The sequence below is a fragment of the Eschscholzia californica genome, unplaced genomic scaffold (genome assembly GCF_041429995.1).
Source record: "Eschscholzia californica isolate CP2 unplaced genomic scaffold, dmEscCali1.0.p SCAF_1, whole genome shotgun sequence".
Classification (NCBI taxonomy): Eukaryota; Viridiplantae; Streptophyta; class Magnoliopsida; order Ranunculales; family Papaveraceae; genus Eschscholzia; species Eschscholzia californica.
The window spans coordinates 47,673,427-47,744,376 of record NW_028238198.1 but is presented as its reverse complement, the minus strand read 5'-3'; the positions used below and the strand labels follow the sequence as shown (position 1 = coordinate 47,744,376).

The window sequence follows — 70,950 nt, the reverse complement described above, 5'->3', positions numbered from 1 at the left end:
GCAGTCCCTTTTGAAGATTTCACATCATTCAGCCTGGTTGTCTGAAAAGGCATAAAACCAGTAAAGTAAGATGAAAAATTTATCACCCGTAGAAAAGCAACAAGAAACATGAAATATTTAACATGCTTGGAGAAAAAGAACCTTTGCTAATCCAAAATCAGCAAGTTTGACTGATCCATTTGCATCCACCAATATATTAGCGCACTTGATATCCCTTTGTGGGTAAATCAAAAACGGTATGCATTAGACTCGAAGGAAATAACATACCTACGTATTGCTATGTGATAAAAGATTCTTTTTACATATAAAATAATCAGACATATATAACCCGTTATGTCAACGTAAGATGAGGCCAAAAAACAGGAAGTACCAAAATTCCCATGTCACAGTAAAACTCATGACTAGTATATTCATATAGAATGAGCAGATATAAAATCTAATGAACCATAAATTTCAGAAAAAATGTCATTCAAGAGATTTGTGATTTTGCCACTCATGTGCCTGTCTAAAATGACATCAGATGAACCCGAACCCAAAGCACAATATAGGCATTTGTCTCATATGTCTCGGTATTGGGACCAGATGACAATAGGTTTAATAGTATCACCAAATACTGTCTTGGCTAAGTAGCACTAATACAAGAAACAGACAAAATAAAAGAGAGATTGGAATTGGAAGTAAACATTGTTTAATGCAAGTTTTGCAATGTTACTTGTAGAACATCTTCTCCCTGTCAATCGAAGGATGTAGTTTCCTACACTGTCAGAAACTTCTAATAGTGAAAAATAAAAATCCATTGTTGGGGGGCGAAGAGTTCAAATGTATTACCTATGAATCACATCTTGATCATGAAGATACCGCAAACCATGGAGAATCTGCCTTGTGTACGAAGAAACTTGAGAATCTACCAAATTATAATTGTGATACAAATCCGCCAGGGAACCTTTGGATACGAGCTCGAGGAAAATATACAGTTTTCCTTCTGCCTGAGATTGATGAAAAGTAAATCACATTAAATTGACTTAATAATCTCGCAGTTGCTCAACCAAGCAAATAGAAAACGAGACAATTAAAGAATGACTAGCAAGATGTAAAATATCTCTTAGGTAAAACTTTAAAAATAATGATTGATCATCACATATTGTAGTTTCTGCTGAGAATAGCAATAGAGATAGTTATGACCAATTCTATACGGACACCAGTATATGTATTGGTATCGGACACGGGACACATACAATTATAATACACAAAATCGTTAATCTAGAGTTGCTTTTCGCAGAAGATGGACACTTAAATATCATATTATACAACAAAAGTCGCCAAAGTGAGTGGACATTAAAAAAATATTTCATTTTCGTACAGCATTGCAAAAAAGTACCAGAAATGAGTACATGTGTTTACACCGATTTTAAATCTATCATGAGACATATGATACATGGGCTAAGGCTTACAGTACAATATTCGCAAAAAGATCTCATTGTATAGTACCTGCGTCCTATTTCATAGTGTGCCTCTACAACATCATCAAGATCAAAAAATTCAAGTTTGATTTATTTCCTTTATAGTTTTAAAACATTTTTTCTAAGTTTTTCAAGGTACTATAAACTCCAATAAACCGAAACTGAGAGATTTATTCAGATCAATTATGTGTAAATAATTATAAACTCCAATAAGGGCCTACTCAAACAATCACAAGAAATAGAGCATGAAGAGGGATGTGTGATGCCACTGGATTCCTCGAAACTGCTGTTGGAGGAAGACTCTAAAATCATGTTGTCATCTAGCAATAGAGTGTCGCGTACGGAGGTAATAAAATGGCTAAGGTACTATTCAGTGTATATCCCGCACATCAAGTTTTAGGCTACTTTGAAGCTTTCATGGCATTATGCATGACATTCAGTATCCGGTAACCTAAGAAATAAGTATTCAATTAAGGAAAACAACATTTTCTTCACACTAGACATTTTTTTTTTGACATTCAGTATCTGCTAACCTAAGAAATATTCAATCAAGGAAAACAACATTTTTTTCACACTAGACATTTTTTTTTTTGGCATTCAGTATCTGCTAACCTAAGAAATATTCAATCAAGGAAAACAACATTTTCTTCACACTACATTTGTAAATGACACTAAAAGAGTATCAAGGAACAATCACCAAGACGAAGCCTTCCCTAATAAAATAAACAGGGTGTCTTTTTTTCTCGGGAGAAATCTATCATATTTTGTCCTAATTCAAAAAAAAAAATCATCTTCTGTCAGTCCTGCACGCCTATTTTGTACTTGGAGGGGCAAAATCCTTGTATACTTTTGGTTAAAGTACAAAAGCTCTGCTCATTCTAATCGACATGCAATAAACAGAACTCAGAAAGATATGTTAGGGTTCTAACGAGAAATACCTTGTCTGTACCAAGATACTGTACTATGTTCTCATGCTCGAACCTACTTAAAAGCGCAATTTCCTGAAACAACATGCAGATGAAGGTTTTACTTAAAACCACAACACATTTTAATAGTCATGGCAATGTCAAAGAAGCATCAAGCCATGTAAACAAATACTCGAATGTTGAAGTTCACCACATTGAGCCAATAATTTAAATTCTGAACATTACTAACCTGCTCAAGTTGATAAACACTTTGCTGTCCCATGCTTCTCTGGTCGAGCAAAGAGACTTCCTTTACAGCGAAAAAGATTCCATCACTGCAAAAAAAAAAAATGTGTGATGAGAACTGAACTTCAGTTCAAAGTGCATTTATAATCTTTTTTTGGCAGGGGCCGCGCGAACGCGTACCCCTCTATCACAAATTATGACGTAGACTCCACCATGTAGATCTTAGGCGAGTGCCCCTCCTAAGTGCAATGGAAGTCATTAACCTAGGGTCTAGGGAATGGTCCTTCTTGATCAACCATTAACCCCGTCGAGGTAAGTAAGTGCATTCATAATCATGCCCCCAAAAAAAGGAGCTTTCTCAAAAGAAATTAATAGGAGAAAAGCCTATAGCAGAATTTTATGTCTAAAGCCTATATCCGGATACAGTCTGGAAGTATGTTAAGAAAACCAACAAAAGCAGCATCTTGTTTTCCAAAACAATCCATATTTTCCTGTTTATTTGTTTTGTATAAAAAGAATATTGTTCACCTCTTTCACAATCTATCCATTAACTCAACTTAACTGTAAAGGAGGGTCTTGACTTGGAATTAGAATATCGAACTACTGAAATTTGAAGCTACAAGAGCAACTTATCTAAGTAACTAAAAAATGCTCTACAAAATCTAATTTACTTCTGTAAGATAAAGCAAGTCATAGAAGGTTTTTAAGTATTCGATGGGGTTGTAGTGACCAAATTCACAAGTTAACCAAGTAAATTAACTAGTGAAAGACAGAGTACTTACTCGGTTAGTGCTTCATATACAGTTCCATAAGATCCACTACCCAAGCAACGACCTTTCGACCACGATCTGATGTCCCGTCTAAGTTTAACATCAGGTGAAATAATGAACACGTTATCCGTGGTACTACTAGAAGAATCTTCATCATTTGATGTCGAAAACAAAGAAGAGTCTGATAAACGAGCATTTTCTCCTATTCTCTCTTCATCAATCTCATCTCTCTCGACAAATCCTTCACCAACTTCTTCTTCTACTTCATCATCTTCTTTATCACTTTCCTCTACACGAACACTCGAATAAGAACCTCTACTATTGCTCTGATTCCTATGTTGTTCTTCAGGAGCAAAAGACCTAACCAGATCCCAAGTTGACCCTGAACTATCAAGAACTGGTAATGAAATAGATGGTGGGGGAGCTAGTAACGGTGGTCGAACACCATTAATTCCTCCACCTAACCTGGAAGAACGAGGAGTAGCAACTGTAGTGATAGAAATAGCATCAGTATCAGGAATAATAGCAGCAGAAGAAGAAGATGATGATGATGAAGATGATGATGATGAAGAAGATGATGATGAAGAAGAATTCTGATGCGAGGATCCCTCACTAAACCTATTTCTCGATTCAATCCTACTCTCAAAACCAACGTTCTCATCCTTTTCCAACTTATTACCATCATCATTAACATTAATACTCTTTAAATATAATAATTCAGGTTTAGGATGAAGTTCAGAAGAAGACTTAGCTTTTCTAGCTTCCCAAGCATCATTAGAAATACCAAAATCTTCAGGACCAGAAAGCCCTAAAGTTAAATAAATTTCTTGAACATCACCATCACTACCTCCAATTCTAAAACTAGTACGATCTGTATAAGAAGGATGTAAATCTAACGATCGAGTTCGAAGAGAAGATTCATGATCTTCAAATGAAGTCGAAGACTCAGCTTCATAATCACTATTCTTTATCGCGTTCTTACGATCAAGTTTAGGTTTCAGTCGTTTCTTCTGATTATGTCTTTGATGATCCATACTCTTTTTAGGATTATTATTATTCCCACCTATTAATCGAGTTAAATGATGCATTTAGATAAAGAAGAATTCTGATAAGTTGATTGTGGTGGTGGTGGTGGTGGTGACGGTGGTTTACGCGCCATTGGGCGACCAAGGAGTCAATAATGTCCACCTTTCTCTCTCTCTAGAAACTTTCTCTCTCTAAAAACAAGTTAGGTTTCGTACTACAGCTGGGAACTTCTGAGGACAAAAAATGTTGTTTCGTCAAGCGAGGAAGAAGACGAAGAACAAAAAATTGTGTCGAAAAGGAGAAAGAGAGGGGAAGAAAGAAGGAAATGAGAAAGAGAAAAGAGAGAGAGGTTTGTGTTAAGAAATGGTGAAAGTCAAAATAGCGTGCATTGACTAGTTACGATGAGAATTCGTTTATTTTGTTCACCCACTCTTAAGGTTGGTGTGTGATAACTTAAGATTTTTAAAGGTGATTGATGGATGACACGTGTTCTTTTAATTACCATGAGTTGGTTGACCATGGGACTAGTCAACAGAAACTACATAGTAGTACCAATTTGTAACGTCAACACTTGGAAACTACTGTTCAAGTTGGTCAAATAGTCCAAGGAGCGTCTACAGTCACCCTGTTTTTTTACTGAGGTCTATTTTTCTTTTGGCGCCCAACGGATTAAGCAAGTCGGAAGACATTCAGATTGAGTCTAATCATTGTTGAGCTTGAACAGTACAGATTGAGGTCAAAAAAAGGGCTTCAGACTGTTCATTCTGAAATCCACGAGAAGTGTCAAGAGTGAAGGTGAAGGTGAAGGTGAAAATCAATAAAAAGAGAGGCACCTGTTGTCGAATTCTCACTAACTCCTAACCTACATCCCTCATAAAGGCTCCATGACCCACTCGACAGAAGGATTAGACATAACGTAGGATTGAGTTTGCACTTAGACTAAACCTTTGATGGTCTCTTAAATTATGTGGGACTATCACGCGAAAAATGTCATGTACTCTATACAACATCATTTAATCTTGGTTTACAACACGTTAAAATAAATTGCGATTTAGAGATTAGTGTGGTTGGTGTTGGGTTGTCTCATCATCTAGTGTTGGATTTTGTAACCTCATTGTAACGGATTTGGTTAAATAAACAATCTAGTTGTCTAGCATTTAAAGTATACTAGTGTTACTACAAATTCTTACATTACGCATAATCAGTAGTTGCCTTTTCGTGGTTGTAGTTCTACGTTGCAACTTTAGCCTTTCTAAACGATTGAATCTAACCAATGTTCAGGTGATGGGTTTGGGACATTATAGTATGAGTTGATAACTAAATGAGTAAAGTAAACAAAATAAGCATAAACATTTCAAAATAAGAGAAAAGTTCAACAGACTTACAAAGAAAAAAAGTACCCATTCAGTGTAACTAATTATTTTATTTTATTTTTAACTTTATGTGCATGTAATTAGTTCAAAGGCCTTCTAGAGAGGTCCAATAATGTAGAATTGGAAGCTTCTAGTGAGAGGTCTTTAGCTTGGTCTGGTAGGTGATAAGATGACCACAGTGGTGAATGATGGAAAACTAGTACAAAACTAGCTAATACCTAAGTTTTCTGGATGAGATTTTAGATATCCTCTCTGGGGGAATTATTCTCTATTTATGGAAAGAAAAAGTAAGTAACTGCCCTCACAACTCGGGACTTATCAAATCTGAAATTGTTGGAACCTATTAGGGTCAATGGGAGCCCTCAACTTCTCTTGTGGAACCTCAGAATGTGTGTCACCTCTAGTATAAGGTGTTGTTTGTTTTTTCACTTTTTCAGATCTGAAATCTGAATTGGGATCAATTCAGATTCCAGATGTTTGTTTCGCTTTATTTAAAAAAATCTCAAATGTTGTCCGAATTGGGTCATTGTCTGAATTGGCTGAAAAAGTAACCCATATTTTTCAAACTTCAAAACAAGTCTGAAAACAGAGGTCCATGGTTGAAATGAGTTAAATGTCGTTTATACCCTCATAAATTTTAGAAGCATTCTCCTGTATTATTTTATTCAACCCACCACCACAGAGACAACCACCGCCACTGTTGATGTCAAAAAATGGTTTTTCGTTAAATCAACGAGAAACCGAGACTTAAGGAATAACAGCGTCCGTTATGATTGAATATTCTGTTTGGTTGATAAATGCTTTCTTCCTGCTCCTTGCTCCTCGCTACAACTCCTTGCTCCTCGAAACCTGGGAGGAAACCTACAAAGGGTTCGAAAACCACTCCGACGTTCAAGACAGTCAGATTGCTCTTTGCAGTAAAAGATTGAATATTGATCAAACCTTTTGGGGGGCGAGTATGAGTTACTCAGTGAACTGAACCTTTCTTGTGGAAGACGATGGGGGACTCTTTTATAGGCTGAATTAGACCGATTGTGATAGACGATGTAGATGAGGCGGTTGTGATCTACCGTTTAGGGAAGTTTCCCACTGGTCGTGGTTCGGGTTTCCCTTATAGTTTATCTCGTATCTAGGATAAATAGAAGTTCCTAAGTTCAAGGATACTTCGTACATATCCTGTCGAGGTGATAGATCTTCCAAGAGATGTTTCCTCCTTTGAGACTCTTGAAGTCCAAGCTTGCTTAAACACTTAAAATCTTTAACCGTCTGGGATCTTTTAGGGTGATTCTGAGATTGAGTCGGTAAGCTTGCGGCGCGCTTCTGTCTCCCTTGTTTAAAGTGTGAGGCATCGGCCTAGCTTACGTGGAACCCCCTCATTCCTTTAGAGATTCTAGGGCTGCTCATGTTATAAACGAAACAAGGATGGAACCCTTAGTTGATCCTGGCCGACCTCCCAATTCTGGACGTATGTAGCGGAGCGTTCATGGTCTAGTAGGTTGACCCATTGGACTTCTGGTCTATTCTTGACGTCAGTTAACGTCTAGACATTTTGTGCATCATCACGAGTCCCGCCACTCCTTAGTCGAAAGTAGAGAAACTAAGGAGTATAAGTACTTTCAAGTTTTAAACATGAAATAACTTAAGTAACCCTGGAGACCATGGGTATACATGGAGCAGAGCCATTTTGTGAGGCTTGATCATTCTCTTGATCTTGTTGACCTCTGTGTTCCGAGGTTGATTTCTGTGTGATTGGACTCCGCGTTTCGGAGCTGATCTTGGTTGAGCTGTTTCAAAGCCTCGTCTTTTGAACTGCGCTAATACTGTCTTTGCGTGCTGAGGTCGAGCCACGTGGTGGTTTTTGAAGGGTGTGACTACGTATCGGTTTACGCGTGACACGTTTCAAGTTTTCATGCCTTAGTGGATAAACTTCCACTTTTCTTCTTGATTTCGTGACGTCACAGATCTGATCATCTGATCACGCGCTTTCGGCATTCGTGTTTTAGGCAACTGCCGACGGTACCTTCATTCGCATGCATGGGGTGCGTGTCCTGCTCTGGCTGGGTAGAAAAATAAGTCTTGTCGAGTCTCATTAACTTCCTCTTCTGACTTGGTCAGTCTCGAGTCGCTATTTGACGCCCAGTCATTATGACTTGGTGCGTTATCGAGGTTACTTTATTCTTCTTCTTTAATGTCATCTTATTTGTTTGGGAGAGGCCTTTGCTCTTTTTCTTCCACTATAAATAGCCTCCTTTGATATTGAGTTTTCTTCAACACTCAACTTTCTCCTTGGTTATTTTCTATTAGCTCCCATGTTCGAGTTTTGGCCTGAAACTTCCTTGACCGATTTTTCTCCTACAATGGTGGTGGCGAAAGGTGGAGTTGCCTACAATGGGGGTGGTGACTTTGGATGCCACTGGGGGTCTTTTTCACAAGATATGGGTGATCCAGATACCGATTGGTACTCTGCCACCTAAAGGAAGACGATCTGGGTGGTGAAGGATTCTTTTCCCCATTGGATTTCCTCTAGGGGTTCGTCTTGTGGAATGTCTTGTCAAGGCCAAATGGGTTGAGTCATTCTTCTAGCCTTTCACGTTCTTCAACCTCTTGTTCTGTTTTGGTGGTTGCTGATTTGTCCTTTTCCTTTCTGCAATTTCTTGTGTAATAGACTCGATCGAATCCCTTTAGATCTGCTATCCTTATTTGTAATTTCTTGTTTAATAGACATTCTTCGAGGATGAATGAGAAATTTGATTGTTACTCTTTGGCCCATGTTTTAGTTATTTTTTGCCTTGAATGTGTTCTTCTTTCGTTGGTTTAGCTCGAGGCCTTTGTTTTTACAGCCGGCGTTGATTCCCGCCACGTGTTTAGTTTTTACTTATGGTTTGCGTTGGCACGGATCCGCAGCCGATCTCGCACTCGATTTTCTTTATAAATATCCCAGTCTTCGAGATATATCGTTCTTGCGAGTTTCCCTCTCTTTTTGTTCTCTAAGAAAGAATGGATGCTCCAACTCCTGATTCTTCTTACTCTAGTCAAAGGCGTCATTAAACCCTGATGACCCAAGAAGAACTTAATCTGCTCCATGTGGAGCATTCGATTCCGTCCACCGTTGAACTTCTTCTCCCTGCTCCCAATGAACGGGTCTGTCTCACTTCTGTCTGTCGCGTCGGTGTTTATGAGGTTTTCTTTAAGTTGGGTATGTTTCTCCTATTTCCCTCTTTTCTTATGGAGTTGTTAAACTTCTGCGGCCTTCAGCTCTTTCAATTGAGTCCCAATGTTGTGATGACGGTCGTGACGTTCTTTCTGCTATGCCATCATTTGAAGCAGAAGGGTAGTCTTTATGCTTTTGATCAGATTTTTGTTGCCAAATTTTCCGATCATCTCTGGTATTATTTCGCCTCTCGTTCGGGGTTCTTCTTTTCTGCTCCCTCTACTCCCAAAGATTAAAAAGGGAGGTTTTTGTTTGTTCGTGATCTTGTTCCTGCTGGAGATTTTGGTTTTGTTGCTCGTACTCCTGATTTTTCTGTTGAACTTCCCAAGATCCATTCGACCCTCGAGATATTGAATGCTTAAAGGTTCTGAGTGCTTTGCCTAAGGGAGGTCAAGGATTGGTTCTTGATGACAGTGTTGCTTATAATGCTCTCCTTGGTGCTAATGTAATTCCTTTTTACCCAGGTATATTAATTAGACTTGCCTTCTTTGATTTTGATGTTTCTTTTATCTTCCTTTTTGCTCACTGCTTCTGTTTCTTGTTTTTCAGTTTCTTTGAGGAAACGGGTCAGGAATGCTTCTCAACCGTCTTCTTCTGCCATCAATAAGCCTCTTACTAAATCGATGGCTGATCGGAGCTCCGCCGTTATCACCATTCGTGAGCCATGTAGCTCTGTCACTCCTTCAACTCCTCGGGGTTCTGCTTTGGGGGGAATTCTTCTGGCTAGGAGTGGGGTTGTGGCTTCCCGAACTAGGGCAAGTAGTGACTCCAGGGATGATAAAGGGAAGGGTCTTGCCGTTGTCGAGTTGCCTTCTTGGAGGGCCCACTGGCCCAAGGACTTTTATCGTTTGGTGACCGTCATTGTTGATGACCTCAACCAGCATCTTTAGGGCAAGGTATTATGTCTTCTGTTTAATTTATCAGTATTTGTTTCCTTTTTGGCTAATAGTGTTTTGCTGCAGGGCTCCCGTGCTAGCTAGGACGTTGCTTCTTATTTGAGCCAGATTGAACATCTGGAGAGCGAGAGGCAGCGATTTGAGTAAGACGCCCAATCTTTCAAGGTCGAAGCTCAAATTTTGAGCACTGATCACTTGAAGGTCACTGTTGCTGACAGAGATTCTTGGAACTGAAGGCTGAGCAATCTGAGTCTAACTCTGAGCTGCAATTTGAGCAATCGAGTACTCGTATTTCCCTTCTTGAGAAGCAAATCGAAGCTTATCAGGAAAGGGAAGTCGATCTCCATGCCCAGAGGGAGAAATAAGAACTCTCGCTTCAGAAGTCTCACCGCAATATTCTCGAGCTAGCCAATTTGAAACGAGAGAAGGTGATTGCCAACTTCAAGTGTGGGGATGAAATTTCGAATATCTTGAGGAAGCAATGTGAGCTGAGCTTCAAAGCTGCTTGGGAATGTGCTCGTCGCTTTTGTTGATGTCGAAAAATGGCTTTCCGTTAATCAATCATGAAATAGGGACTTGTTGCATGACAGCATCCGTTATGATTGATATTCCATTAAGTTGATTAAGATGCTTTCGACTGCTCCTGCTCATGGCTCCTGCTCCTTGCTCCTGTTCCCTGCTCTTGTTCCTCCCTCCTTGCTCCTGAATCCTTGTGAACCTGGGGGAAACCCTACAAAGGGTTTGAAAACTGCTCCGACGCTCATGACAGTCAGGTTGCTCTTTGCAGTAAAAGATTGAATATTGATTGAACTTTTTTTGGGCGAGTTCTAGGAACTCAATGTAAAGGTGTCTTGCGGAAGACAAAGGGGACCCTTTTATAGGCTTAATTAGACCGACTGTAATTAGACGGTGTAGATGAGGCGGTTGTGATCCTCCGTTTAGGGAAGTTTCCCACTGTTCGTGGTTAGGGTTTCCCTTGTAGTTTATCTCGTATCGAGGATAAATATAAGTTTCTAAGTTCAAGGATCCTTCATAGATATCTTGGCGAGGTGATAACTCTTCTAGGAGATATTTCCTCCTTTGAGACTTTTGAAGTCCAAACTTGCTTAAACACTTAAGAGATTCTAAGACTAATTTGATCGTGTTGTAGGCGAAACAGGGTTGATTCCTATTAGCTGATCCTGGTCGACCTCCTAGTTTAGGGTGTAGGTAGCGGAGCGTTGTAGGTTCAGCAGTTCTAATGCCTTAAGCCGGGTTGACCTGTTGAACTTCGGGTCTATTCTTGACTTCTCGACAGCGGAGCGTTGTAGGTTCAGCAGTTCTAATGCCTTAAGCCGGGTTGACCTGTTGAACTTCTGGTCTATTCTTGACTTCTCGACGTTAGTCAACGTCTAAACAATTTATGCATCATCGTGAGTCCCTCTATTTCTTAGTCGAAAGTAGGGAAGCTAAGGAGTAGAACCACTCTCACGGTCTAAGCATAAAATAATTTAAATAACCCTGAAGACAACAAGTATACTTGGACAAGAGCCGTTTCGTGAGGCTCGGTCATTTTCTTGGTTTTGTTGACCTCTGTGTCCCGAAGTTGATTTTTACTGAGCCGTTTGTGAAGCCTTATTTCTGTGCTGGTGTAGTTCTGCTCGCCGGGGTTGTTTAGCTCGAGCAAGCCAGGTGGTGATTTCTGAGAAATATATCCACGTGTCGTCTCTCGCGTGACACGTTTTGGTTTCTTTATCTCTTTCGTGTTCGCTCTCTCTCTTCAAACAACCCATAAAAATCTCCACTATTATTAATCTTCAAAGTTAATTTAATTACAATTATTATTTTTACTTTATATTTATTAATCTCATAACATAATTTTACAAAAATCTGTGCCTTATGGGCACGGGCTATACCCTAATATAAATATAAAAACGATAGTGTTTAATTATTTGATGAGCCAATAGTTCAGACCAGTGAATCTTTCAGTTTGACATGCCATACTTGGTCACCCAAGTTCCATAATGACGTGTCCAGTAATAGATAATTCACATGGACATCCGTTGAGAAACATGAATTTCAACCAAATATTTATCCATGTACATCTTGTTCTCATGGAAAGTCTGACCATCTCAATCAGAAATAAGTGTCCAGTCACCTAGTTTTTCACGAAGGATTCCGGGAGACATATGTATACCTATTTATCCACCAACGTGGGTCATTTCAGTATTTTATGGTCTTAACAAATGTTCAACACGATAGTCACATGTCTCCATATTATCTACTCGGATTATTGCGCTTAGTAGACTTCTTGCACAAATAATAGGGTTAAGGGCATAGTTGTCTGACTACAAAATAGAGACAACTCGTACAGATAATACAGGTGAATGCACATCAAAGACATTTGATGACTATTGCATGTCAATTTTGGATTACTGTTGAGCATGTAGTATCTCATACCTGTACCCAAAATGGACTAAATGAATCTTATGTTAAATGCTTAGAGTTTATAGCTCGACCATTGTTATTAAGAGCTAACATAGTTCCGTTTGAGGGCAAACTATATTACATGCTACAACACTAATTCATATTTGACCATCTGCTTATCGTCATTACTCTCCAACACAATTTGTATTTAGACAACAACCAAATATATCACATCTTAATGTTTTTTGTTATGTTGTACATTTGCCAATTTAACCTCCACAACGAACAAACATGTGTTCTTGAAGGCATCTAGGTATTTATGTTGGTTTTCATTCACCTTTTATAATAAGGTATCTAAATACTCTTACTCTTACCGGCGATGTCTTTACTGCACGATATGTGGATTGTCACTTTGATGAAGGGAAATTTTCACTGTTAGAGGTAGATAAGCTACAAAAAGACTACGACAAGGAATCGTATCTTATTATGTAACTAATCCACATGCATAAATATAATGATTACTATCATACATCTGAATCATACAAAATACGCAACAAATTTAGACAAACTTACAGTGTTAGTTGCAGTCTATGGTTGAAACAGATTATACAAACTTTTGAGAATAAACTGTATAAATGTACATATTGTGTTATTTCCATGCAAAAAGTACAAGCAAAATTAAGAAACAAAAATTTAGTGAGCCTTAAATAAAACAAAACAAGATAAAGAAAAAAACTTAACGTTAAGGTAATAACAGTGGTTCAATAAGATGATGGGAGTTATATCTGACGTAGAAGAGATGAAGATAACATAATAATATAAAATAAGTAAAAAATGAAGAAGAAAATAATATAAATGAATAAATAAAATATTTACTATTAGGGTGGTAATGGTGGTTCAGTGAGATGATCAGGGGACGCCCCTGCGCTTTGGGCCACCATCAGAAAAAATTTTGTGGTAAATAAGCCCAGCCCACAAAGAATCAAAACATCTCTAGGCTATAAGAGTTCAACGACGATCTAGCCCACGTTAATTCTTCCAATCTTAGCAAGTGGGCCCACAAAACTGATTCCCGCAATCTAAACAAATGGCACCCAACATTGAGGTCGAATTGATTATCCATCCTCCCTCTTCCAATCTTAGCAAGTGGGCCCACAAAGCAGATGTAATATACTTGGTTCAGTCTAATTCGGTTTGACTTAGGACGAAATATAGACTAAGTTCGGTCTAATTTGGTTTGGCTTGGTTAGTGTGGTCCAGCCAATTTAAAATATTAATTATTTGAAAACATAATTTCTATTTTAAATTTATATGATGCACCATGTTTTTCATTGTGTATTTCATATTTTTATGTCAATATATATGAGTGTTATTACTACAAGATCGATATATCTTCTATTACGTAAATAGTTTATTTCTTTTCGAAATTTAAATATATCATTAGGTAAAAGTGTTACAATTTCAACAAAAGAAAAGGTAAAAGTGTTACAAACTAGTCAAAATATTTTTTATATTAGTTTTATGACATGTAATCACTACTTTGGTTTATTAAAGCTAAAGTCTAACTAAATCAATGAAGTCTAGTTCGCTTCGACTGGAAAAAAAGTTTGGTTTGGTTAGTTCGACTAGTTTGGTTTATTTCTGTTCACCCCTATTAATTTGTTTTATTTATACCTTATTGATTTTGTAAGATCATTATCATTTATTGATAATGAATTTATTGTTATTGTAAAGTGAATTTTTTTATGTTTCGAAAATTTAATTATTTTTATCTACTAATTGAATTAGAAATCTTATGAAGTCGTCAAGTATCAGACTTCCCCGTTTTTATTTTAATTTTTTTAAATGGACTCAAGAGTCATTACATTGCATGAATAGAATCCAATAAGCTCAATAAACAGTACCACTCCAAAGACATCTTGGGCTTTAAGGATCATATAAAGACCCCGAAGACCATTCTGTATGTCATGAGACGTGGGGAATGAGAGCCAATTCATTCATACTTCTACTTTATTTATACCAAAGTTACTAAATCATGAGTTTCCACTTTTGTGGGAATCGAACTTGGGAGCCCCACTATGGAGAGTGGGTACCCAACCACTAGACCAAGTGGTGATCGACTTCTTTCAATTATACGTGGTTATGCTCTTATGCCACAAAAATTAAGAGAATTTTTTTGCGTAAGTCAATGTTATATTTATCTGTACTATGGAGAGTGGGTACCCTCTCTTCTTGATTCCAATGCCTTTTCTCCTATAAATTTTTATTTCATAGCTTCTTCATTTCTCGTGGTCATCATCTTGTTCATCAATCATGGATTCTTCATCGTCTTCTTCTTCGTCATTTGCTGATTCGAACAAGCCGAACCTAGTTGATAAGCTTGTACTAAGAGAAACTTCATCTGTGAAATGTCAATTATGCGAGGAAATAGGTCATTCTTCTCTAGTTTGTCCATGGATTTATAGTCTGTGCAAAGTTGAGAGATGCACTGGCCTCACGATGTTGTCTTCTGCCACTATGGATGGTGAAACAAGGAAATATCTTGCTTGTCAATTTCCCAAGTGTCGTGGTTTCCAGTGGCTCGATGATGCAAAGGCTGGGAAGGTTGAAAAACCAAATAAAGATAGGAAATAGAAGAAGGTTGAAAAACCAAGTAAAGATAGGAAAGTTTTTTCTGAGTTTATTCGCAAATATGACAACAAATATTAATGTTGTGTTTTGAGATGATAATTGCTATATAAATAAAAAGTTGTGTTTTGTGTAATTTTTGGTGTTAAGATTATTATATCATGCTTTTTATTATTGTACTTGTGAATAAAAAGTTGGTATATAAAAAAATATTATCATTGTTTTTTTTTTATCGTGTGTTAATATTGTGTACTGACGAATTCGATTGACTCGTGTTGACCTTATATGTATAAATTCGACATACTGCAATCGAATTTAACTCCAATAGATTGCCTAGAACTACTTGTGAGCAAATTCGATTGACTCGTGTCGACATGATATTCATTACTTCGACATACAACAATCGATATTTACTCCAGTAGGCAACCCAAGGTACTGGAGTTAGAATCGATTGGCTTATGTCGTTGTTTTCATTATTTTGACATACATCAATCGAATGTGACCCCAGTAGATTACCCAAGGTACTGGTAAACAAATCGATGGACTCGTGTCGAGTTCATGTTCAACACTTCGACATACATCAATCGATTTTCACTCCAGTAGCAACCCAAGGTACTGGAGTTAGAATCGACTGGCCCATGTCGCTTATGTTTTCATTGTTTCGACTGACTCGTGTCGTTGTGCTTCAGTATGTTTCGGTTCTTCCTTGTCGATTGGTTTGTTTAATTTCAACATTTCCTTCCCTTTCCACACATGTTTGAAACATTTATATTTATGTTGTAGGATGACAAACAAGCCACAACTTAAGACCACCATGGATTGCAAAGCAGGTATTACTTGATTGTCTAAGATTGATGCGATCTCATTTATAAAAAGTAAGTTAAGCGAGAGGTAGCAAAGTATGTTTCGGAAGACATATTTTGGTCATTTTCTTCAAGTGACCGACCTAATATGGTGTGGTGTGATTGTCCACAACATGTTGCTGCGGGAGTGTTACCCGCAATTTTTCTCTCAAGGAGTTTTCCATCATTTCAGGGCTTAACAACTTCCAGCGTCTCCCGAACGGAGAGTTGGCACCCGAGATGGAAAATGAGATTTCTTTGCGTCATGAATACTTTGCAGAAGATAAAAAATCACCAAGGATATGTTGGATAAGTGTATCGGTACATGCGAGAATGATCTTCATAAGATCAAACTTTGCTTACTTCTATGTTTAGAGTTCTTTTTATTGGGGAAGGATAAGACGAAGTCATTTGTTGACCCCGATCATTTAGACATGGTTGAAGACCTGAGTGTTCTCAACAAGTATACGTGGGGTGATAAGGTATTCAAGGGAACTATAGACAACATTCAGAAATGTATCGGTCATGGTATAAAAACAAGAAAGAAGGTACTCAGTTGAGATACTATTTCAATGTTTTCCCATTTGCATTCCAGGTATTCCGGTATTTCCCATTTAAGTTTAATACATATATTTTGTGATTGATCTTACATGTACTATGTATGATTGTTTATTTTATTTGTTATATTTAATTGGAGGTATGGATATATGAATGCGTTCCTTCTATTTTGATGGAATATGCGGAAAGAAAATCTACTCTCTTGCATCTCGCATTTTACGATGGAAAAGCAAAGGAAAAATTGAGCATGAAAAGATGCACGAAAAATTTGTTGCAACTGATGTAAGTTTGCAACGATATGATTTCATTAATTAATGTGTTATATTGTTTTCCGTACAGTTAATAGTTATAGTTTTGTTGTTTTTCAAGGGTTTTGTTAGTATGTATTCACCTGACGAGACTGAGCTAGGTGAGGAAGTTGAAGTTCAAGGTGGAGCCGAGGAACAAATAGATAGGGTGGATGCGGTTCTAAATGAACTTAGAGAAGCAATCCGTTCGAGAGATGACCAAATACAAAAGCTTAATGGGGTTGTAACTCAGCCTAGGGAGACAGTTCGTGAGAGAGATGATAAAATAGAAGAACTTGAAATTAAATTGGCTTCCTATATCTCAAGAGTCAGTATCGATGTAGAATTGAGTGATAGTGCGTGTAGAATGCAGAAAGAAGAGAGGGAACCGAGTAATTTTGGAGGCGACGACGTAATGGAGGTAAATATTTGATTAATTAACTTGTCTTATTATTTCATTATCTTTTTCCTACCATTGTATGATTAAACTTTATTGTGGTTTAGGAAGCTAACAAGGATGAGTCAGGGGAGATTGCGCATGAGCCTAGCAGAGAGGTGCGAGAGAATTCTTTCAATTCTCTCAATTCAGAGAATTCAGAGGAAAGCATCTACTCAACCTTTAGCGATGTATTTGAGGTATCAGACGACGATACAGATGCAGCATGCCCTAAGGTGGAGGCACTTGAGAAGGTACTCCAACAATACGACTTCAGCGAACGTGAAAAAAGGCTGAAAAGATGTAGAAGGGAGATAAATCCGTTTCATGAAATCCAAAAATGCACCCCGAACGACTTTGTAGGGTTATTTAACTGGATCGTTAACTGGAAGAAAATAGTGTAAGTCTTACTACATTTCATATTGTCTTTATCGTCGTCTAATATTTTGTTTAATGAAAGACATTTAACTTTTTTTTTTTCTATTATGTAGGTCAAGAGTTGCAGTTAATCTCGGTCAAAATATTGTCGAGCCTAAAAGGTTTAGAGATTTGTGGATAAAGGGGCATTGGCTAAATAACGAGGTTAGTTTTTCAAAACATTTTATTTCTTTTGTGATGGTATAACATATCGATAGTGTCACGACACTTATTACATTGTCCTTGGACAATAGCATATAGATGTCGTGCTCCACTACTTCAGCCAACGCAGAGATTGCAACCCAGAGAGGTACGGGTCGGACTGGACCACTCGTGATTGCTTTTTATTAGGGGTGAGCAAAAATCGAACCAATTTGTCGAACCAAACAAAGTCGAACCGCACCGATCGATTCTTGGGCCGAACCGATCACCATTCGACTCGGTTCGGTCGAAAAACCGAACAATCCAAAATGGGAAGTTTTATAAGGCCTCCCCAATTTTGTTAAAAGGCCTCCCCATGAACCATTTTACTTGTTAAATTATCACTGAGGGGAGGCCTTTTAACAAAAATGAGGGGGCCCTATAAAATCTCCCATCCAAAATTGGTCTGGTTTGGCCTCGACTTGAGTTTCTAGAAACCGCCTAAACCGAACCGACCGAACCTTAAGGAAAAATAAAATAATAATTTTGTAAAGTTAGAAATTGTTAAACTAAAAAGGAAGAATATTAGAAAACTCCTAATCAAGTCTTCCATACTATTATCCGCCCTCCTTCTATTTGTTGTTGTCGGCTTCATCAACCACATATTCAACTTGATTGAAAGCTTTTAAAGATAAGTCTTCATTAATCTTCTTTTTACCACAACCTATTCTTAGTTAGTAACATAAAATTATAGATTTTGCATTCGCACTTCTACTTTTTTTTTTAGTAATGGAGGAAAAGTACGAGGAATTTTTAATTTTATTCTCGGCATATGTGTGTAATGGCGGAAAAGTACGATGGGTTCTTAATTTTTATTTTCGGCATATGCAATGAAATGAATAACATTAGTTTACAATTTTCTCTAAATTGTGCTCGGTTAAACCGATCAGTCGAACTCAACCGAGTCGAACCAAACCGAATCGAACCTTGTCGGCCGGCCGAATGATCGACTCGACTTCGGCCGGCGATTTATTCAAACCGCCACTTATTGGTTCGGCTTCGGCTCGAGCCAAAACCGAAAAAAACCGACCGCTGCTCACCCCTACTTTTTATCGGTAAGTTTTCATACACTTTATCGTGTTTAGTGTATTTTAGTTTTCCCGTAAAGGATCTTAGAACTAAGAGTATGATTTCATATAAACTTGTAGCATTATTTGTGGACTTGTACGGAATGAAGCAATTTTAAGACTGACCCTCTTAAGGGTTCAAATATGCATCACAAATATGTGTCAAGTTCACAACTCGTTGCGACAAAGCCTTGGAAGGAAGTTGAAATAGTGTGCATGCCTTTGTTTGTTAATTTTAACCATTGGATACTTGCTGTCGTTGACATGGTGAAGAAAAAAATTACTATATATGATTCTTTAAGTGGTAACTGTCCAACAACACGTCATTCTTCATTTCTTGGTCGTATTATGCTCTGGGTGGTAAGAGATGAACCATGTAAAAAAATTTGGGTAGTGACGAGTAAAGTCAACTTACATCAACAACACAACTAGTAAGTTAGTCGAATGCTTAGTTTTGCCCTTTAGAAGCATTAAGTGTTTCCTTTCTAAATACTTTAAAAATAATATTTTTTTGTTGTTTTTTGCAACAATGATTGTGGGTTGTACGTTTTGAAGTTTATTGAATGTTTGACGAAGGGCAAAGAAATTTCTAATTGGACGGAGTCTGATATCGACGAGTTACGTCAGAGATTGTGTGTCCAATTATTTAGCCATGTAACTTTAGATTAAATTGTTTGAGTAATATGTAATTTAGACATGACCTAAAAATATCTTTTTGTGCAACTCCTTCGCATACATCATCTAACGTGAATATGCAATTTTGATATGTTTTTCTTCGCTTTAAACTCCGACATATTCTAGTCTCATCCCGACACTTCAATTTATTGTCATCTTGACCGTTCTACTCCGGATGTGTGTATTGTCCTCTTAACTCAGGATGTCTGTCTTGTTCAATCAACCCAAACACTAAGTCTTGTCTCCTCAACCTTGGAAAAGTTGTCTTGTCCGCTCAACTCAGACTGTCTTATCGCAGACGAATCCCAATATTTAAGTGTTGTGGTATGGAGAGGATGTTGCAAACTATCAGTAAACAATATAAATATACTTGTTATGCATTTTCGGTCCCATTAAGTAAAAATGTCTAGTTCATCGTCGTGTTTTTGCTTGGTCTGTAATCGTTCCGGACATTCCATGAGTGAGTGTGGATGGAGTAGGTGTTACTGTCCGTACGATTGTCATGATTATCTAACTTTGAGTTATGCGAGCTGAGATAGTGGGAGAGGTTATTTTCTTCACTGCAAGAAGTGCAATTATTTTGACTGGGTTTCAGACTATATCGATCGTATCTTAAAGGTTAGTATTTTTAGGTTACGTATGTGGTTATATATATATATATAAATATGTATTTTATTCTCAATGTAACATAACAAATTTGTTCAATTTATTCAGGAGGCGGCTGAAACACCATGCCCTGTTTGCGGCGAGGTTGGACACGATCATATGACATGTTTGGGAGTGTTTCTGATTAATATTTTAGTCTAAAGACGAACGTCCATCGTATTATTCGGGGGATAGTGTTTCTGATTAATATTTGGGATCCCATTAATGTTTGTATTACGAATATTAGAATGCCCTAAAAAGTTTAATTATCAAGTTTGTATGTTATTTCAATGAAATGACATCTACTTTAATTTATGCAGTAATTTTTTAGTATTGAAATTCGTAAAAATTATTTATTCATGTAACGCCATAATTGACAGAATTTATTTACGTCAATAGAAACGGAAAATAAAAAAGTTGGGTGCAGCTAAAAGCACCCGGTCGAAGCACAACGTGTGAGAGACCCTAAGAATTTCGAGTGCTTACCGGAATTTGGCCAGGGGCCTTTAGGCCCTCCATAATTATTTCCCTCCAAAACAACCAATAATAAAACTATCCATATTCCCTCTCTCTTAACCACTCTTCTCTAAAAAAAAACCACCCTCATTTCTTTTTCCACAAAACCTCTCACACTACAAAAAAACCCTAGCCCTCTCTTCACTCTCTACAAAACAAAAAAGGAAGCCTCTCTTAATCTATCTTCTTACATCAAAACTATCCATTAAGTTCATCTTCTACTCAATCTTTCTCTCTCTACATGAAAAGGTATCAATAGTTCTCTCTCTACATCAAAAGGACCCAAATTTTCGTGTTCCTCTACATACCGAGGTTGGAAGAGTTCGTTTGTGTTGGTTGTGGTCGATTTAGGTGACGATTAAAGCAAGGTTAAGAGGCCTTTTGGTTTGGATTTGTCAAAAGATTCAAAATCCCCAAACTTGAAGGTGAACCCTAAAACCAACCAAGTTTTTGTGATTATTTATTATTGAATGTGGTATGCTTACTCTTATTAGACTTAGATTAGGTTCTATTTATGTTTGATTGAAATTAAGCGAATTTTACTACACTTCATTATTGAAATCTTGAAATAGGTCGTAGTAGACTGATGTGTTAGGGTAACTGTCGATGAGTTCGTGTCAGTTATTAAGCCTTGTTTTTCGAGTTAGGACGATCGATTTGTGCTCCAGTAACTACTGGAGACATCATCGACTGCGTCGTGTTGAGCATATTGATGGTGTGTCGACATACACCAATCGATTTTGACTTCAGTAACTATTGGAGACAAAAGACAAAATTGATTGCCTCGTGTCGAACTGGTTGAAAGAATATCAACATACACCAATCGATTTGTGCTCCAGTAACTAGCTATTAGAGACATCATCGACCGCGTCGGTCGAACATATTGATAGAGTGTCGACATACACCAATCGATTTAAGTCCAGTAACTACTGGAGACAAAATCGATTTCCTCGTGTCGAACTGGTGGAAAGAGTATCGACATACGCCAATCGACTTAAATTATTATTATTTTTCATGTTTGCTTCATCTATGTTTTATTATTATTTTGTTCAACTATGTTCAGTTATGGCACCCCGTGTTCGTCCCACCACGAGCGTGCAGGAAAGGAAAGAAGACGCCCGAAAAAATACGGGAGAAGGTCAACGATCAAAGAAACAAAAAAGGGCTCCACACGTAGGTCCTTTTCTTGGAGATCCGGCAGACAGAAAGCTTCTCGTAAATTACGAGAACCACATAGCAAGAGACATTTGGGACGGGAAGGTAACAAATTACCTAACTTGGTGTGGTGAACACATATCTTATTTATTTCATTTGGTTTAGGGTGAGTTGGGGTGAGAATTGTGTATAATATAAAGTATATTGTTGCATAGGAACGTCATTGTTGCGATTGCACAACCGCGCATCTTGCGTTAACATTGGAACCCTCCGACATGTGCAAAGAAATGATAATGAGAAGAAAAATCACGTCTGGGACATTGCGAAGAATGCATTGATGTCCGTAACCGTGTCGAGCAAAGTGGACTTCTACAAATAGCTCGATACTCCTACCACAAGCTAGACCGTATAGTCATCACGACTTTAATTGAGAGGTGGCACCAAGACACGAACATATTTCATTTACCCTTTGGAGAAATGACTATCACTTTAGAAGATGTGCATAAGATAACGGGACTCCCGATTGAAGGGAATTCTATGACAATGGAAAAAAAGGAGTTTGATGATGTCGCTCTTCTAAAGGAAGGATTAGGGGTCGCGGAAGAAGACGTTAAGGCTGAAATGAAACTGAACAAGAGTAGGAGTGTTAGAATGTCATGGGTTCAATTGGTTCATGGGGGTCGCAAAGATGGGGACGACACCCGGGGAAAGGACATAGCTGTCAGAGGGTACCTACTACACTTGATGGGGTCTACCCTTTTTCTGTGCCAAGTGCGGCACCAAAGTACCCGTCTACTATCTCCGGTACTTGATGGACCTATCTGAAGTCCCCAAATATTCATGGGGCTCGGCATGTCTGGCATATCTATTCCGGCAGCTTGGTCATGCCTCTACGAATGGAAGACAAATAGCTGGATATTTTCCACTACTCCAAGTAATTTTCAATTTCATTTTATAATATCCTCTCGTTTATTAGTTTTTTAAGCTTATGTTTGAAAATATGTTTATCATTCTTATAGGCATGGATAGACGACCATTTTCATCTTGGTCAGTCCGTTCCTAACCCGGAGTACAGACCTATCGATGGCATGCCCATGATGTGTAAGTGGGCTGAACATCCTTCTGCCACGAACCCGAAGGGTCGATTGATTTTGTATCGTGAAAAACTAGACAACCTGCATGATCGAGGGGTAAAATAAATTGGATTATTTTTATATTTTGCAATAAATAGTTCAATACATTAAAGAGGTATTTTTTTTTTCTATAGGTTACTTGGGACCCATACAAACCTATCGATGGTGGTCGGTCCAAACCCCCCAACTGTGCATTTTTACTAGGTGCATCGTATTTTAACACATAGCTAAACCATATCTACCTGAAAGGGTACTCCGACATTTTGAAATTGCCCAAACAATACCAAGCAATCCCATAAGACCGACCAAGAAGAAGAGGGTTGATGTAAAGGATTATGGGGACTTCAATTGGTATTGGTAGAACTACCGCTATCACATTTTGGCAGAGGATAAACGGTCCGATGAAGTAGTTGTCCATTGACAAACTACCAGAGATGATTACATCAACTGGTTCAACCATGTATCTCACCCAAAGATGCAGAACCCAGAACAAATGATGAGTACCCAAGCCGAAAACAAAGTTGGGTTCATCGAATACTACATGAGTTTACTCAACTTACGTTATGCAAGTATTTTTAAATTTGTTATTTGTAATTCTCATTTATTTACTAAATTTGTTTTCAATTTTTTTTTCAGAGAGAAGGCATTAGAAATGCCATGGCTACTTTCAAGGTATTTAAGGGGGGATTCGCACATGAAAATCCTTCAACGAGTATTGGATGAGCAAGTTCCGCCTGAAGCGTCAATTGTCCCGGATGAAGCAGTTCCGCCGACAAGGAGGACAACGACAAGGATAGCGGCAGAAAAAAAAGACGGTCCCAAAAAAACTGCTAAGAAGAAATAGACTTGTTTCCGTATTTTGTTATGTGTTTGTTTCAACCACTGTGGGTTAAAATCTATTTTTTTAAGACAACGTTTGACTCTTTATGGATTTCAATCTATTTTGTTTTGTGTTTTGGTTTCAATTTATTTTGTTTTGGACTTATAAACTTGGTCTTTCTGACTTACTGATGTTAGATTCGGTTGGGTCGTACCGTTACGGACTCAACACCAACGACATAGCACAACCGATTTCACCTTATGATCTCTAATACCTTACTGTTGTTAGATTCGGTTGAGTCGTACCAATTAGGACTCAACAACGTCGACATAGCACAACCGATTAAACCTTATAATCTCTACTACCTTACTGTTTTAGATTCGGTTGGGCCGTACCGATTAGGACTCAACACCGTCGACATTAGGGTTGGGAAAATGGTCTGAAAACCCGATACCCGGCCCTAGTCGTCCGGTCCGTTGAGACCCGATGCCCGACTGAAACCCGGCTCGGGTTTGCCCGGCCCGTGTAATCGGGTTTATGCGGGCGGACCTCGGACAAGAGGCCTTACCCGAGGCCCGGCCCACTATACCCGTCCGATAGCGTCCCGCTGCCCGACCGACCGTTCCTACCCGAGCGCCCCTTTCATCCATCTGATCATCTACTCATTTATATGATCATAAGGAATGGGACTAAAGAGTTGGAGTTAAAAAATTTTAGCTTTTAAGAAGCCTTCATTTGTGAACCAAAGGAAGAGGCAAATATAACATCTCCTCTTGGTTTTCTATCTATAACCCAACAATGTGGGACTGATTGATGGAGCTTGCTTAAAGTCTTTAACCTTAAGGTGTGAGACTATATAGTTGAAGCTTGCTTCTTTTATCTCTAACCCAAAATTGTGGGACTATATAGTTGAAGCTTGTTTAAAGTTTGTTTTGTGATGTTAGCCTTCTTGTGACCTTGACTAACCATGGGACATTGTCAATAGTAATTGACTATATCAAATGGTTTCTATGACCATGTTTTTTTTTCCTCCTAACTTTGATGTGTTTTGTTTTGAACACAAAAAAAACGTTTTGGTATATTTTTCTAAACAAAATTTTGTAAAACATTTTAAATACTAATACACTTTAATGGGCATGGTCACCGTGCATGTTCCGTATCTTAATCTGCTCAACCAAGATATACTCTTTACCTTAAATTAAATACTTGTACATTATTATAAAAATGTAAAATACATAATCTAATGTTTCAAAACAAGTAACAATATATCATTACAACACGTGATTTGACACATCATACTTGTGTTTAAATCAATAGCTTTATTAATTCACACTAAACAAACCTATATAGATGAAATCACTTTAGTGAAGCAACTAAGTAACTTTTTTATTTTATTTTTTCAACAAAAAACTAAGTAACTTACGAAATTATGACAATTGATAGTAGGTCTTTTTCAACTATTTGTCACTGTTCTCCGTGAAAATATATCAATGAAAAGTATTTGGTTAATTTGGCTATGTTCTCCTTCATAACGAACGAATGAGAAAAGCACAACTATCTCTCAAAAAAAAAAAAAAATTAAGAACAACTATAGTTTCAAATCCAAAGATTTTCCACTTACACAAAAACTTTGTTTATATCTACATTACTCAAATGTACTAATAATTTAAACTTCTGAATGCTAAAGTGCATTTCATCTCTTTCATTTATTCCAAATTTTAGACTAGCCTATGTTAAACTAAGAGAAAAGAAGTCAACATAGTTTTTTCTTGTTGCTAGATAATACAATATTCCTTATGAAGTCAATACAATATGGAATTTATTTAAAATAATAAACTTTATAATTTCACATTGATAAAACAAAAGTTTTATTCTCTTTTGTTTTTTTTGTTAAGATTTATATTAATCATGGTGCTTAAAAAGAGAAACAGAAAGCCATGCATAGCAGCATAGACCATTAGTCATAAAAACTAATAACAATAACATATTTTTATTAGTTTTTTCTTTAATTTTTTTTGTAGGTCTATAGGTGCTACTCTTTTTTATCTAGACACATGTGATGTTAAATCATCCCATCAGACTTAAAGAAGTAGACCACCTTACTTACATAACACGTGATACGACTTGTTTCTTATAAGTACTTCAGCAAAATACGTAAAAGGTGAATCTTTACTGTTTTATAGTTGTATTTGCTCCTCTTCCATTCAACTCTCATACTTCTTAGTCCCGCATCATCGGGACACAAGATAAAGTAGTTTAAGTGATAATTATTTATATCCCACTTACACAAATCTATCATATATAATTCTTTAGTCCCACATCATCGAGACACAAGATAAAGTAGTTCAAGTGAGGGTTATTTATATCTCACTTACAAAAGAGTCTCATATGTCATACTTTAGTCCCATATCATTGGGATACAAGAGAAAGTAGTCCAAGTGAGGGTTATTTATATCTCACTTACAAAACTGGCTCATTTAATATCTTTAGTCCCATATTTTATTGGGACCAAAAACAAAATAGAATCACAAAGCATCTAGTTGAAAAAAAATTCAAAGGGAAGTAAGGTGAATTAAAAATTTGTGTGAAGTTAAAGTAGTAGTATCAAAGTCAGGTGGTTTACAACTACTTTTACTTAGGAAAAAGAACGACGTAAATTGAACTAAGACATATGACATTATTAGTCTCACATTGTATATTTAGACATAAAAAATGATTGGAGGCTTATATTTAAGGGAAGCGATGGATGCAAAGTAATTTCCAACTTCGAAGGGGAAGGGAAGGATGTCATGTTAGTAAGAATTTCTAAAATTATTAGTCCCACCTCTCTTATTTTGAATTAGAGAGAGGTTGAGAATTCTTATATAAGGGTGTGGGTGGCTGATGTGAAGAATAAGTTAAATACTTTGTTCTTCAATATCACCCGAGCCCGTCCGACCCGTGACCGCGGAAGCTCGTTCGGGCTGGCAGGCACGGGCGGGCTACGGGCAGTACGTTTGGGAGATTTGCCCGGCCCGATCCGCCCGAATGTATGGCACGGGCTTGAGAAGTTGGTGCCCGATCCGCCCGAGCCCGGCTCTATTATGCCCGAGCCTGACCGAACCTGCCCGATTCCTACCCCTAGTCGACATAGAACAATCGATTTGACCTTATGATCTTTAATACCTTACGAGTGCTAGATTCGGTTGAGTCGTACTGTTTCTGACTCAACACCGTCGACATAGCACTACCAATTTGACCTTATGATCTCTAATACTATGTTTTGATTTTTTTTTTAAAAGTAAACGACCGTTGCCCAACGGTCATTTTTTGAAGGAAACCATTATAAAACAGGTTTAATGCCCACAAATAAGGTTACTCTATCTCTCATTACCTACAAAATCATTGTGTAATCTTATATGGCCTCCTTGTCTTCCAACATTGTATGTCAACTATGTGACCTTCCGAAGCACACCGCATTAAAATGTTCTTGAATATATTCAAAATGTCCAAATAGTAGGTGTATCGGTATTACAAAACTACTTCGGTTTGAACGTGACCCGTCACGAGGTAGAAAATATTTGAAATGGCAAGTTGATAGGTGTGATTATTTTCAATGGTTAGATGATGCTATGGAGTTAAAAGTTTCAAAATCAAATACGCAAAGTTGTTGTTACTACTGTAAGGAAGATAATCATGCTTATACTGACTGTCCTTGGTTAGGGTATCCATGTATTAACCCTTTATGTAATGGTTGGATGAATATCCTATAAGTGGAAAGCCGGAAAAGTACGTCAGCTGTCGGAAATGTTTTGAATTTGACCTAGAAATAGTTGTGGTTTCAAAACATGATGATATCATGAAACAGATTTAAAGTTCCAAATGTAAAAAGAAACAGTAATTTGTCGTTTGCGTTAAGTATCTATTATTTAATTTCATTCATAAGTGTATTGCAGTGTGTAGATTGGAAAAGTTGTGTTGTCACATCTATTAACTGCACACTGCAACTATTAAATGACTTTTGCAGCAAAGGTAAAAAAATCAATGTAACCCTATGTTATAAATGAAATGACTTCTTTAACAATCAATATTTTTTTATATATATCCATTATTAGTCTTATATTGGTTAAACTACTTACTCGGAAGATGGAAACCCTTAATGCAAATGTTTGTATCGCATGCAAAAGGAATGGCATGTGCTTTTCGAATGTCGATGACATCGTGTAGGATGCAGTTACGGTCGCCAAGGGGTTCATGTCGTTAATGTATACTGGTGATGTTAGAGGAAATGGTCACTTCCTTTCATGTAAGAACAATGCATGTAATGCATTCGAATGGTTATCTGATGCAATAAAGATGAAGGAGGATGTAAGTTCTTTTTATGGTATTGGGGGGTTTCTAATGTCTTAGCCAACTTAATAATTTATCTATGCTTGTCGATTTCAGAATAAATATTGTTGTTTGTGCTACGAATCGGGGCATGATCTACACAAATGTCCTCGGTTTTTTGGAAAGATCCCGACAGGTTGCAGCTGTTGTCATGGGGGAGCTTCTTCTAGTGATACAGAGGATTGTAGTAGTATCGACAAAGGGTCAAAATGCTCTCACAAAACGTACCGCTATTCTTTCGAAAATAAGATGTTTTTGTGTGACAAATGTAGAGAAATGATTGATGCTTAGTTGAAAAATTTATCCATGGTAGATTTTATGTATTTTGAACTTTTCATGAGTAATAAAATATGTAGTTAATAATATTTAAATTTCTAATCGGTCAGACAGTAAAGACTTAAATAACAACAAAACGATCGGACACTGGTGAGTCGATCAGTAAGCAAACGACAACATTTCATAAAACGTAAACAAAATAATTACGGTAATAAATCTAAATTAACCCACGTTCAGACTTCAGGTTCAGAACCTGTGTCAGACACCAGGTTTGGATCGTCCTTATTGTCTGAACCCACATAGTAACTATCTATACCATCTAGATTATCCCAGACAATGTCGGTGTATGGCGTACGTTGTGTTCGAATAACAAATGGAGAACTTAGATGGCTAGTGCTCTCTCAGAAAGAAATAACCTACGCCTCTGTAAACGAAGTCTCATTCTTGCTACTCCATCTCTTAGTCGCTGAAGCGCTTTTTCGTATTGATGAAATGTGGGATTTACATGCTCTTAGTCGCTGAAGCGCTTTTTCGTATTGACGAAACGTGGGATTTACATAGTAATCTCGGAACGCAGTGACTCTTATACAGTCCCTGTAACATTCAGCCCGCAGAAGTTCTCATTGTTCTCGTTCATCATAGAGACGAGCTCTCATGGGTGTTGTGATTATGTTTCGACGATAATAATTTATGTTGTTTATCTACTCTACACATGAACCCATTTATATACTTAGTCAAGGTGTTGTACTATGGTCAAGGATGAGACATATGAAGTAACCACACACAAGTACAATACTTTGCAGTATACCATAGCTCAAGATATGAACTATGGTCAAAGGATGCGACTTTACAATAGATACCCTAGATCCTATGGTATGGTTATAAGCATGTGTGTCAACTTACACAAGTAGCTGAACCCTGCACTCTATGGTGGCATGGTAATATGGATGGATGTCACATAAAACAAGTATCTAAATCATAAACCCTACGGTATGGCATTTGATAAATGGAATAGATTGAAAATCGAAAATGAAGTGCAGTAGCTCAAATCGATCAACAGGAATCGAAATTTACTGAATAGTATCGACAACACTGAGTCGATTAGCACAACAGAAATTTGATACGTTACTGGATCTAAGATCGGTTTGCCAATGTCGCGCTCGGACGGACCAATACGACATGTGGTAACCGATTTCGCCTGAAGCCACGCGACATTGATGAATCGATTCACACTCCAGGAAGTTAAAAAAACCTTCATTTATCATTTATCAAATAATAATTTAACACATACAAATTTAAAGATAATATCATCAAATAATTATTTACAATTTAAAGATAATATCATCAAATAATCATCGTTTCAACATAAAAATTAACATTTATTTGGGAAGAGTTTTGGAAAAAGTAGGAACGGGTTCGTTGTTTCTACATTTCTTACGATTATGTCCCAATTGATCACACCTCCCACATTTTACCTGCTTCTTGGGTAAGACCTCGCCTCAAGACTTTCTTCGCGCCTTCTTAGGTCTTCCTCCTCGACGACGTGTAGTGGGAGGCTTAATATTTGAGGTCGACACACCGTCTGAAGACGACCAAGCAGATGACGATGTCATTGGTAAAATCGAGTCTGCATAGACATCTTTGACTGTTTCGAGATGGTTATACCTTGAACAAAGATGGAAAACATCCAAACATCTCTTCTTGCAAACATCTAGAGCATGCACACATGGAAGTTGTTGAAGATCGAACACACGACAAGTGCACGTCTTATTTTTTACATCCACAACCTCGCGATGAAGACGATATCGTACCTCGAACTGTTTACCGCTAATTGGTACAATTCTTAAATGCTCAGCCCTTGACTTCCTTTCATCCACCACATTTTCTACTCATTGCGTAAGGATCCTGCCGCTAGAAGTTGTTTGTTCACGTCGTCTAAAAAACCAGTCTTGTAGTATACTTCTAAGGAACTCAACAACATGTGTAACAGGAAGTTCTCTTGCCTCTTTCATCAAACTATTCAAACTTTCGGCAATGTTTGATGTCATCATGTCATAACGTTTCTTACTCGCATGAGCACGTGCCCATCGTTCAAGCCCAACATCGCGCAAGTAACAACCAATGCGAGGAAATGCAATTTCCAACTAAAGAAAAATTCTTTCAAAATCTTCAACTTTGAAGGCTTTGCATGCTCTAAATAACAACGCACTAAAATTTCCATGCCCGAGTTTTGCCTTCACATTTATATTAAGATGATAATTATAAATTTCGTGCATCGCACCGGGGAACACGTCGATCATCGTTTTCTCAATACTCTTGTGGCGATCAGAAACTATCACTAGGTCCTCCACATTACAAATACTTTTTTGAAACTGATACATGAACTAATGCCACGACATGTCGTTTTCAGAATCAACAATGCCAAATGTAATTGGGTAAATATTGTTGTTTCTATCGATCCCTGCGCAGACAAGCAAAACATCAAGGTACTTTGCTTTCTGGAATGTCCCGTCAACAATAACCATAGGCCTGATGCCACGTAAAAATCTCCTTATGCTACATCCCAAAGCCATGAAATAAAATTTGAAATGGTTCAAACTATCTTTCCCAAGACAACAGGCAATACCTGGATTTAGACGAACAATCTCTTTCGAGTACAGTTCCAAGATCGCATACGAATCATCAACAACACCCCTCAACAAATTGCGAGCATGCTCTCTTGGCTGCCATGCTACATTATATGACAGTGAAACTCTCATTTGTTGTTGGATATCAGCTACTATGTCGTCTGGTGTATAAATTCTTTTCACACCAACAAACTTATCTTTAATCAACTCACCGATCACTTTGGAAGTGGCTTGCCTATGCACCATGTGGACATTGCTAATGACACTACAAGAGTGGGTATTGTTTAACTTCATGACCCAGAAACAACTAGATTCACCTACTGTAGTTGCACGTATGTACCACTTGCAATTCTCATCAACACATGATGCAACAAAGCGATTTTTATTGGACTTCTTTACCTTACATTCAAATTTTGTATTGATAGCCCACACACTCATATTTCTCTTTAATTCTTGCTTACTTCCAAAAACAGCATTCCACTTTACAGAATAACAATCAGTGTCATACCTACTGTTTTTTTCGTCTACACCACACATTTAGGGCAAACCCCCTACCTCCGCACAACCAGTGAATGTATGTTGCTCTAGAAACTTCTCTTCTTTCGGAACATGATTGTCTTCCCAATCATCTCCTTCAACTTTCTTAAATTTATAGCGACCTCGACCCCAAACACTTTCATCAACTATTTCCACTTCATCTGACGATGAATCATTCCCTACACCACCCACCTCGTCATCAAAATATTCCCAAATTTCCGAACAATTTAAATCAACTATATATTCATATTTAATTACCGGAATTTCCTTACCCTTAAGTTTGGTATGACGAATAACTTTATCATTTTGGATGAAGTTTCTTCTCAATTTCTCCTTCTCGACCCTTACTTTCTGGCCGAATAACATTATCATTACGGACAATATCTTCTTTAAGTTCGGGTGTTGGAAAATAATTCATATCACCAATGATCTTATCAACCTTATTTGTTTCGTCTTTAATTGGGGTGTTCGCTGAGGTACTTGGATAACTATTCAAATCAAAATCGAAATGATCATAAGCCCTGGAAGACCCTTTCTCGCAAAAAGTATCAGGTACAAAACTTACTAAAGGTGTTACACTAGTTTTATTGTTGAACCCTTTTGAATCGTCGCATAAAGAGGTAGACACCTCGGGAAGTGAGATTTTGCAACTGACCAATAAAATTTGAAATCTTTATCGTTACGTATTTCTATGGGTGCACCAAATTCGGAAATATCGGGAACCTGGAAACTTAAAGTCATGGAATCGATATCCAAATTTACACCAACTTCTGAGCTAACAACTTCACGAAGAACAGTAAGGCCTCATTTGGATACACATATAGCTTATTACAACAACTTCTTTTTTAGCGCTTAAACAAAAGTACTTTATAGTAAGCTGTTGTGATCGTTTGGTATGACAAAAGAAAAGCAATTTTTTTTATCTTTAAAAGCTATACTATGCGTTTGGTAAAAATAAGCGTACAATACTTTTATCTAATTTTTTAGATACTTGTTAATATTTTATGTTCATAAAATTATATACATCAAATTTATCCAATGCTTCCATCATATAAAAATAATTTTTGTAGAGCCATTATACAAAAAGACAAAAGTAAAGAATGGATGAAGACTCTCTACTACCTCCATATGTAAAAGTAAAGAATCCAGGGGGTAAAACCTATCAACAATTATTCTTCTTATTCTAAGCTTTAATTTTTGAAGACCCATTACAGATTGTGATAAAACCTATCAACAATCCAAATGAATTTGTGGAGAACAAAACTTCTTCTTCTCTTCTTTTTTATACTTAGGATTGAAATTGGTATTTGGGTTTGTAAACTCATCCAATTTGGGGACAAATTTTGAAAAAGGAAAGGTCTTTGAGATATGGGGCATGGATTATCAGAGATGATAGTGAGAGAAATGAGATATGGATATTGGGATATATATGAAGAAATTGATGAACAATTGTTATGACTGGTTTGTAGAGAGAAAAAGTTGGTGGAACAATGAACATTCAACCATCTCTTGCTTACAAGTAAGATTGATGAAGATGGATGAAATCATATAAATGTATTTTGAACTACTTCATCCAAAGATTCAACCAACTCATGTATCTATTTTGATTTTTTAGCTTTGTCTGGAACCTTGAAACCCTAACTTGATAAGAAGAAAGAACGGAAAGAGGCAGCAATAATAAAAAATAGAATTTTTTTGTTGCCCTTTAAAATCACCGTGTAGCTTCCCGGATAAGCTAAACGCAGAAGCCTAACGGGCTTTTTGTGCTTAAAAAACGCTTCAGCTTTTTTTATCCAAACACAACAAAAAACCAAAAAACGCTTTAAGCGTTCCCAAACGAGGCCTAAGGGTCGCACTGTCCTGTAAAACAACCTCACCTTGTTGGCCGCCAACATATTCTTTATTCTTTTTATGCACATTTTCCCGATCTCCCCCGTGGAATAACCATATATTAAGAGATCCCATCTCACAAAAAGAAAGAAATTCCTTCAAAACAAAAACAAAATACACATGTGAATAGATGTATGAAACCTTAACCACAATTAGATATGACCATGTCGACATTATACATATGATTTCGACATAGAATTACACTACTCTGCTGAAAACCCTTCTAGCCACATGATCGGCAGGGTCGTGTCATTTCTTACCATTACATAACGACATTGCCCAATCGATTGTAGCAACAGAAGGAGGGACAACTTACTAGAGGTGAAATCGGTTGGCTCATGTCGAGTTCGTTTAGCTCAACTCGACCTGGTACAACCGATTTTAATAATAAACCAAATTTTCAATTGGGTTCCAACCAAAATCAAACCTAACTACATCTAACATCATTCATGCTTTCATTCACAATGAAACACACAATCAAACACATAATAAAAAACCCTACATTTTTTATACTATAAACCCTACATTTTGTAAATAATCAAACCCTAGTCTTCAATTCATTGACACAACACAAGATCAAACATAACCATTTAACATTGTGAAGATTTAGAGATGAAATACCTGTTTGAGATAGATAGAGGAGACCCTTTATAGATTTCGGACTAGAGAGAGAGAGTGAAAGCTTCTCAAGCTTGTGATTCAAACCTTAGGTATCTTGAAGAGATGAAAAGGGGATAACTCGACTAACTTTGAGTGATGGATTGATTCGAGCAACAAATTTGGACGTTAGTTTGAGACAAATCGACCGATTAGTGAGATTCAAGAGGAGAGAGATGAAAAACTCGTTTTCTTTCTCTGATTTGGGGATAAACTTGAGGCACTCGAAATCGGGACATTTGAGCAAAATTCCCTGTTGGTTTTGGCCGAGTCAATACTCAGCACCTGCAACCTGGTCGATTCTCACTCAGTACAGACACCCGAAACAGACACCCGAAACAGACACCCGAAAGTACCCTTATCAATAAGATAATTACACACCTATCCTCGACCTAAAATCACCCCTCCAAGGCAGCCCACCAAATTCTATAACGTCGTCGTCTCTCTTCATTCTTTTCTTTCTATTTCATTCCAGAAATCGAAGCCCCACCCTCGCCGGAATCATCTCGCCGTCGGAAAAACATACCGACTCGATCCACCTCTAGGTAACCACCTTCTCCTCATCCCTTTCTCTCCTACTTCCACAAATTGTATCTCAAAAACCCTAATCTTGGTTTCCGGTTTCTTTTAGCAACATCACGTCCAGCTCCATTCTTCGACCTTCTTCTTCGTCGTGTTTGAAGGTTACTGCTCGTATTGGCAGCTCTCTTGCTTCTTTACTTTGTAATTTTCTTTTTCTTTTTTACTTAATATGGAGTTTTCTGTGATTTTTCTATATACTACTATTTGATTAGGGTTAGTAACATGAGCATTTAGGGTTATCTCCAAGATTACTCTTTCCAGTGCCATACTTTCATAAATTTTCGCAAAAGAATCAAATTTTAGCATGAGTGTAATCTGACAAACATTCATGTTAGAGCTGGGAAATTCAACGGTTACACTTAAATTTGTTCTTCTAGGTTAAATTTTATATTTCAAAATACTTTTTAGTTCTAATCGATATTTCGTTATTTGTCAAGAGAGACCTGCAACTTCTCTTACCCTCATATACCCAAGGAACTAGATGAACTGGATTTCTTATTTCAATCTAACAAGTAAAAATGATATTGATATGTCGTTATACTTCTAGAAAGTTTAGAAACTAGAATCACATTGTTATAACTTAGAAGATAAAGGAAGAAGTGTTGTTTATTTCGCAGAATCAAACCTATTTATTTACCTTGATGATTGGATTAAACTTTACATAGTAGCCTTGTTTTGTTACATACCTTTTGATGCTTAAATGGTTCGATATTGATGCAGCGAGATATGATTTTGTGATCTACGTGTGAGTGTGCTGCAACGTTTGATAATGGTTGTTGATACTTGTGTCAAACCTAAGTTTCATGAAGATGATGACGACGATGATGATGAACCTATTGTTTTCAAAAGGAGCAAGACGACATCCACACAAAATCAAGTGAAGTCGGACATAAAGAAGGTATCATCTCAAAGGAATGATGTCTCATCAAGTAAGGTTGTTCTTGATGCACCTTCACGCAATGGTCAGAATTCTAGTCTGCAAAAGGGAAAGGGGGCATCTGGAACTATATCTGCTTCGATATCCCCTACAGCAAATTCGAAGGCATCGGCTTCACTTCCTAATAAGCCAAAGCCGTCACCTGGACAAAATTCAGGAATTAACAATATTGAGAAGAAGCCTTTGGTTAAGCATCCTGTTAAGCAAACTGCTGATTCTGAGGATTCTGATGACGACAAACCATTGAGTGCTAGGCTTTCAGTAGCAGGTACTGCATCAGGAACACAAAAAAACAATGTCGTTAAGGATCGTAGTTCATCTATTCCTAGTTCATCATTGTCAGAAGAGAAAAGAGCTGACATCAACAAATCTTCCGAAGATTCAGAGGATGAGGTTCCCTTGTCATCCAGGTTCCAGTTGAAGTCCGGTGGGGCATCATCTGTTAAGAAGTCTTATGACTCTGATGATGAAAAGCCTCTTGCTTTTAAAAATCAGCAGAATGGTTCCATAAAGAAGGAAAATGAACCTTTGAGATCCCCAAAAGTTTTGAGCAAGAGGCCTCTAACCGATGGTTGTACATCAGGTCAGTCTTTAGTTAAAAAGCCAAAACTGTTGGATACATCTGCTTCAGCCAAACTTAAGCAAGTCTCTGTGAAAGCTGAAGCAAAGAGAGAGGATGATGATGATGTTCCGATTGCACAAAGAATGAAGAAGTCAGCTGCATCAGATAGTAAATCACAACCTATAAAGAAGTCAGCTACCACAGACGTCAAATTACAAACTTCGAAGAAAACAACAACAAAAGTTGTTTCCACTTCTATGAAGAATTCATCAAGGAATTCAAAGAAAGTGATGAAGAATTCTAAATACTCAAAGTCTTCAAAAGTACAACCTAGCTCTGGTGATGGGCAAAAGTGGACTACCTTAGAGCACAATGGTGTTATTTTCCCTCCTCCATATCAGCCTCATGGAGTAAAGATGCTATACAATGGGCAGCCAGTTGATTTGACATCTGAGCAAGAGGAGGTGGGTTGATGATTGTCCCATTGAGTTGCAGTATTCTGCCTTTTTGTTCATGGCTTCATGCATGTTTATTGCGACATGATCTGGATGCTACAGAGCTGCACCTTTTTGTTCTTAAGATCTAGCAGTCTAGTGGCGCTTGTTGTTCATTTGTCTTTTCCGTTCCTTCAATGCAGGTTGCAACAATGTTTGCAGTGATGAAAGATACAGAATATGCTACGAAACCAAAATTTATTGAGAACTTCATGAGCGATTGGAGAGGGGTTCTTGGGAAAAATCATGTAATTAAAAAGTTCGAGCTTTGTGATTTCACCCCCATTTACGATTGGCACCAGAATGAGAAGGAGAAGAAGAAGCAAATGAGCACAGAAGTAAGTCAATATGCTTTAAAAAATACATTACCTATAATTTCTGCTTTACTGACATAATGAGGATATGTTGCTGAACGATTTCTTACTCTCAGTTTATACATATAAAATTCTTACTTCAGTTTGAATGTTTTAACCAACTATTGATGGTCACACAGGAGAAGAAAGCCGTGAAAGAAGAAAAATTAAAGCTAGAAGAGAAGTACATGTGGGCTGTAGTCGATGGTGTCAAAGAGAAGGTCTAAAACTACGACTTGTATATTACACAGTACAGATCGAGAAATTTTAATTTTGTTACCTAAATATAAGTTTTGTTCTGGATGAAGGTTATTACACCCCACCATTCACTATTTTTTCAATTGGCTGGTCTGTGATGTATCGATGAGGGTGAATATTCGGGCTGTTGTAACTTGTATGTAGCCCATAGACCGTACCACTTATTTAGTTGGCATCTTCTGTGCCTCTCACATCTCAAGTATAATGTGATAGAGTTTGATATTCTACCCCTTTTGAAATTACTGTAGATCTTTCCCTTCCCTCTTGTCATTTTTACCTTGTTTGCTTTTGAATTTCAAACACTTGTAACTTGACATATTTAGTTCACAGGTTGGAAACTTCAGAGTTGAACCACCTGGCTTGTTCCGTGGCCGAGGAGAGCATCCGAAGGTATCACATCTCGTGCCATCTGAAATGTTTGATAAATTAGAAGTCGATGAACTATACTTGAATCTGCTGTATTTAAGCCTCGGTTTTATGTCTAAGAGAATAAGAGTACCTACTCATTTTTTATTGTATGTTACTTTTATGACATCAGATGGGAAAACTCAAGAAACGCATTCGGCCAAGCGATATTACAATAAATATAGGAAAAGGGGCACCTATCCCAGAGTGTCCAATCCCTGGTCAAAGGTCCTCTCAAAATTTCCATAAAGAATTCCGCAGTATTGTCCTTTGGTCTAATGGATTGTGCCCCTGAATATTGAAGCTGGATTGATGCCCTTGCAGGTGGAAAGAAGTAAAGCATGACAATACTGTTACATGGTTAGCATTTTGGAACGATCCAATCAACCCAAAAGAATTCAAATATGTCTTCTTGGCTGCCAGTAGTTCATTGAAAGGGCAAAGTGACAAGGAAAAATATGAGAAAGCAAGGCTACTGAAGGTAAATTGTTGGTTTTTTGTTAGCTCCTAAGCTAGTGGTTTGTCTATGAGACTGTGAGACTTAATCAACAGATGTGTAAGACGCTAATAGCTGCTACTATCAATTGTTGGCAGGAATATATTCGTGATATTAGAGCAAATTACACACGGGACTTTGTGAATAAAGATCTTTCAAAACGTCAAATAGCAGTTGCAACTTACCTTATAGATAAATTGGCTCTCAGGGCGGGCAATGAGAAGGTAACTTTTAATTGTATTGTTGCATGTCATATTGTCGTTCAGCTATCCCTTTGATCCATTTTCTCTCTTACAATGCCATTTAAGGCAGTTAAAGCAAATAAGTTTTCATTAACTGGCTAATTTCTTAGTTCTTGTGTGGGTCAATTAACTTTGTGGTATTCAGAAGAGCATTTTTATCAATCATCCTTTTCTGTGCTACTGAGAATATTGGCCAGAAAAATGTGCATTCTAGATTGTTTAAATAACCTATGTAACTACGGAAGCTAAGGATCTTGAGATTAGTGACTAAGACAAAAACTATAAATATTACCAAGTTGATTCTCTAGTAGACTTAAAAGGTCTTTTCACAGTACTTGGTGGCTTTTGCTGGTCACAGGAGCTAAGAGGCGTGGATGTATATGCATATTACAGGGTAGTTGAATAATTTGATTATAGAATTACAAAAAAGTAGCTACTGTGACGGTGTGGATGTATATGCATGTCTACCAAAATACAAGAAGATAGAGTATTCTTGATAATACGACACTCTTAGAAGTTCTTTTTTTTTCATTAATAGCACATTAACAGTTTCCAGTTGTCTTCTTTAATTTGCTTTTGCAGGATGACGATGAGGCTGATACTGTTGGTTGTTGCACACTGAAAGTGGAAAATGTCGATTTAGTACCACCAAACAAATTACAGGTAAGCAAGAATTTGGGTTCTAGATATTTCCTACTTTATTGTGTTGTACTGTACATCTGTGGAAATAATGTTTCAACTTTCTGCATCATCCAGTTTGATTTCCTTGGTAAAGATTCCATTAGATACTTCAACACCGTGGAAGTTGAGCTTCCCGTGTATAAAGCAATTGGACAATTTAAAACTGGTGAGTCTATTTCGGTATTTCTCTTAATAGCTATTTCCTGCCAATTCATATTGGAGCTAATGATTTTTCTCCTCTTTATTTTAGGAAAAAAGGAAGGTGAAGATCTTTTCGACAAGCTGGACACCAGTAAGCTGAATGCTCATCTCAAGGAACTCATGCCTGGTCTTACAGCGAAAGTTTTCCGTACATACAATGCATCAATTACTTTGGATGACATGGTAAGAAGATTAAACATGGATATATTCTAAAAAGAATCATCTTCATCAGTTATCATATCTATTTCTTCCATTTATGTTTTGCCCGGTTGTCTTTTATATATAACTATTCATCTGCTGAAGTATATTGTGGTTGATGATTAGTTGAACAAAGATACGAAGGATGGTGACGTTGCTGAGAAAATCGTAGTTTATCAGCACGCTAATAAGGAGGTAAGGATGAAAACAAGATATTCCATGTTGTATCTACGAAGAATCTGCTATTGGGTTTGCTTCATTGTTTCTACCAATGTTATTTTTCAGGTTGCAATTATATGTAACCATCAACGTACTGTCTCGAAGTCCCACTCTGCACAAATGTCAAGGCTGACTGAGAAGATGGATGAGTTGAAGGTATCAGTCATTTTTATTCTTGTACCATTTCCACTTCAGCGCTAGTCGTACAATCGATAACAAGGACACAGTTAATCAATTTCGGAATGGAATAAAGCAGTATATTTGCTTGTATAATATAGAGATCATGTAAACCATGTAGTTTTCCAACTCAATGGAAGAAATAAAGAGAAAAAGGAAGATATCAATTTCCATAGATAGAGGTCTTTTATTTGTGACAACTCGTTCTACGGGGTTGGTTAATTAACCAAGTCTTTTGAAAAGATGGTTTAGAGTAGTAAATGAACAGAAGCACTTGAAGTTCTGTTACTTAAGTTTTCACTTTCTTTCTGAACATTCTATTATGATTTTTCTCTTTTAATTCCAAGAGTTGTTACTTGTTAGGAGGATTGTACTGAATCTGACATCATTATTGATGGTTTGAATAGGCTTTATTGGATGAATTGGGTACGGATCTGGCAAGGGCGAAAAAAGGGAAACCTCCATTGAAGGATGCAGATGGGAAGCAAAAGAGGAATTTGGCTCCTGAAGCGTAAGAAAAGTTTTCTTCTCTATATTACAATGCATTTTCTGTATAATTGTCACATCTTTGCTATTGATTCTGCAGATTGCAGAAGAAGATCAATCAGACAAATGTAAAGATTGAGAAAATGGAAAGGGATATGAGGACCAAAGAAGATTTGAAGACCGTCGCATTGGGAACGTCTAAGATTAATTACCTTGATCCTCGGATATCAGTTGCTTGGTGCAAACGCCATGACGTTCCAATTGAGAAGGTATATATATATATATATGCATCTAAAATTTCAAGTTTCACCATCTCTATCAACTAGTTGGAACCCCTGTAAAGATATTCAACAAGTCTCGTGTAATCGATTTGCAATACCTCATTTATTAGGTTCACTTTATGTTACTAATCATTTCTATTTTTTGTACAGATATTCAACAAGTCTCTTCTCGCGAAATTTTCATGGGCAATGGATGTCGATCCCAGCTTCAGATTTTGATATTTCGGTAACATACAAGTGCCTGAGTTTTTTTTACTCCCTAGAAGGGCAGTAAATTATTTTTTCTTGTTTCCTCTGGTTTATATGCAATGTTGTATGTTCATCTCTCTGTCTCTCTCATCGCGGATTGAGATTACTTACCCTCACACTTTTTATATGTTCATCTGACAAACGAGAAAACCTTGAGAAAAAAAAGATTTGTTGTTGAAACATTTTGAAATATGTATTCAGAACATTAGAGAAATTCACTGACATTGAAAATGTTTTAGAGTATAAAAGATCCCAAAGCTTCTGTTCTTTATTTTGTTGCCAATCCTGGCTTCAGTTTGATTTTCAGTTAACGAGAAGTTGTCTCAAATGATTCATCGAAATAAGAATTCCAAGTACTCTGCATAGAGTTATTAAAAAGCTTGGGAGATGAAATTTCTGTGAATGATAGTAAGAGTTGAGGTAAAATCTAGCTGCTTCCCTCCTTAAGGTGAGAGAATGTGAAGATGGAGATTAGGGTTGCAGACTGGCTAGCAGAACGCCAGCATTTGACGGGAGATGTTGTAGAGGAGGGATGAGAGAAGGGGCAGTAATAGAAAAAACAGGTGGTTGTTCAGACACATCCAATTTTGTTAAAGAGACAACAGTCCCAAGGAAACGCAACTAGGTTACCAATTTCGTAACATTTTTTAGTAGTATACTGAAAAGACATGTATTTAAAATATTTACATATTGCGTTCAAAAAAAAAAAACAGTTGGTAGCCCAAGTGGTTCCAAGGTGTTGACATAAACTCCAGAAATCCCTGGAGGTCTCAAGTTCAAATCCCAGAGAAGGTGGAATCTTTGGTTATTTGGTTTGGGATTATTAGGGTGTAAATAATGTAGTTGGGCTTTAGGCCATTGTCTTGTTGGGCTATAGGCCCGGTCTTGTTTCAGTTTGAGTGGGCAGTTATTGAGCGTATCACATCTTTGATGTATCAATGCCAAATGTAACGACATAAGTAGATCGTAGTCGACTTCAAAAAAAAAAAAAAAAAGAAATATTTAAAGAGAGAAGGGAGGATAAAGAGAAAAAGGGAGGTGAGATAAAAAGTTAAGGAAGGTGATGAAGAATAACAATCGCTGGCGGTAAGCTGAAAACTGAAGTTACTAAATGCATCTTCATATTTCTCCCCTCATTTTTGCCTTTTCATTTCTTTAATTTTTGGTTTTTGTCTCGTCAAATATGTGATGAAAAATCACATTACTAGCTGGATTACCCGTGAATTTATACTCTTCGCAAAGCTTCAGAATTTATAGGCGTTAGATGTCTGTCTGCCTTGAGCAACAAGGAGGATAAAGTGTGAAAATATCGAGCCCATCAGTTTAGTACATGCTTTTGTTTCAGTGGCTTGATGAAACGAAGGATGAATTCAAAATTGGATCAAGTATCTCGAAATCGTCATCGACTTCACAGATGTATCAAGTACTTGACGTGTTGCCAAACCCTGCTTCTATCGCAATCTTCTTGATCATTTGGATAAGAATGTCGATGGTCCGGTACCCCTTGTCCAAAATCACATTGCATAGGTGGGATGGCTATTGGAATGACACCTACCACGAGAGGAAGTTCTTTTCTTTTGTTGTTTGCAACAAACTCAGATTGGGTCTCAGATTAGATTGAAAATGCTGAAGCACTTAGATGGTGTCAATTGGAGTTCCTTATGATCAGTTTTGTTGGGATTTTCTGAAGAAAAATGTTATGTAATCTATCATTCTGTAAGAATTTGAATATTAATGAGATCGTTGTTGGTTTTTCTTTGTTCCATTTGTTCTCAATTAAGAGTGGTCAAATGGGAAAAACCCACAATTTCAATAAGTTGTGCTAAGGGGTTCAAACCGGAAACCAATTATTTTTGTATATTCTCTGTTAGGGGGTCCAAACTGAAGGAGGTGTCTTCGATTAAGATGACAATGCGATCAATTTGTTGGCAAGATGCATGATGAAGATCATCAAGTTCGGTCATTTTAGAGATCGTAATATTTAGCTAGAAACAAACTGTGATCTGCGAATCATTCAAATGATCCGCGAGTAATGACAATTGACAACCGAATCGTGTATGCGGAGCATGACTTTTTCCATTAACAAGGCTTTCTTTGTGGCTAGCGAAGTACGAATTTTGATATTGAGTCTGCTGAAGGAGGGTTACTCAATGCCTGCCAAAGCAGTGCTTCCAATTTGGCGAAGCAAGGTTACTCTTAAATTTTTACTTTTCGTCCCAGGCTTGCTACTGTACAGTTGAACCGCCCTATGATCCTAAAAGAGAAAACGGTTTTTGGGTTTCACGATATTCATGAAACCAATGAAGAAATAGGCCCCAATATACAGGGAGGTTTTCTTGAGTCAGACATGAATACAATATACCAACTGCAAATATCCACCTAGCCCTCAGGTACAGAGGCAATGAGGCAGACATTTTGATTCAACTCTTAATATTTCGATTGAATAGTTTAGAAAACTAATATCCATAATATTTTAAATTATCTTCCCAGCTGAGAAATCATTAATTATATAATTTTTTATTGGTCGTTACATAATTCTCTAAGCATTTACTCAAAGGTGGTGGCAGAATCCATCATTTATTGATTTGTTTGAAAGAGTATAAATAAAGTAAAGACAGTAGTGACTTCCAGAATCCTAATATAGTTTTACAGGTCTTTATATGACTTTTAGTACCTAAAATGTATTTGAAGAGTGTAGTTATAGCTTTATTCAGTTCATGATATAGTTTCGTACAATTCATGAGGCGTTTATGTCCGAAAAATAACAAAAAAAGATACTAGTAAAATTTGGAAATGTTTAGAAAAAATAAAATACCACTATTTCCATTTCAGTCCTCTTTCAGCCATATTGAGACAATTCATATATATAGTCAGAAACAGAGTTGATAACTAGAACTGAAGTAACCTAACATATTTCCATTCAACAAAACAAAACAAAAAAAAAACCTAACATATTTCCCAAAATACTATTATGTGATCACACATCATACCTTCACCCTAGATACAATTCTAATACATAAACCCTAAAGAAACTCATCAAAGATAAACATCCCTTTCTCTGAAATCATTTCCTTTTGTAAAATTAAGGGACTAATCTTACTTTCTACTGCTGACAGTTTTTCTCGAGCCATAATCACTTCCTTGTTTGCCAACACCAACTTCTCCTCTGCATCGATCAACCTCGCCTTCGCCTCATCTTTCTCCACTATAGCAATCTTGAGCTTTTCTTCCACATAGAAATCATTTTTGACCCTATCGAAGTGTTCTCGAAGCCACACTACGTTGAATTCAAGTTTCTCAGCCATATTTATCTTCTTCTCCCATGAGTCCATTATTTCAGAAGAAAGCTTGGAGGAATGACATTGTTGCATCTCTGTAATGCAAATCATTATATCCGAAACCACTGCAACTTGGCCACGATACGAAGATGTCAGAACTTTGCTTGTAGCAATATGACCATATTTCAACCAGATTTGTTTATATAAAGATGCTTGTGATTTAAGCACATTGAAGCCTCCAATATCTTCAAATTTGTCATCAACAAAGCTTTGACAATGTTGACCTTGTTCGAATAGTTGACCAGCTGTGGGATACTCGCACAAGCTTGCTGTTTTACTTGCTTGTTTTGCTAGCCCAGAATCTATGTTCCCACCAAAAGTAGGTGTTTCTGGTTCTACTAGTGTCCAGGTTTCTACTCGTTCCTCTGGTTCAGTTTGAGTTTCAGTACTTTTCTCTTCTTCAAGAGATTCACCGACTTCACGTTGTCCATTAACAAGGAGCGCTTCGGTTGGTTTGACTGCTCCAGATGAGCTTTTCGAGATAACTTGTCCCAAAAGTCGATCCTTGTTGGCTAAAGGGCGCAGAATATCAGCATGAGCTTCCACCTTCTGTTCCACTTCATCTGACTTGTCTGTGACCACCTGAAAATATATTTGATGTCAATAAAATGCTGAAGATCAGCTAAAATGAGAAAGAAGGAAAAGACGAATGGTATTCCTAATAACCTTTTCGGAGTTCGGTGTCAAGCTCTCTGTAACCCCATCGATATAAATATCAGCTTCAACAATAACGGTATCATCAACAATGTACCCTCTACGACGGTTTTTGAGTTCCTTAAGAGATAACATGCTCTTAAACCCCCAATCTGGCTCTTGTACAGTGAAATGATGTTCAGATGCTGTAAATTGTAAAATGCAAAAGTGAGATAACAGACACTGAGTTATCAAGATGATTTTTAGCATCATTGATTTGGTAAGTTAAAATTGAGATTTTATCCAAAATGTCTCACAGAAACCATATTATCGTAGTGCATTATCCAAAATAGAAAAAAACCATAGAATTAGTTTGAGGCTTCCAAAAACGATATAAGAATAACAGAGAAGTAAAAAATTACTTCTAATTTTACTAAAGTAGTTCTTACGGTTATTTTGCGAAAGGGTCATACATAAGTATCGGATTTTGCGAAAGGGGTATGACCTTTTATTTTTTTGCAAAAGGGTCGTGGACTAGTGTTGACCAGTTAAGTTCTAACACCGTTAATCTAATTCTATTACTTAAAAAAATATATTGTTACATTTAAGAAATTTATGCGATTTTGACACTAAATTCGCAAAGGTGAAAAATAAGACATCTACCTTGAAAAACATTATTTTTCTAGATTTTCTAGCATTTCACATTTAAATAATGAATTTCATAATCTAATACATGATGAATAAATGATAAAATCAAAATATATTTATGTGAAAATCTAGAAAAAAAAAATCTAAAAGCACATGAATATAAATCTAAACTATATTCTATCTACTCAATTTAAAGAGTTAGAAAGTAAAAGGAATTTAAGAAGTGTGATAAGGATTCGTAAAAAAAAAAAAATATTAAAAAAAGACCAAAAAAACCGTAAGCTCTTCTCTTGTCGGCACAATCTCTTTGCAAAACTCAAGCGACAACACCTCTTTCAATTTCCGATGAAAATCGAAGGTGGAAGAAAGAATAAAAAGAAGAAGATGAATAATGTTAACTATTCATGTAATGTGAAGTTAAATTTAACATTTATTTAACGGTCAATGTTAGTCCACGACCCTTCGCAAAATAACAAATAGTCATGTCCCTTTCGCAAAATCCGGTACTTAACTACGCCCCTTTCGCAAAATAACCCTAGTTCTTATTTATTTGTCCAAATTGACAAATCAGATTCAGATTGTTTGTTTTTTACTGACTCGAAGGGAAATAGAACTTTTGCTTTGGTAATTTAAGTAAATTTACAAAAATAAAGATAATTTTACCTTTTGCCACCGTGTATGTGCTATCAATTTGATCGACGACAGCTAATTCAAACTCCGCAAAGGGCACATGGAGAGGATCAATGTCAAGGAAAATCGACAAAAAAGAATTTTCCGTCTTCGGAAATATCAGCAGCCGACTAAAAGTAAAGTCACAAAAGTAAGAGGACCAAACTAAGAAGTAACAAACAATCCAATATAACAAGGTAGCGTTTGTTTTGTTCTCGTCCGTAAATCTTACTCGTTTGAATAAGAATCATCTATTAATTCAAGGGCGCTGCGAAAGACCCATTTTGAATTTCTCTGTAAGCACTCATTCACCACTTCCGCTTCCTCCGCTCCTCCTACCACCACAACCAACTGCCTATTATCACCTCCACCGCCACCGACCACCAACTCTCTCTAGTCGATTTTGATTCCTCTAAAATCGACTGAAACTCTCTAGAGAGAGAGAAATAAACTAAAACCTAGGTTTTAAGTCGATCCTAAGAGAGAAGATGATGGTGGTGGAGGGCGTGGAGTTTTTGATGATTGTTTTTTGAAGGGTACCGACAATGGCGGTCTGTGGCTACCCTTTTTTGATGGCCAGCCTGTTCCGGCATCAAATCTAGGCACTAAAAGAGTGTTCGGGTTAATGCTGATTGATAGATGATTTAGCATCAAGAAATAGCATCAAGAAATAAGCTCAAATCAGCTCAAATCGGCATCAAATCTAGGCACTAAGAGTCATTTAGCTCAAATGGGCCCAAACAAAATAAGCTCAAATCAGCCGTTCAAACGATTTAGCATCAAGAAATAGACCAGATCAAACATTGTGAAATCAAATTCGAGTAAATTACGACCTCAAGTTAGACTATGGTTGGTGTTTCAGAGAAACAAGAAAAGTTCCGGGAAAAAAGGTGGAAAACGCAAAAAAAATGATCACCAACACATCCTAAAGTCGTTGGCAAAAAGTCTCTGGCCGGCGACAGATCATTGTCTTCTCTCTCCTCTCTCCCCTCTTCTCTCTCCCTCTCTCTCTCTCCCCCTTCTCCGGTTCTCCCTCTCTCTCTTTCCCCCTTCTCTGTCTTTCTCCCTTCTCTCTCTCTCCCCTCTCTAAGTTTTGGTGAAGGCAATGGTCCCTTCTCTTTCTCTACCTTAGCAAGAAAACTAAAACAAAACCCTAGGGAGAGAAAAATCAACATACCACATTCAACAAAAAAAATGAAAGAGAAAAATCAACATACCACATTCAACAAAAAAAATGAACATACCAGGTATGAGGACCAACTAAGAATTTATCAGAGTAATGATTTTGATTCTTCAAACTAGAATAGTCTTCAATTGTCCATCTATATTTCCAATATTTTGAATTAGGGTTATCAATCTTGACTGGTTGATTCTCCATTAATTATGACAGCTTTGCTTCAATCCTAATAAGAAGAAGAAAAAAAAATTAAGCTTAAGGGTTGTCTCTCTAGCCTCTAGGATCTGATTGTAACCATGAAAACAACATTAATTATTATCAATTTAACAACTACAACAATTATAGAGTGAAACCCTAAATTTAAGTTGAAAGATAAAATCGTAGGGAAATCTTAGAGAACTCAAAGTTCTACTTACCAAACATAAGAAGTAGACTGTAGTTTTTTAATAATAAGAACTTATAGGTTAGAAAAACATGGAGAGATATAGGGCAGGAAATTGAAGCTTCAGAAGAGAAAAGATGATCTTTTAGAAATATGGGGAAAGGTAAAGATTAATTATAGTGGCAAATCAATCTGCCAAGATGGCAATACCCACTCCAAACACTATTTCATCAAAATTTTATTAAGGAAACATCATTAATAATTGAAAAAAAAAAAAAGGAAACATCATTAATTTGTCGCTAACAACCCTGGGTAGAGGTCAGGGTTCGAAGCACACGCTTAACCATTAAAAAAACGTCATTAATTTGTATAAGCAAACACCCGTCTTGCACTCATTGAGTGGTCTCTCCTTTGGATGTTTTGGTTTCTTGAGATCATGGAGCCAATTTTTCTGATATCCCAAAAAGGAAGCAAGTGAGTCATGTTCTATAGCAACAATAATTGAAGAAATCAATTTACAAGAAATGACTAGAAGAGTAGAACAAGTACTAAAACTCAACAAAGTCTTAGTAGTCAGATCAAATTTACAGTTTTTTCCTCTCCATCTTTTTATACATCACTAAATTTAATTTACATATCTTTCTGATATACTATCACATACTATCACATTAAAATCGAACACGAAGAAGAGGAAGGATCAAATAGCGCAGGTAAAAGGAATTTCCTTCCGTTAGCACCGTGCGCATTATAGCTAGCTCCGCTAATCGGGTCCATCGACAATTTTCCTGCATACCCAGGGTAAGCTCCTTTCCCATAAATTCCCGAACAAGCGGAGGCTGCTTCTAGAGGTGCATCTGATGGCCCTTGGTAAAACCCATTTCCAAATGGATTTGTGGCTGCCTCTGCTAACAAGCTAGCTAGGTTAATGACCATCCCATCTATACCAACATCATTGTTAGGTGCAACCAAGGGTGCCTCTTGTGGTCCGTAAATCGGTTGGTGGAACGGCCAAGCACATTGACCCGGGCACTGACTCACTGAGTTACCCACCCAGATATAGCCGAATCGGTATTTCTTACCATTTTCAGTCTTCAAAGATGAAGAAGATGAAGACCCATGAGTACCACAACGACTAGAGCAAAACCCATCAACTTGAACATCAGAAGAAGTCATAACTACATTAATGGAGTTCTTCTGTTTTCCTCTTCGTGCTAAATTTACAATTTGCTTACTGGTAAGTGATTTACCCAATGAGTATTTTTCATCTAAAATCTGTTTACCCATTCCAAGAACCATAGAATTGGAATTCTTGTTCTTAGAAGAAATTAGGTGGTAATATTTCTGAGTGGTTTTCCACCAAGTAGAAACAGATGGTTGAATTTGGTTCTGGGTTTTTGATGAAGATTTAATGGAATTGAAGAAATCTATAACAATGGCACGTTGGGTAGGCTTAAAATTTCCATACCAGATGAGATTAATGGAGATTTTACCAGAAAGAAGAGGGCCATTATGGTACTTAATGGGGAGAGGTTGTTCTTGAACTAGCTCAGTGAGTTTTCTACCAGCTAATGAGAGATTAAAGAGAGATACAATAAGTACTAAAACAAATTGTAGAAGATGGGTAGAAGTAGCCATCTTAGCTTAAAGGAGAGTTGTTTAATGTTGAAATCTTGAGTGATGAGAGGAAGTTGGTTAAATTTTATGAGGGAACAAGAGAGTTTATATAGGCCACAGCTTTGGGGCGTAATAAACAATCTCCTCCAAATCCAATTCTTTTGGATGCCCCTAGACTTCACCATCTTTTCTTCTTTGACCTGCATCTCGGACCACTACCACCATCTCTGGCCACTACCACCGCGTCTCTCGGTTGGTCTCTCTTCCTCTATCTTTCTCTATCTAATCTCGTTCTCTCTCTAATCTCTGATCTGTCACTCTCTTTTTATCTCATTTTCTTCTTCCATATCTCTCTATCTAGTCTCGCTCAGTGTCTCTGATCTGTCACTCTTTTTATCTCTTTCCTTCCCTCCCTCTCCCTCTCATTGTTTCGAGAAGGGAAAGGTTTCCTTCACCCAAACCCCATCCGTCTTCGAGAAAAGGAAAGGGCTCAAGTTAAATCCTTGTACAAGGGTTCACTTGAAATCCTAAGCCTCGAGGAGGGTTTCTTGGTTGGTCGATCACGAGAAGTTTGTGGTTTTCTGACCATGAGAAGTGTTATGCTAATTGGGGTTAATGTGAACAATACGAGTAATCCAAGACAAGCAATAAGAATAGTAAAGAACAATCAAGAACAGAACACAGAGATTTACGTGGTTCGGCTGGTGAGACCTACTCCACGGCGACAACGGCGCGATGATTTCTACTATGATAAGCAAACAAGTTTACACAAGAGATTCGTAAGATTGTGCTACTGATATCTCCTTAGGATTTAGTTTATATAGCCACTAAACCCTAATCCCACCGCCTCACCGACTCTCTACAACCGACTCTCTCTACAACCGACATTATACACGGATAACACTAATCACCGACATAAGTCTAGCTTCTGCATTCTAGCTCTATCTCGGAGTCCAGCTCTACCTCACAGCCCTGCTTCGCATACCAGCTCTGTCTCAGTAATCATCTCCGTTAACGGGTCCAAAATTCGGCAATTGGTTGGCGGGTCGTAAACCGGGTTCAATACCAATCCATATTCGAGTCAATTCTAACAAGAAGTTTGATCTACATCTTGTGTTCATTCGAGCACGAAACCCTCCATGGGGGTTTTGCATCTAACATTCTTCTTCGTCTAAGATCAAGGGGGTTCGACCGAAGGAAATATTTCCCTTCCCTGCAATAGTGAGAAAGAGAGAGAGAAAGAGAGTGAGTGAGAGAGAGAGATGAAGATGAAAGTGGAGAGAAAAATATGAAAATAAAAAAGAAAGTCGAAGACAAAGACAAAAATAATATAGATATGGGAGACGTTTTCCTTTCAATTTTGGGGGGCCAGAATTGAGCTAAAACACACTTTTTCATCCAATGCGTTTCATATGTCCTGACACCCCATTCCGACGTTTTCTTTTCAATTTAAGAGGTCAAAATTAAGGTAAAAAACCTAACAAATGATATGGAATGAGGTTGTAGGAAATACGAAATGCGTTAGTTGAAAAAAATCACAATTTTTGCCAAAACATTTGTGACATAGTTTTCTACAGTTTCGTATCGTTGACGTTTTTGTTTTCAATTTAAGGAGTCAAAATTGAGGTAAAACACCAAAAGTGATACGGAATAGGGATTCAAGACATATGAAACGCGTCGGTTGGTTGAAAAAAATCACAACTTTTGTGAAAAAGTTCATGATATAGTTTGGTGCAGTTTCTAATGGCAGACGTTTTGTTTTCAATTTAAGCAGTCAAAATTGAAGTAAAACACCAAACAAATTATATGAGATTAGATTTTGGAAATAGGAAATTCATTTGGTGAAAAAAAAAATAACATAACACACCAAAAAAATATGGAATAGGATTTAAGGACATGAAATGCATTGGGTGAAAAAAACATAATTTTTCAACCAATGCGTTTCATATGTCCTGAAACCCTATTCTGGTATTTTATTTTCAATTTTAGAGTCAAAATTAAGGTAAAGTACCAAACAAATGATTTGGAATTGGGTTCCAATACATTTGAACGCAGTAGTTGAAAAAAATTATAACTTTTGCAGAAATTTTGTGACTAAGTTTGATGCAGTTTCTTATTAATAACGTTTTGTTTTCAATTTAAGAGGTCAAAATTGAGGTAAAACACCAAAAAATTACAGGGGATAAAATACGGAACACATTCGTGACACATGCGATAATAAATAATTTTATAGGATTATCTTCCGATTGCCCCCCTAAAGTATGACCGTGTTCCCACGTGACCTCTAAAATATGAGAAATACTGAGATGGCCCCCTTTTGTGTATCTCTATGTTTTGACTAAAAAGTCAAAATTTTACTTTCTAACGTTGCGCTTTTGTCTTTTTCTTCCCTGATTTTGGTTTTAGTCCTAATTATATTTGTCTTTTCTCATTTATCTTCATCATCATTTTCTTCTCCTTTTTTTCTCTTTGTGATAGGACCTCCAGTAATAGAGATCTAGAAAATTTTACAAAAGATCAACTATAAAAGTTAGTTGATGGTTTTAAGTAACGGGGGTCATTTTTAAATTTACGAAAATTAAAGGGTTAAAAAGAAGTTGGTCACGAATTAAGGGGCCAAAAAAGAAATAACCCTTTCTGAATTGGCATAGCTCTCCTACAACATTTCCATAAAAAAATTTGATTTTCGAAATGATATGTAGATACGAATTATAATTTCAATTTACTGCATTTGTAGTGTCCGTGTTGTGATTTTGAGTTTGTCTGTATAATGAAAATATTGAAAAAATTCCTTTTCTTGTGAGGACCCATTTCATTTAATTTTTTCTTGCATTATTAGTTGTTATTGAGAGAATAATTTAAACGATGTTTTCTTCCAAATTTTCCCTACAAATGTTTTGGTTTCATTTTCCATAATATAAGTTGAGATACTTATGAGAGAGAATTGTTTGTTGTTTGCATATAGGGGTTTTATGTCGCGTATATCCAATTACCTGACTAGATATTTACATCAAAAAATTAGGCCGAAGATCAAATTTTAAATTTTTTTAGTTAAACAGACAAGTTATATTTTTTTTGTTAAAATCTCATTTTTGTATTTTTTTTTTATTCAAAACTCAAATATTTGTATTTTGTTTGGTGAAAACCCCAATATTTTTTGTAAAGGTGTTGGAGAGCTGTTGTAAGGTGTTGCAAGGCACTCCAAAATAGTCGCAAAGTGTTGCAAAGCTGTCGGAAGGTGTTGTAAATAAAAAAGTACCTAGAGAGCTGAAGACAAAAAAAAATTGACTGATCTTTTTAATCAAAGCCCGATTTTTATAGTGAGTTTTGGGCAAATTTAATCACCATTCACCATGTTAGGAACCCTATCTATCGAATTATTCAAATGATAGAAAAATCCTGTGCATGCACAATCTTGTAGGGTCCTCCAGTATTGGACATGTGAAGTATGGACCCACTTTAGCATGGGAGAACTGCTTACACTTTAGGGGATCAAAAGAACACAAAGTTTTGACATACCCAATCTCTTTCCCTTTCTCCCTCTATGTTCCTTGTATGAACCCTAGACACTAAACACTTTTCCTTTCCCCCATGCCCACCCATCTCCTTCCATCCACATGTCCCTTTCAACAATCAAAGAATCCTATCCAAAAACACTCTCTCCCCTTAATTCCGTGTTCTATCTCCCCCCACTTGCTTACTTCACGAACCTTACCAACCAATCAATCAATGCCTTCTCTCTCATTCCGCTATAGGCATCCGGGAGCACCTATGACTGAAGTTTAAGTAAACCCCCCTGTAATTTGCAAATTTAAGGGCTAACCTCACTTGGGTTCTCTATACACTTAAGCCCAAACCTATCTAGGGATTAGAGATGCGTATAGAATTCCTTTCACATTCTATGGCTTAAAGGTTGTTGGGATAATTTTAAATGCAGTCACGGTTTTTGTTATATACACACACTTCTTTTGACCTGAACAAAAAATACCTTGGGATGTTAGCACATGGCCACATATAATAAAAATGGTGAGTGCATTTATTACGGTCGTGTCTCTCAACTACGCAACGATCATTGTTTTCAGCATACAATCAATACTACTAGTTCAGCGATAAATATGATTATGGCTTTGAGCTTTCCCAAAAAAACAGCAGAATTCAGCTCTCACTAGATTGGAAAAATGGCAACCTCCGTTATCACCGTACTTGAAAGTTAATGTAGATGCATCCTTTACCACTATTGATACTAACATTGGTACGAGTCAAATAGTTCACAATGCTGAATCAAAATTTATAGAAGCGAAAGTCGTATCAACTAAAACTCGAAACAACGAAGAGAGTGAAGCAATTGCTATTCTCGATGGCTTCTTTTGGGCAGAGGAAAATAACCACAAGACAGGAATAGTAGAAAGTGACAACATCAACTTCATTCAGCATCTGAAAAACCTAAGGCACAAAATTCAGTGGCAATCAAGGATCCATATCCGAAGAATCAAAGAAATCAGGAGTAGACTCGAAAGCGTCAAATTCAGCCATACCAAGAGAAATCTCAATATCCAAGCGGACAAACTAGCCAAATGGGCTCATAAGAAGAATAGATCTAAGTCTTGGAAAAATGTTCCCTACTTTTTAGCGACATGTATTGTAATAGTGCTCTAGTTGACTAATAATTTTATACATTTCAACAAAAAAACTGCGCAAAAGTAAAATAAATTAGATAGATGTTTCGCGTAAACAAGAAAAAATTACGGAAAAAAAACGTAGAAAACCCAAATATATTCAGCAAGCATGCCCTTCATGTCGTCGACAAGACGACCCTATACATATATGTAGAGAGAGAGAGAGAGAGAGAGAGAGGTCGGAGTTAATTTTGGAGGTTATCTGGTTTTTCCAGACGACGCTATATATATATATATATAGTGAGAGAGAGAGAGAGGTCGGAGTTAATCTTGGAGGTTTCGCCGGAGTTGATGGTGGTGGGAAAGGGAGATGGGGAAGAAGAAAATGAGAAAACATTAAAAGTGGGTAGTGTTTGGACACCCAAAACTTCGTATCCTGGAAAATTTCCTTATTTCTCCAAAACATCGACCATAAATTTCTCCAAAACATCGACCATAAATTAACTAGGTTTGGTAGAAAGATACCAAAAAGTAATGTTAGAATCCCTGTTTGTCATAAAAGATACTAAATGCTCATTTATCATAAAATAGAATGGATCAACTAAGAACAATAAATATTAGGTGATTGATTTCAAGGCTCTCTATAACTGATACCTAGAACTAAGAAACAATATGCACGCAAAATTTCAAAATATTGAATAAGTAAAACCCTTTTCAGGCTTCTTCTGTAAAAGAAAGCAAAAACGAGAAAGAAAACAAACAGAAACACGGAAAGGCTTCACCAGGTCCAACCAGAATGAACATATATCTTCTTTCTCTCACACCCTAAGTTATCCGTGGTTTGTCGCTTTTACCAATGGATGTGGTTGTCAGGGCATAACCCACCAAAAATGAAAGATGGTTGTATAGCTTTTAACCGTTTTCTAGCATCATTTCTCGTTCAGTTTCTTTCGAATGAGTGTTCGATAATATTACCTTTCACTTGCTATTTCTTCTATTCGGACGGATCATTTAATAATATACCCATTGATCCATTTGTTCAAAAGAGAGCACTCCAAACAGCTGCATCTCCTTCTCCGCATCTAGAATGAACTTCCTTAATCTTATCCACTGATTTGCATATCCCACTGCAACTCCAATCAAATGATGCTACACATACATTCCCCGCTTGGGCCTTCCACTCGCAATCTGTATCCCAAAAAAGAAACCCGGTTCATGAAGAACACGTACATATTAGAAGATCATTAGAGTTTCGGAAACGATATTAATAACTGACATCAGAGTGTAAATACACAAGTCCAAATATCAGTGATAATATCCCTGATTTAGGCACCACAATACTTTCTTCGCAAGGGCCTTGCTAGAACACCCCACACCTCTCTACTTGACCATCCTATGCTTCAGCCCGCTCAAAGGCTTAATTAATATGAGAGACAATGTGTACATTATAACCTAAGTTGGGAAGATTTTCCTAAGCGGTGTGGGGCATTAGAATGTTAAAGAATTTGAACAATCATTATGTACCTGGTGGAGTTCCACAGCACATGTTTCGCTCATCAATGTGTTCGACTTCAAGTCCGATAAACCAAGCCCCAAGTGATACATCTTCATTCGCGTACTTATGCAATATTGCCCTGCAGTCACAATTATCAGTGAGTTTCACAAATATTTTTGCAGGTCAAACATTACAAATCAGGACATTCTTTGGGTATTATAAACAGTGCCAACATCCGCAAACACTTCTTTTCCAAATAAAATTCAAAAGAAGAAATATATTGCGTTCTTTCTTACTGGTTGATGGAGATGTATGTGGCTAGATCTTTTGAGATAGCATAAATCTGGCCAGTTGCATGCCTGAAGTATTTGTTCCCTTCTTCCCCAAATTTCCAGTACTCAGGCTCATGGTACTTGACATTCCTAAATAAGAAAAAGTGAACAAGATATGAAAGACAAGCGACATTTATATTATTAGTACAATACATCACAGAGTATTCCAAAATTGGCGGAAGTCATGGCTTCTTATCCAACTTATATACTTTTTATTCTTTTCTTTGGTCGTGTAAGCATAAATTTAGTCTTCTCTTCTCTTCAAAAGGTATTTTTTATGTAACATTGATATTGGAAAAAGGACAGTACGATACAGCCGCACAAATGTTTTTGCTCGTTTTTTTTGTGTCCTTTACTTATAATATTTTCTTGTGCATCAACGTTAGAATATTTAACACAAAACTACTCACCTAGAGTCTTATCTATGGTCTTAGGTCTTAACAAGTTTCTATGAAATCTTAAATGGATATACAAAATCTCATCTTCCAGTGATACTACTGAAGTATACTCCAAGTGTCCCAGACAAATATCCAAGTGTTCAACAATCAAAAAGAAAAAATAAGAAAGAGTAACCAGTAACGTAAATAATTTTTAAAGAGGAACTAGTCCCTCCAAGTCGAGTAACTAGTCTGGATATTCAACTGCAAAATATCACAAATGCCATTCTTATGATTATAGGCATTTCAATATAAAGGGCACACTTATGTTATAAGCGTTTTGGTATAAGGGTGCATACAAAATGCACTTTGTACCCATTAACAAAGTAAAAGTTGAAGATGATGATTACTTTTGAGCAAGAACAGGTCCTGATTTCATACACCCCATGTAGACTCTAGGTTTTGAACGATGGTGAGCAAGAGTAGTTGCCAGCATACCTGCATTTGAAAAGGATGCAGGAAAGAGAAAGAAGTAATACAAGAGAAATTAGCAAAGTAATATATGGATATAGGTCATGTTCGTTATTCAAATTAAAAGTGAGAAAGAAATACAGAGGAATGGTAAGTACCCAGATTGACGTGGACATCATCATCCACTTTTACATAGAAATCAGCATCCCATTTTGCAACAGCAGTGGAAAAAAAGGTCTTTGTTTTAGCGGATAGCTCATGATATCCTTCAACATGTTCCTAGAGTAATACAATCTGTTCAGACTAATCCTGACAACTTTGTTTAAACAGAGCGTACAAATGCATACCAGCCTGATGAAGTCTTTATGCTGAGCATCTTCTGAATCGATTGCTCGATCTAAAATGCTGTTGGACGTCGCACTGTATCAAAGCAAATTCAGTCGTTTTAAATGATAATTTAGTGAAGCATCTTGATCCACGATAAATAGTTACCCTATCACTGATGAAGTAAAAGAAGCAGCCGTTAAATAAAACTGCTGGTAAATAAAACGACATATGTACTCCCAAAGTTTACAAAACATTATTGAAGACACTGAAAAGTTAAACAATAACATCAATGGTGGCATATTTTATAATGACATTATGTCCACTCTTGAAACCATACACCAGTTTCTATGGACATGCAACTGAAAATTCTTGTAAATTAATACTTCAATCAGAATTTTTGTCATTATAAATGAAAAGACAGAGACAAAAAATACCATTAAAAGTGTATATAGTAGATAAAGAACTACAAGAATTTTTCCCTCTTCGACCGCAAACTTAGCTACTTCGTTGGGGTTCAGTAGGCTTCTTCAACCTTTTGCACTGGTCATCGTCGAGTACTTAGAAGTTAGTCAAGATATTCGATAAATTAGGGTTGGAACTGTTTTCATGCTTTGCCTTCTATCTTTCAGCTCCTTGTGGAAGGTTTGGCCAGGTTTGCGTAAATAAAGGTTGCAAAATTTCGCACATATTATGTAAAACTCGCACATAGTTTGGAAAAGTTTGTACAGGTAGCGCCAGCCAACAAAGGCATGTCTTCTAAACCAAGACCAACAGGAAATTGAGTCTTTAGCACAATTTCCCATTTACCAAATGTATTGATTACAACTTTAGATTACCGTCTTTTGTGATCATCTAGTGATGGCTGATCAAAAAGATAAAGTTGTAAGTGAAAAAAGGTAAAGGAGGTAATAACATAAAATAGTCTATGTATGTGTCCATCTGTATTTGTGATTGTGTTTGTATGTGGTATCTCCACATTTTCCTATGAAGCTGAAGATCATATACCAACATTTCCCTTGAGTATGTAAATATTAGAAGAGAGGGAAAGAGAGAGATACAATAAGTTCACATAGGCTTAAGGACGGAATATACCTGTGACCAATCATGAAGCGAATTACAATTCCCTTTTCGCGTTCTAGTTTCTGAAGCTTTTCTCCTATTTAAATGCGATTAATATAAAAGAAGAAATGGCTTCAAAACTTGGTTACAAAGAAATCAAACTTACACAATAGAGATAAATCAGAGGAAATTAGATGAAGACCTTGTGGCATCCATGTCTCTCTGACAGAATCACGCCTCTTTCTGCTACTAAATGCAGTGTTTATCCCGATAACTACAAACGCCTTTTTCTTTGTTGGACTATTTCGAGAAGACAATTTAGTTATGTCTTGGGAACTTTTTCCAATCCCCAATTCTTGAGAACTTCGAGTTGCTGCCAATTCCATCTGAAGCATCGAAATTGTCTTATCTAGAGATCTGACAATTCAGCATGAGTTTATTTATTCATTAATATAACGATTGGTAACTGAAAAATTACCAATTCAATATAAAAAAAGCAAACAAATCAATCAGAACAGAATTATAAGTACAATTGCATACTCACTGAATTGCTTCATGAGTCTTGTATACCTCCCCCATTACATCCTTATCTTCTCCATTTTTCTATCAAATAAAAAACAAATCAACTAAAGAAAAGAATAGAAACCCAAATTAAGAAAAGTTGGATATGCATATTCAGTTATTCATATTTGGGAATGAAGATACAATACTCACCCTCCTTTTGGTCTCACAGTCTTTAGATATCAATTGAACCTCTTGATCATGGAGTTGCTTAGAGATGACTTGATTGCTTGATTCAAGTGGCACCCATAACCTAAAAAAGGATCAAATTTGTAATTTCTATATGACAAGTTTGATCTGATGATTCACTTGGAAAATAGAAAATTTAACCCCAAATTGTCTAACTTTTAAACTAGAAAAATACCCATATTATCTCAAAAAAAAAAAACCCATATAAAGAAATGTACCAAAATGAACAAACAAAGAAGGAAACTTTACAAAAAAGGAACCCTAACCCTGATCATAAATTCAAGACAATAAAATGATAAAAACATGAAATGGTGCTAGATAAGATTCCTCAAGCAAATCATCACAAAAGGGGAAAGAAGTGAGAGAGAGAGAGAGAGAGTACCTGGTAGTAAAAATCAATCCAACAAGGAAGCTAGAAATACAGAGGAAGAGAATCCATTTAACTGAGATCTTCTTCTCACCAGTATTCCTGTTCTTCATTTTTTGAAGTAAAATCTTCTTCCTCCCCTTTCGAGAAGAAGAATGATTTGCTTTTTTCTATACCAATTACTAATAAATTCCTCTCAACAAAAAACAAATACTAATAATTTGAGGGATTCCAATAATTAAGCTTTTCGAGGAGCTATTAAATAGAATTTGATTAGTATTTTGAATGTCGGAGGATTTACACAAGAATCAACAAATAGAGTTTAGAGATAGAAAGAGAGAGAGAGAGGGTGGAATTTTCCCAATTCCACTTACGCGTTGGCTGTCAAAGGCGACGGCGCCTCTAAACAAAGAGACTCTTCCACACTTTTTTTCAATGTTAACTCCCCTTTCGTTCTTGTTTATACCATATAGTTCCTACTTTATGACTCATTTTTCGTTTGATCCTCTGTCTTTTACGAAGTGTACTCGAGTCGATCCGAGCCGAGTAGTAAGTTGTTCAAGCTCGGTTCGTGTATTTGACTGTCGAGCTCGAGCTCGTTCGAGTACTTGTCCACTTGTTCAAGCTCGGGCCGTATAAGTTTGAAAGAGCTCGAGCTCGAACTCGAGCTCACATTCTTTTAAGCTTGTTTATCAAAATACTTCAAATGAAAACTTTCTAAACGATCAAAATACTTCAATGATCATTTGTCACATACAATAATAATGATTAATGATTCATATTCCGATAATTTTTTAATGGTTGATATTTCATGTACAAGTTTCAATACTAATACGTAATTATATACTACAATATTATAAGAGTATGTTAAACGAGTTGTACACGAGTAGCTCGTGATACACTAAAGAATGATCAAGCTTGGCTCGTTTACATAAACGAGCATGAGTTTGGGTTCGTGTTAAGCTCGTGCTCATTAATATTCGAGTCGAGCACGAGCAATAGTCGAGCCGAGCTCGAGTAGCTCATTAAGAGCTCGGCTCGTGTACACCCCTAAGGTTAACAAATTTTCAATGGTGCAAAATTTTAAAGGGAAACAGAAGAAGAAAACCGCGTCAAAAGGTAAAGGCAAACGAGTTGCCAAACCTAAAGACAAAGGTCCTCCTCCTGACACCAAATGTTTCTACTGTGATGGCAAGGGCCACTGGAAAAGAAACTGCCCTAAGTTCTTGGAGGACAAGAAGAATGGAACAGTGGCTTTCAATTCAGATATAAACAGTTAACTTATCAAATGCTGTAAAATTCCCAAACCTTGGTATATGATACCTAAAATCGCCCTATCATTGTGAATGTACAGGCGCAGCTGGGAACTGAGTATTTGGCTAAGGAAGACAAGATCCAAGAGGGAGCAGAAGCCTCGACTGCTAAGGATGCTGAAAGGGATCGAAGTCTACTTTAGGCACTATTCTAGATTAATAGTTTTTCTAGTTTTTAACATCATCTCTGTACTAAGTATTACGGAGAATCAATAAAGAACTTTATTTCTAAATTGGGATGTTAATAAGTGCTAGATTTAACAAACTATACCAAAAGATTCTAAACTTGGTCAAAAACCTATAAGATAGGTTCATCTCAATCGGAAAGGGAAGAGGACAACAGGTCCACTATAACCAAAACATGAATCAAACTGACAAGAAAGAAAGTCTTGAGTCAGAAACAGAGATTGATCTTCAAACGTACTTCTAACCTATCCATAAGGATTAAGATGAAGAACACGAATCAAACTCTATCCCCCAAAATCCATTAGTCTAGACATAGCTTCTCACAAAACTACCAAAATTCCGTCTAAAGCTAAATTTGTAAAAAGAATTACTAAACTAGCTAATATCTGACACAATTTCTTTTTGAAAGAAATTTGGGCTTCTTCCACAACCAATCAAGAGAACAAAGTGTTTGTTGCTCATGATAGTATTCTTCTAATAATTAGCATACCTAGTAGTCTGGGAGAAAAGCACTAATTGTTACAAGAATAAGTGGGAGAAAAGTACAAGTCAATTTAATTTGGTCATGAGAAGAATCATGAAGAGTCATGAAGAACAATCATGAAACTTGTACAAGACGATTAAATTCGACCAAGAGCAACAAACTGCGGCTCCTCGGAAAAGGAAAGGTTAAAGATATGATCTTGTAAACCCACCGCACAAAAGCGAATGTCATTCGCAGGAGAACTCTCAAAGCGAGTGAAAGTGTCTCTAAAGGAATATCTCAAAGTAGTTGAGGAAATTCCAAATTGTTGTTCACAAGCCCTGAAAGGTCAAAATAAAATCTTAAAGACTCAGAAAATAAAGGTTATTTCTGAAGAGATAAAAGACCTGCGCAGAAACGGAAACTGACTCTAGTTTTTGGCCAGAAGCCAAAATCATCATGGAATCCATATCTCGTCAAGACATGAAGCTTGATAATTTAAGTCAACGGAAGACCTAAATTGGTTTTCCAAAGTAGAAAACTGAGAAGGATGGAAACATTCATGTTTCCCGAAACTAGACAAGAAGAATAAGATTCTTCCAATCAAGTTATGTCCATAGGCATGCTTCAGAAATCCATCGACGGATTAAAAGCACGCAAGAGTTAGAATCTTCGATTCAAAAGGCAATCAGAGAAATTTGATTCCTGGAGAATGAAGAAAAATCTTGAATCGCGAGTTTCAAGAAGGTAAGTGGGAGAAACAAACCTTCCGGGTCTGTATGCTGAGTACATACAAAAGATTGAGTACGACATAAGATGTTGTATAACAGTAAACACACTGACTCAATAAAAGGACCACACACAAGGATGAAATGCCATTTTGGGCATCTGAAGATCTATAAGCATAGATCAAAAGGATGATAGGATTGGAGAGACTCAGTACGCTGAGATGCTTGAGATCCGAAACAGAAAATCTAAGACTCGGAAAGTCTAAAAGAATTTCGACCCAAAACTCATGACTAAGAGCGTTGCTAAATCGGAGTTTGAAAAGACACCGATGTAGCAAACAAGCATGAGAGAGAGATTTATGTTCGAATACATAAAGTCAATCATATTGGATATGATTAGCATTTGAATATCCAAATTCGGATTTGAAAACCGAAACACTACTTAGAAACATCCTAGAAGGCTAAAGGATGAAGTAGTACAAAAGTTAAATATGTCATCGTAGCAAACTTGCAGACATGGAAGGAAAGTGGGCTGAAAGTGTTTTTAAGCCGGGAACTGTTGCAATTACTACATAAAGAATTAAAAGCCTTAACTCTAGTAAAAGTTACTAGAAATTATCAAGGTTGAAGTAAGCAATCTTCAAATTAATTGATAATTAGTAAAGTTTAAAACGGCCTACATACGTAGTCAAACTAAACTGTCACCTAAGACATAGTACGAGACTCATACACAGTCTAAGGCATGAGGTAAATTTGGAATAAACCTCGACGAGTAAAACTGAGTGGGTAAAAAGAGTTTTACGGAAGAGGCTCAGATTTACAATTCTCGTTATCAGAAATAATAGAGTTATTTCACAAGTCGTCTAAATTTGGTTTAGTATTTAAACGACAGTCCATCGATAATAAAATATTCCGAATAGGTTTGTCAGATACGTGATCTGATGAATGAAACCCTATTAAGTGAACTTGGAATATTTATTATCAAACACCCTGGTCCAGGTCATTGCATGGACAACAATGACTCACGAAGACTAGCACGGGAGTCGATGGGATAGCGCAGTTTCATGGGCTATAGGAATAGTATATTCTATTCGACTACGTGGGTGTGTAAAAGGTTTATACACTGGATAACCCTCAAATGAGAAGTACATCACTCGTGATGAACGTCAATACTTCTCATAAAGACAATTGGAGAGATTCCTCAAAACATGAGTGCTCCACTCATCTTATGAAAGGAATGTCCGACTTTGGTTCCGTCAAACGCCACGCCGTAAAAGGAGGTTATAAAGACGGATACTGGGAAGGACAGGATAGACATGAAGTTAAGTGGGAGCGCAAGAATGGATTGTGTCACCCTAATCACATTAGGTACAAAGTGTCTCAAGGCCACTTGATGAGTAACAACTGAAAATGCGTGGCCGCGCTCAAACGGATTAAAAGTTAATCGTTTGTCTTTTACAGTTGTACTCGGATATCAAGAAAGTCTGAATGACGTGACGTATCAGATGAGATACTAAATTGACACGGGAATCGAGGCATTGCACTTGTTCTAAGTCCAAGTGGGAGTCTGAAGGAGTTGAAGGAGATGTCCTTCGACCAAGGTGACAATGCGAACAATTTGTCAGATAGGATAATTGATGTGGAAGATCATCAAGTCCGATTGATTTAGGGATCGTAGAGTTGTAGCTAGAGACCAACTACGATCGTCGAATTACGAAGTAATTCGCGGCTAACTTCGATCGGATCCTACAACGGGTTACACATAAGAGTGACAAATTGATCTAGGATATGACTAGTGGGAGTGAGATATAATCATGGGAGTGTCCCATAAACATATCTCATAGGCCTAAAAAGGAATTAGGCAAAGATAGTACAAAAATGCCAAAAATAGGGTTTTTGGGCCTAGACCGGTTCGGGTACTTCTAGGACTCGGATTGGGCTGAATTTTGGAGGGTTAGTTGCTGATATAATAAAAATTATATCTGCCAATTTTCGTGGTGTTTGGACACTTCCTCCTTAGGGAATTGAGAAAATATCAATAGTTGCTATTTTCGACTATTTCCCTAAATCTTATTCTAAAGGGTGTTTTGGGAAACCTAAAAGGAGGTGGATTCTTATTAGGGTTCTATATAAACACTCTTAGGGCAGAGAATAAGGTGTGGAATTTCTCTCTAAGCTTTCTTACTCTACCACATCAAGTAGAGAGGAGAAAGTGAGCTAATTCCCATTAACTATCTATCTAGTCAAAGAAGAAGGTGTTCTTCTATCCAACCACCATTGGTGTGCTAGCTTTACAATAAGGTGGGAGATCAAATTGATTGCTCGTGTCCCAAGTAGAGGAGCTACACTTGAAGCTCTTGGTCTTCTTTAATCAATTCAACTAGTTCGAGGGAAAAGCGATTAAGGTAATCTACTATCTCCATTAGTTTAATTACTAGTTTTGCATGTGATCCTGGGAATACTAGTGTGGACATTAGATGTCTTATTTCCGCTATAAACACTAGTTGAAGGTCTGGTTCTCCGGCGAAGGCGCTCCGCCCCTTCGCCGGAGTTATAGAGAGAGAGAGAGGTCAAGAAAGAAGAAGAGAGAAAGAAGAAGAAGAGAGAAAGAAGAAGAAGAGAGAGAAAGAAGGAGATGAAGAAGAGAGAGAAATGAAAAAAAAAATTATTTTGGTAAAGGTGGCCGGCCGGAATTTTTTATTCCGGCTGGCAACCTTTCGCCGGAGAAGAAGGGTGAGGTGGACAGAGTGATGTGTCAATTGTTGGACAAAGAAAAAGAAAAAAAAATAATTACAGAAATGCCATGGGGGTAGAATTGGGAGGTTGAAAAAATTTGGGGCCATTTAGGAATTTTTTGGGGCCAAACGAACTGCAGGACACAATTAGGGGCCAAAACGGCCAGTTGGTCACAAATCGGGGGCTAAAACGGAATTAACCCAAAAATTTATTGAAGGTTGCCGACAATGGTCTTTCGTCGGCGACCGTTGCCTGAGTGGGTAAAAAGTGGTGGTGGAGTTGTGGAGGACATAAAAGAAAGCAAAAATATTTCACTCAAAATGGTTTTCCTCTAACAATTAGAAAAAAAAAAGTTAGTAGTCAACTAGCATTGAATAACTTTTGACAAAGTGTTTGCACTCACATAAATTTTCTTATTTCCTTAAAGCACCGACCTTTATGAAATGCTCGTATAACATATTTTACTGTTAAAATTTATTAAGTCGTTTACAAATCTACCCCTTTTCTCTTTCTCTTGACCTGAATGCTTGTATAATATATTTCCCAAATGGCTCCCAAATATTCCCGTATAACCCCCTTTTTCAGTTACCGTTAACTTTTTGTTACTCTCTCCTCCATCTCATCTCCTCTCTCTGCCAACTCACCTATTGATGTGGCGTGAAAATGCCACATTTAGGTCACTTAACTTTGATGAGTTAGTTCTTTTTGGATTTTATTTCTAATTATTTATGTGTTTTTATTGCGAGGTAGTTTATTTGGGGTTTGTCGTGTGATTCGGAATAAAAATAGCGAATTATCACATTTCCATCTCATGCGGCAAAAGAGAAGAAAAGAGAACCAGGGGTATTTTGGTCATTTTTGTCAAAATCAGAATTCAAACAACAAGTGGAGTCAATGGAGAGTCCAACGGTGAAAACGGAAGTCAATTCCGAGTTCGGACGAGGAAGTTGTGAAAGATAGAAGCCAAGGTCTTTTCTTGAAGGCACCCCCCTTTGGTTCTAATTGTAGAGACTAGATGAAGGCACTCCCTTGGTCTCTAATTCAAAGCCCAACATCTAAGTCCAAGTTCAAGAATACCCAAAGAAGAAGGGAGGTGTATAGATTTTATGAGCACCCACTTTTGTGCCCAAGTCAATGTAGTCTAAAGACTTAGTCAAGTTGACTAAGTCTTAGGGTTTTAATCAAGTTAAAAACCATTCATCATCTTCTACCTTCTACAATACACAACTTGGAAGGGAAATAAGGGGTTTAGTGTTCTTGAGTTTTTGGGAGGTTTGATCTAGTTCTTGAAAGCTTGAGAGGGAGTAAAAGAGAGAAGGAAGAAGGAGGAGGCCGACCAAGCTAGGCCGGCCAGCACTAAGGCCAGCCTAGTCTTGGCCCGCAGCATCTCGAGACGGGAGCCATCAAGTACCAGCTCGGGATTTAGAAAGGAGCAGCTCGGGCTGAACCATCTTCATGGGAGGAGCAGTAGCACGGGACGGTCAAGCTTCTTCTCGGGACGCCACGACGAGCTCGGACAGCAGCAGCTAAGGAGCAGCTCGGGCTGCTCTGTACTTCATCCTTCAGCTCGGGATTTTGCAACCTTGAACAGCTCGGGTTGGTGACAAGCACGGGAGAAGAAAACGCAACTCTGATGCACTTGGGATTTGGCCGGATTTTCTTGGCCGAACCCTAAGTTTTTCTTGGCCGGATTACAATTATCACGCCACATCATCATCTTCTCCGGCAGGGGTCGCCGGTCGGACAAATTTCTGGTCGGCGACCTTCAAACCTAATTCTTTTTTTCTCTTCTTCCTTTCTCTCTCCTATTTTCTCTCTTTTCTTCTTCTTCCTCTCTTTCTTCTTCTTTCTCTTTCTTCTCTCCCTCTCTCTAAAATGGCCAACGAAGGGGGGAACCCTTCGCCGGTCGTCGGTCTGGTTATCCCAGACCTTCGTCGGTCTGGTTTCCTAAGCCGACGGCCGGCGAAGGGTTCCCCCCTTCGCCGACCATTTTAGAGAGAGATAGAGAGAGAAGAGAGGAGAAGAGAGAGAGAGAAGAAAAAGAAGAAAGAGAGAGAGAGAGAGAGAGAGAGAGGGGAAGAAGAAGAGAGAAAACAAGAGAGAGATGAAGAAGAAGAAGAGAAAGGAGATGAGATGGAGGAGAAAGAGTAACGGAAAGTTAACGGTAACTGAAAAAGGGGGTCATTGAAGGAGTTGAAGGAGATGTCCTTCGACCAAGGTGACAATGCGAACAATTTGTCGGATAGGACAATTGATGTGGAAGATCATCAAGTCCGATTGATTTAGGGATCGTAGAGTTGTAGCTAGAGACCAACTACGATCGTCAAATTACGAAGTAATTCGCGGCTAACTTCGATCGAATCCTACAACGGGTTACACATAAGAGTGTCAAATTGATCTAGGATATGACTAGTGGGAGTGAGGTATAATCATGGGAGTGTACCATAAACATATCTCATAGGCCTAAAAAGGAATTAGGCAAAGATAGTACAAAAAGGCCAAAAACAGGGTTTTTGGGCCTTAGCCGATTCGGGCACTTCTAGGGCTCGGATTGGGCTGATTTTTGGAGGGACGTTTCCTTATGTTATGAAAATTAAGTATGCCAATTTTGGCTGGGTTTGGACGTCATCTCCTTAGGGAATTAAGAAAATACCAATAGTTGCTATTTTCGACTATTTCCCTAAATCTTATTCTAAAGGGTGTTTTAGGAAACCTAAAAGGAGGTGAATTCTTATTAGGGTTCTATATAAACACTCTTAGGGCAGAGAATAAGGTGTGGAATTTCTCTCTAAGCTTTCTTACTCTACCACATCAAGTAGAGAGGAGAAAGTGAGCTAATTCCCATTAACTATCTATCTAGTCAAAGAAGAAGGTGTTCTTCTTTCCAACCACCATTGGTGTGCTAGCTATACAACAAGGTGGGAGATCAAGTTGATTACTCGTGTCCCAAGTAGAGGAGCTACACTTGAAGCTCTTGGTCTTCTTTAATCAATTCAATTAGTTCGAGGGAAAAGCGATTAAGGTAATCTACTATCTCCATTAGTTTAATTACTAGTTTTGCATGTGATCCTGGGAATACTAGTGTAGGCATTAGATGTCTTATTTCCGCTATAAACACTAGTAGAAGGGTGTAAAACCCAACAGTCATACGGGAATATTTGCTAAAGTAGGGGGCTAGGCAGGAAGCTGGTTACAAAGTTGGGGGCCATTTGGGAAGTAACCCTTTTATTTACTTATTTGGAGTTATTTTTCTTTTGACCTCTTAATTTGTGACCAACTTCTTTTTGACCCTTTTATATCGTAAACTTAAAATTGACCCTAATTTTGTGCAACTGTGAGTTAACTTTAACAACGAATTTTTTTTGTTTCCTCAATTACCCTTCCTCTAAAAATTAATTTATATTCGTTCCTCATCTCTTCCTTCTTCTTCCTTTTTTTCTCCCTATTTTTAGCGTTCTTATAAAATTGGGTACTTCCAAAAATTAGGTTCATAAGTCATATCGTTTAACATCAATACATTGTCCACCAACAGGTCTGAAGTTGAACACATCGGCAGAGATAATAGAAATAGGCGCCCATTTGCTGATGAAATCTTCACGTCATGTTTTAAATTAGGTTCTTATAGACAAGATGATTATATCCTTTATTTTCTCATAATATATTATGTTGATTCTAGGGATTTCTTGAATTTAAAAAGTGTTTTAGATTGAATGGAGAGAGAGAGAAAGAGAGTAGAGTAATTACTGAGAAACGTTTCATTTATGTATTTAAAGCTTATGGGAAAGCAGATTAACTTGATAAAGTTGTGACCTTGTTTAATAGAATGGTTGATGAGTTTCATTGTAAGCAAACTGTTGGGTCATTTAACTCAATGATTATTTAGATTAGAGGAGGTTTATTTAATCAAGCTCTATTATTTTATTCTTGTGGTGTTAGAAAGGGTATTTAACCAAATCTTTTCATTTTCACTTTACATATCAAAGCATTGTGTCGATATATTTCGAGATATGACGAGTACGAATCACAATCCTGATGTGTTTACTTACATACTTTAATGGATGGGTTGTGTGAGGAGAACAAAATTGATGAAGCAATTTCTTTATTAGATGAGATGCAGGTTAAGAAGAAAAAGTTTTAAACTATACAACTTCAACAAACTTCGTAAGTGTAAATCCTGGGTTCTTTCTCTAATCTATCCATCTTCTACTCTATCCTTGCTGAAGTTTTAGAACTATACACCATCCCAAGTTCCCAACCCACAAATGAACATGTAATATCTCCTTTGTATGTGCTCTTTTTATCTCATCTAGTCATCTTCAATGGCGGTCATGTAGTCTCTTGCATTGACATCTCCAATTTCTCACTGCCCACAGCAGCAACGTTCACATTAAGGTTATCTTCCTTCAAATATTTCACTTTCAGTTAATGGGTATGCTCGATTAGCTAAGAATTTTGCTTATTAAAATCTACTTTTATACTTTTCTTCATAACTGACTTCAAGATTTCATCAGCAAATGGGCATCCACTTATGTCATCTCGGTTGATGTTTTCAGCTTCCGATTTATTAGTGGAAAAAGTGTTGATGTTGTAAAATAAGATTTATGAACCCAAGTTTAGAAGAACCAAATTTTAGAAGAACGATAAAAGTAGAGAGGAAAAAAGGGAAGAAGGAACAAGAAGAAGAAAGAGACGAGGAACTGATATGAATTAGATTTTAGAGGAAGGGTAATTGGGGAAACAAAAAAAAGTCAACTGTTAAAGTTAACTGGCAATTGCACAAAGAGGGAGTCAATTTTGAATTTATAAGAAATATGAGGTAAAAAAGAAAACTGGTCAGAAACTTGGGGCTCAAAATGGTGCCTTTATGGACGTACAAAGATAGAACTAAACATCACTAAGCCTATGACTCAGAGAGTTACTCTAACTCTTTCGAGATTTAAACTCATTTCCATTGTTCTGAAAGTGGAAAAATTACCTAGGTTTTGTATTTTTTGCGGAATTCCAGGCCACACCATTAAGTTCTGTCCTACTGTCCTGGCATCCAATGATCTTCTGAAACACAATTTGACTGCTGAACAACGAAATCTTGTTGTTAAGGCAATGACTCCTAAGCATAATGAGGACTTTAGAGTCCCATATACTAATAGAAATAAAACCAAAACCCTAGGTTCGTATGGCCAGTCTGACTATAATCGAGTCAATGAATCTAATTCTGATATTGAGGGAAATTTGGACGGAAATCAACCGGATATTTCCATAAATTCTAACTTTGGTGATTTACTTTCCAGTTTATGTAAAACCAGGAAAAGAGGAGTACAAATATACAACAATCCAACAGATCTGTATCATAATGCACTTATTCAGGGTGGTGCCTCGACGTCAGTAGCATGTACAGAGGATGAGGATATGACTACTCTTGAAGGCCGATCTACAAAGCATTATAAAAGATCTGCTCGTCCACTTAACATTGAGACAAATTATGAAGGGGCAACGTCAGCCCAAATGCCGGAGAACAAATGAAGGTCTTCGCTTGGAATTGTCGCGGGCTAGGGAACACCCCGACAAAAGAAACTTTAAATCAGTTCCTAGGAGCGATTAAACCTTCTGTGGTTTTTCTCTCTGAAACTAAATTATCTACGTATATTCCTCTATGTTTTTTTAATAAATATAATCTAGTTAATTGTTTTCCTGTTCATGCGGTTGGTCGTAGTGGAGGATTACTCCTTTGCTGGTCCGATGATATTAGTATTAATATAGTTTATTCCTCTAGTAACTTAATTCATGCTACGGTCGACCAGATGGGTATGGAACCGTGGGATCTGCTTTGTATATATGGTCCACCTAATGCACAAAATAGACCAGCTTTTTGGTCTGCCCTCTTGAATAGAATTCAAAGCCTGACCAATCCCTATAGCTGTTTAGGGGACTTAAACGCTTTATCTACTAGAAATGAAAAATGGGGTGGAAATTCTAACATTCCTTTTATGTCTCAGTTTAAACAGTTTATCCAAGATGTGGCTTTAATTGATATGGGATTTAACGGGCCCGCTTATACTTGGACAAATAACAAATCCATTCACCATCTTACGAAAGAGAGGTTGGACAGAGTTTTATGTGATGCAAATTGGTTAATGAAGTTTCCAGAAGCAGGAGTCTTCCATTTACCTGGCTATAACAGCGATCATGCACCCCTGCTTCTGAAACATGTAGTGGAAGGCCGACCAGTCAATACAATTTCGAAGTTTGAGGTCTTTTGGACCAAACATAATCAATACTCAGAGATCTTTAAAGACAAGTGGGAAAGTAGTTCGGGGTCGTTCATATAGAGAATTCAACAGGTAAAAGTCTCGATAAAACATTGGAGCAAAAGGGCCTTCGGAGTAATTAAAAACATATTGAATATACTATACAAAAGATTGT

The 70,950-nt window shown here is 37.2% G+C and overlaps 5 protein-coding genes and 1 non-coding gene across 16 annotated transcripts in view; 1 reads left to right on the top strand and 5 right to left on the bottom strand.

The window, feature by feature from the left end:
- Positions 1-4,813, bottom strand: part of MEKK1 (MAPK/ERK kinase kinase 1) — a 14,294-nt gene extending 9,481 nt beyond the window's left edge. For 3 of the 4 annotated variants that reach the window (XR_015230727.1, XR_015230726.1, XM_086653891.1), the window contains exons 1-6: positions 3,394-4,794; positions 2,616-2,700; positions 2,399-2,461; positions 829-986; positions 142-214; positions 1-41 (exon numbers count right to left, since the gene is read on the bottom strand). The exon at positions 1-41 is cut by the window's left edge and continues 19 nt beyond it. Coding sequence is in view for 2 of the 4 variants with exons in the window: in XM_086653891.1 (XP_086510017.1) it covers positions 1-41; positions 142-214; positions 829-986; positions 2,399-2,461; positions 2,616-2,700; positions 3,394-4,469 (1,496 nt within the window). In the remaining 2 variants the exon portion in view is untranslated. Of the gene's footprint in view, positions 42-141; positions 215-828; positions 987-2,398; positions 2,462-2,615; positions 2,701-3,393 lie in introns of all 4 variants that reach the window. The other variant, XM_086653890.1, reaches the window with a different exon arrangement.
- Positions 2,770-2,931, bottom strand: LOC147567263 (U1 spliceosomal RNA). Its single transcript, XR_015231701.1, has one exon. It is a non-coding gene; the product is annotated as a U1 spliceosomal RNA (small nuclear RNA).
- A 12,904-nt stretch (positions 4,814-17,717) lies between the features above and the next one.
- On the top strand, positions 17,718-41,097 carry LOC147567261 (DNA topoisomerase 1 alpha-like). Of its 5 annotated transcripts, XM_086653887.1 has the most exons (18): positions 17,718-17,749; positions 33,982-34,573; positions 34,660-34,711; positions 35,331-36,573; positions 36,747-36,941; positions 37,097-37,177; positions 37,545-37,604; positions 37,753-37,847; positions 37,944-38,100; positions 38,214-38,339; positions 38,940-39,020; positions 39,114-39,204; positions 39,289-39,422; positions 39,564-39,632; positions 39,723-39,812; positions 40,241-40,344; positions 40,420-40,588; positions 40,751-41,097. In XM_086653887.1, exons 4-18 carry the CDS (start codon positions 35,380-35,382, stop codon positions 40,817-40,819), a joined length of 2,715 nt encoding a protein of 904 aa, XP_086510013.1. In that variant the 5' UTR covers positions 17,718-17,749; positions 33,982-34,573; positions 34,660-34,711; positions 35,331-35,379; the 3' UTR covers positions 40,820-41,097. The 5 variants fall into 5 exon arrangements, with proteins under 5 accessions (XP_086510013.1, XP_086510012.1, XP_086510011.1 ...); XM_086653885.1 differs by lacking the exon at positions 17,718-17,749 and having other exon boundaries at positions 34,193-34,573; positions 34,660-34,751; XM_086653889.1 differs by lacking the exons at positions 17,718-17,749; positions 40,751-41,097 and adding an exon at positions 40,663-40,742 and having other exon boundaries at positions 34,193-34,573; positions 34,660-34,751.
- Positions 41,098-43,645: 2,548 nt separating this feature from the next.
- LOC147567260 (uncharacterized) lies at positions 43,646-48,084 on the bottom strand. 3 transcript variants are annotated; one of them, XM_086653883.1, is made up of 5 exons: positions 48,004-48,084; positions 47,382-47,540; positions 46,132-46,268; positions 44,854-45,026; positions 43,646-44,769 (listed from the first exon to the last, which is right to left on the bottom strand). In XM_086653883.1, the coding sequence occupies exons 2-5, from the start codon at positions 47,513-47,515 to the stop codon at positions 43,873-43,875; spliced, it is 1,341 nt and encodes a 446-aa protein (XP_086510009.1). In that variant the 5' UTR covers positions 47,516-47,540; positions 48,004-48,084; the 3' UTR covers positions 43,646-43,872. The 3 variants fall into 3 exon arrangements, with proteins under 3 accessions (XP_086510009.1, XP_086510007.1, XP_086510008.1); XM_086653881.1 differs by having other exon boundaries at positions 47,731-48,065; XM_086653882.1 differs by lacking the exon at positions 48,004-48,084 and adding an exon at positions 47,776-47,944.
- A 99-nt stretch (positions 48,085-48,183) lies between these two features.
- On the bottom strand, positions 48,184-49,384 carry LOC147567259 (protein PHOSPHATE-INDUCED 1-like). The gene has a single exon (XM_086653884.1). The coding sequence runs from the start codon at positions 49,329-49,331 to the stop codon at positions 48,360-48,362; it is 972 nt and encodes a 323-aa protein (XP_086510010.1). The 5' UTR covers positions 49,332-49,384; the 3' UTR covers positions 48,184-48,359.
- A 5,091-nt stretch (positions 49,385-54,475) lies between these two features.
- On the bottom strand, positions 54,476-59,544 carry LOC147567258 (beta-1,3-galactosyltransferase 7-like). Of its 2 annotated transcripts, none has more exons than XM_086653880.1 (11): positions 59,120-59,544; positions 58,702-58,801; positions 58,528-58,590; positions 58,190-58,404; positions 58,021-58,084; positions 56,949-57,021; positions 56,760-56,880; positions 56,541-56,628; positions 55,718-55,843; positions 55,451-55,560; positions 54,476-55,114 (listed from the first exon to the last, which is right to left on the bottom strand). In XM_086653880.1, exons 3-11 carry the CDS (start codon positions 58,542-58,544, stop codon positions 54,966-54,968), a joined length of 963 nt encoding a protein of 320 aa, XP_086510006.1. In that variant the 5' UTR covers positions 58,545-58,590; positions 58,702-58,801; positions 59,120-59,544; the 3' UTR covers positions 54,476-54,965. The 2 variants fall into 2 exon arrangements, with proteins under 2 accessions (XP_086510006.1, XP_086510005.1); XM_086653879.1 differs by having other exon boundaries at positions 58,532-58,590; positions 59,120-59,538.
- Between the last annotated feature and the right edge of the window lie 11,406 nt (positions 59,545-70,950).

Coding starts and splice junctions, on each gene's coding strand:
- LOC147567261 (XM_086653887.1), top strand. CDS start 35,380: ATGGTTGTTGATACTTGTGTCAAACCTAAGTTTCATGAAGATGATGAC. Junction 39,205..39,288: donor AATTGGACAATTTAAAACTG/GTGAGTCTATTT, acceptor TCTTTATTTTAG/GAAAAAAGGAAGGTGAAGAT. Junction 40,589..40,750: donor ATGACGTTCCAATTGAGAAG/GTATATATATAT, acceptor TTTTTTGTACAG/ATATTCAACAAGTCTCTTCT.
- LOC147567260 (XM_086653883.1), bottom strand. CDS start 47,515: ATGGAGAATCAACCAGTCAAGATTGATAACCCTAATTCAAAATATTGG. Junction 45,027..46,131: donor CACATACACGGTGGCAAAAG/GTAAAATTATCT, acceptor TACAATTTACAG/CATCTGAACATCATTTCACT. Junction 44,770..44,853: donor TGACACCGAACTCCGAAAAG/GTTATTAGGAAT, acceptor ATATATTTTCAG/GTGGTCACAGACAAGTCAGA.
- LOC147567259 (XM_086653884.1), bottom strand. CDS start 49,331: ATGGCTACTTCTACCCATCTTCTACAATTTGTTTTAGTACTTATTGTA.
- LOC147567258 (XM_086653879.1), bottom strand. CDS start 59,217: ATGAAGAACAGGAATACTGGTGAGAAGAAGATCTCAGTTAAATGGATT. Junction 58,802..59,119: donor GGATTGATTTTTACTACCAG/GTACTCTCTCTC, acceptor ATCCTTTTTTAG/GTTATGGGTGCCACTTGAAT. Junction 58,405..58,531: donor AAGACTCATGAAGCAATTCA/GTGAGTATGCAA, acceptor CTGAATTGTCAG/ATCTCTAGATAAGACAATTT.